At 40.3% G+C, this 60,948-nt stretch overlaps 7 protein-coding genes and 1 long non-coding RNA gene across 14 annotated transcripts in view; 7 read left to right on the plus strand and 1 right to left on the minus strand.

Annotated features, from left to right (window-relative positions):
• Nucleotides 1-152, plus strand: part of vps33a (VPS33A core subunit of CORVET and HOPS complexes) — a 13,710-nt gene extending 13,558 nt beyond the window's left edge. The window contains exon 13 of the mRNA XM_046842449.1: nucleotides 1-152. This exon is cut by the window's left edge and continues 404 nt beyond it. The gene's annotated coding sequence lies outside the window, so the exon portion shown is untranslated.
• Nucleotides 153-2,920: 2,768 nt separating this feature from the next.
• Nucleotides 2,921-6,051, plus strand: LOC124380363. Its single transcript, XR_006924668.1, has 2 exons — nucleotides 2,921-3,923; nucleotides 5,217-6,051. It is a non-coding gene; the product is annotated as an uncharacterized LOC124380363 (long non-coding RNA).
• A 7,179-nt stretch (nucleotides 6,052-13,230) lies between these two features.
• LOC124380545 (transmembrane emp24 domain-containing protein 2) lies at nucleotides 13,231-18,350 on the plus strand. Of its 2 annotated transcripts, XM_046841642.1 has the most exons (5): nucleotides 13,231-13,563; nucleotides 16,150-16,342; nucleotides 16,599-16,619; nucleotides 16,931-17,038; nucleotides 17,283-18,350. In XM_046841642.1, exons 1-5 carry the CDS (start codon nucleotides 13,384-13,386, stop codon nucleotides 17,405-17,407), a joined length of 627 nt encoding a protein of 208 aa, XP_046697598.1. In that variant the 5' UTR covers nucleotides 13,231-13,383; the 3' UTR covers nucleotides 17,408-18,350. The 2 variants fall into 2 exon arrangements, with proteins under 2 accessions (XP_046697598.1, XP_046697599.1); XM_046841643.1 differs by lacking the exon at nucleotides 16,599-16,619.
• Nucleotides 18,351-18,785: 435 nt separating this feature from the next.
• eif2b1 (eukaryotic translation initiation factor 2B, subunit 1 alpha) lies at nucleotides 18,786-24,219 on the minus strand. Its single transcript, XM_046841641.1, has 9 exons — nucleotides 23,957-24,219; nucleotides 23,665-23,766; nucleotides 22,505-22,641; nucleotides 21,798-21,914; nucleotides 21,559-21,671; nucleotides 20,663-20,731; nucleotides 20,455-20,530; nucleotides 19,898-20,023; nucleotides 18,786-19,116 (listed from the first exon to the last, which is right to left on the minus strand). Exons 1-9 carry the CDS (start codon nucleotides 23,967-23,969, stop codon nucleotides 18,961-18,963), a joined length of 909 nt encoding a protein of 302 aa, XP_046697597.1. The 5' UTR covers nucleotides 23,970-24,219; the 3' UTR covers nucleotides 18,786-18,960.
• A 137-nt stretch (nucleotides 24,220-24,356) lies between these two features.
• Nucleotides 24,357-31,008, plus strand: gtf2h3 (general transcription factor IIH, polypeptide 3). The gene is made up of 13 exons (XM_046841640.1): nucleotides 24,357-24,456; nucleotides 24,604-24,683; nucleotides 26,022-26,128; nucleotides 26,212-26,360; nucleotides 26,449-26,511; nucleotides 26,602-26,631; nucleotides 28,110-28,138; nucleotides 28,246-28,320; nucleotides 28,424-28,477; nucleotides 29,052-29,120; nucleotides 29,215-29,350; nucleotides 30,599-30,635; nucleotides 30,741-31,008. Exons 1-13 carry the CDS (start codon nucleotides 24,447-24,449, stop codon nucleotides 30,808-30,810), a joined length of 909 nt encoding a protein of 302 aa, XP_046697596.1. The 5' UTR covers nucleotides 24,357-24,446; the 3' UTR covers nucleotides 30,811-31,008.
• Nucleotides 31,009-31,534: 526 nt separating this feature from the next.
• LOC124380870 (rab5 GDP/GTP exchange factor-like) lies at nucleotides 31,535-39,159 on the plus strand. 4 transcript variants are annotated; one of them, XR_006924744.1, is made up of 10 exons: nucleotides 31,535-31,687; nucleotides 32,984-33,164; nucleotides 33,974-34,098; nucleotides 34,953-35,104; nucleotides 35,215-35,284; nucleotides 35,403-35,538; nucleotides 36,115-36,206; nucleotides 36,776-37,032; nucleotides 37,737-38,110; nucleotides 38,893-39,159. XR_006924744.1 is itself a non-coding variant. In XM_046842156.1 (10 exons), exons 2-10 carry the CDS (start codon nucleotides 33,007-33,009, stop codon nucleotides 38,944-38,946), a joined length of 1,269 nt encoding a protein of 422 aa, XP_046698112.1. In that variant the 5' UTR covers nucleotides 31,535-31,687; nucleotides 32,984-33,006; the 3' UTR covers nucleotides 38,947-39,159. The 4 variants fall into 4 exon arrangements, 3 of the variants coding, with proteins under 3 accessions (XP_046698112.1, XP_046698111.1, XP_046698113.1); XM_046842156.1 differs by having other exon boundaries at nucleotides 37,737-37,961; XM_046842155.1 differs by having other exon boundaries at nucleotides 37,737-39,159.
• Nucleotides 39,160-40,575: 1,416 nt separating this feature from the next.
• Nucleotides 40,576-44,669, plus strand: psmd9 (proteasome 26S subunit, non-ATPase 9). Its single transcript, XM_046842184.1, has 6 exons — nucleotides 40,576-40,742; nucleotides 41,376-41,478; nucleotides 41,888-42,081; nucleotides 43,359-43,460; nucleotides 44,070-44,158; nucleotides 44,344-44,669. The coding sequence occupies exons 1-6, from the start codon at nucleotides 40,581-40,583 to the stop codon at nucleotides 44,369-44,371; spliced, it is 678 nt and encodes a 225-aa protein (XP_046698140.1). The 5' UTR covers nucleotides 40,576-40,580; the 3' UTR covers nucleotides 44,372-44,669.
• A 1,068-nt stretch (nucleotides 44,670-45,737) lies between these two features.
• cfap251 (cilia and flagella associated protein 251) lies at nucleotides 45,738-60,103 on the plus strand. 3 transcript variants are annotated; one of them, XM_046842182.1, is made up of 21 exons: nucleotides 45,738-45,823; nucleotides 45,907-46,139; nucleotides 46,245-46,385; nucleotides 47,482-47,591; nucleotides 47,679-47,787; nucleotides 48,549-48,629; nucleotides 48,712-48,789; nucleotides 48,886-48,927; nucleotides 49,084-49,283; nucleotides 49,496-49,684; nucleotides 50,674-50,924; nucleotides 51,358-51,509; nucleotides 51,592-51,765; nucleotides 52,476-52,660; nucleotides 52,805-52,919; nucleotides 53,019-53,182; nucleotides 53,331-53,421; nucleotides 53,529-53,672; nucleotides 55,179-55,407; nucleotides 59,012-59,113; nucleotides 59,502-60,103. In XM_046842182.1, the coding sequence occupies exons 2-21, from the start codon at nucleotides 45,921-45,923 to the stop codon at nucleotides 59,657-59,659; spliced, it is 2,934 nt and encodes a 977-aa protein (XP_046698138.1). In that variant the 5' UTR covers nucleotides 45,738-45,823; nucleotides 45,907-45,920; the 3' UTR covers nucleotides 59,660-60,103. The 3 variants fall into 3 exon arrangements, 2 of the variants coding, with proteins under 2 accessions (XP_046698138.1, XP_046698137.1); XM_046842181.1 differs by having other exon boundaries at nucleotides 45,809-45,823; nucleotides 45,916-46,139; XR_006924747.1 differs by lacking the exon at nucleotides 55,179-55,407 and having other exon boundaries at nucleotides 45,798-45,823; nucleotides 45,916-46,139; nucleotides 59,502-59,643.
• The last annotated feature ends 845 nt before the right edge of the window (nucleotides 60,104-60,948 follow it).

The following is a 60,948-nucleotide window of genomic DNA, read 5'->3' on the forward strand; positions in this document are numbered from 1 at the left end:
GAAGAAAAGGAAGTGCACAGTTACATAAAATAGAACAAAGCTGTGAGAAGTTTCCAGTTCAGTTCTGATCTCAGAAGTTTGTTCATGTGGAAAACATTCCTGTAGGTGGATCCTGCGATCTGATCCGGAATAAAAGGAATTTTTGTTGAGAATATATGGATGCAGGCTGATAACTGATACAAAAAAAAAAATATATATATATATATATATATATATATATATATATATATATATATATATATATATATATATATATATATGCACTATATTGCCCAAAGTAGTGGGTCACCTGACCTTTCCTGCTATATGTGGTTCTTCTTTAAATAAAATTCACTTGAACTTCGAAACCGAAACCTGTTCCAGCATGGCAATGCGCCTGTGAACAAAGCGAGCTCCATGAAGATATGCTTTACATGGTTTGGAGAGAAGATCTTCTATGTTGTGCTTTAGAGCCCTGATTTCATCCCTACTGAACACCTTTGGGATGAATTGGAACAATGACTGCACCCCAGACTGTACCCAACTGCCCTTATGGCTGATGAACCTCCAACACTCCAAAATTTAGTGTAAAGTCTTCACAGAAGAGTGGAGGGAATAATAAGAGCAAATTGGTACTAAATGTGAAATGCGATGCTCAAAAAACACACCATACTTATGATCGGGTGTCCACAAACTTTTGGCAATATAGTGTGTGTGTGTGTGTGTGTGTGTGTGTGTGTGTGTGTGTGTGTGTGTGTGTGTGTGGAACCCGGTTATGTCGATGTCCTAGGGGGTCGCCAAAAAGCATCGAGGTAACCGATGATTGAGATAAACGAAAATCAATATGGCGGCAATATATTGACGTGCTTGAAATTTCTTTATGTACATGATGTGCGTTAATAAATGAGAATGTGCATGCACGTGTTTTTGAACGGTTTTTTTACACAACAGCGTTGCCGCGATTTGTTTGATGAAGGCATGCTATAAAAATACATACAGTACATGTTTATCTGTCAGAATCCACCTGCCACGCCCCTTCGCCCCTTCGCGTGGCAGGTGCTTTCTTGGTCGCTTTCTCTGAAGCTCCCGGCTTCAATCGCGCAAATATGGTGCTCGTTTATCATCATCACCAGCTCCTATTTAAACTTCCAAACTCTCACTGTCCGTTATTGTTGGTATATGTTGGTTCACGGCGGTCGTTGTTATCGCGCATGCGTATTCCGCACGTGCCTTCCCACCGCACTCTCTCAACGGCTGCTCTTTTCTTCCCAAAACGCATCGCGGATTCCCCCCGATCCTGCCGGTGTTCATTCTATGATTTTGGATGGTCATCACACGTTCCGCACCGCCAAGCGCAGCTTTCGCCTCCCGTTCATCGCATAACATTTAACAACAAAAGGCATATGTGCACTAACTAACAGCAGAGATTCACCAGTATACAATACAACACCTGTAGCAGCTGTAAGCCTTGATTTTTCCGCCACTTCCGCGAGTTCTTCTGCGGCTGCACCGAGATAACTGACGTTAAATGGCAAATTTTTCCCCCCTTGTGCTTGAGATATCAGGGTTCGGCGACATAAAAAAAGTCGACATAACCGATAAAAAATGTATAGAAAAAGCGAGAATTTGGCGGTTCCACTTCAAAAACGTCGACTTAATAGGGTTGTCGAGATAACCGAGGGCGAGATAACCGGGTTCCACTGTATATATATATATATGTATATATATGTGTGTATATATATATATATATATATATATATATATATATATATATATATATATATGTATATATGTATATATATATATGATGGCGTATTAGTGGCACGTAAAAAAAATGTAACAAATCTAAGGTTATGAGATGAAAGTCGTAGCAGTACAAGAACATAATCGAAATATTTTAAGAATAAAGTCGTAGCAATACGAAAATAATGCGCACCGGTGCCCAACAACTTCATGGTCATTCAGGTTTCTTTGATCGTCCTCATTAGTCTCTTGAGAAACAACAACTTCTCTTCGAATAGCACGAAGATCATCGACATCCTTCAGACTGCGGAAAAATAACAATTTCCTCAATGTCTGTCAGATTTAGACAGAAATGAAGTTTCCTACAGAACCGCTTCTAAACTATAACTTGTAGAATTCTAAACCTAAAGTAAGATTCAACCAAATCCTTCACATCCCTTATTTTATGCAAAACAGCAAAACGTTTCTTGCTATTCTTTGGTTATTATTATTTTTATTTATTTTTTTTTTCTTTCTCAAAATACAGTAACATTTTAAACTCGTATTGCTACGACTTTATTCTCAAAATTTTGACTTTTGTCATAAAATACTTTATGACAAAAAACATTTTACTTTATTCTAAAAACATTTTTTTCTTTATTCTGAAAATGTTTTGAATTGTTTTTACTTTACTTTAAATTAAAAGAAAAGTCAAAATGTTTTGACAGAGTTTTTCTGAAAACTTTAATACTTCTATGTGTGTGTATATGTATAATATGTGTGTATGTACAGTACAGACCAAAAGTTTATATATATTATATATACAGTACAGACCAAAAGTTTGGACACACCTTCTCATTCAAAGAGTTTTCTTTATTTTCATGACTATGAAAATTGTAGAGTCACACTGAAGGCATCAAAACTATGAATTAACACGTGGAATTATATACATAACAAAAAAGTGTGAAACAACTAAAAATATGTCATATTGTAGGTTCTTCAAAGTAGCCACCTTTTGCTTAGATTACTGCTTTGCACACTCTTGGCATTCTCTTAATGCCTACTTTGAAGAACCTACAATGTGACATATTATCGGTTCACTTTTTTGTTATGTAAATAATTCCACATGTGTTCATTCATAGTTTTGATGCCTTCAGTGTGAATCTACAATTTTCATAGTCATGAAAATAAAGAAAACTCTTTGAATGAGAAGGTGTGTCCAAACTTTTGGTCTGTACTGTATATATAATATATATAAACTTTTGGTCTGTACTGTATGTGTGTGTGTGTGCTTCAAGATCTCGTTGTTGTACAGCATGTATGCGCTTATGATTTGTTTGCTGACCAAATAAACGAGTTGTGACAGTAATGTACTCGGACAGTGAGTCCAGTTAAACGCAGTGGATTATAAAAGCCTTTAGTTCGATTATAAGAACAAGCGCTCGTTCGCTGTCCGAAAATATAATCCCGCAGTAAGTCAGCAGGCCTTGAAACGTAGCTGGAGAGCGCAAAGGAGCGGCAATTAGCGGCGATAATGGGCCTGTGTCTGGAGACGAGGCCCCGGAATGGAGCATGACTTCACCGTGGAGGAAGCTGATTCAATTAAGGGGCCATTTGTTCTCTGTCTTTCCGGATAAAACCCTTTACAGCTCACGAGCTGAGATACACTGATCAATGGTTGGACCGCGTTGCTCTCGAGCGTGCTGGCATAAAGCACGGGAGTTCGTATTTCCATTATCTGTGCACTACGCTAAAAGAACGTGGACACTATAATTAATGTTCAAGGCGTTCAATAGGGATTTGTGCGATTGAAATAATAATGAATTTCCTAAATTTTTTCCATTAAAACCGCTGAAATTGAGTTTGAGGTCATGTTAGGACAAGATAATTGAGGTAATTAACACCAGATGAAAATAGCCTTGTTGTATTGACTGTGTTGTGGTGGTGTGGTGTAGAGAGAGAGAAAAAGACAGAAAGAGAGAGGGGCGGGCCGGAACTCGCCCGTGGAGCAGGTGCTGAATGCTCCTCGAACTCCCCTAAGCACGGACCCAAGGGTTTCCTGCCTCTCGTAATCAATTTGATTGCCTCCTTCTCGGCCACTCCTGTGGCATGAGGAGGAGCGGCAGCTTTCCAGCAGAACAAATAAAAGCCAGAGGACTCGCAGCAACCACCACTTTCCTCTGCCCCGATTCTCTGAGACGCAACAACCGGCCCCTTCCAAGGTAAGCAGGCGACTTTATAGTTAGAAGGAAACAAAAACGTCTGATTAATGAGGATTGATTAGGTATGTTTTTACAGGGTGTTTTTTTTTTTAAAGCAGAATATTGCGACATCATAAACAAAACGGTGTTTAAGTGTCTAACTAGCTTTTCTTGGTCTATCATTCTTCTCTTCCTTGAACCATAATCACATTTGAGAGGAAACTCTTTAGATGGACACTTTAAAGATTTAAACGTATGCTTGAGGAGTGCTAGAGATGACGTATAGTACAGTATATTCACTATATGGTGTATAGTAGTAGTGGAAAGGAATATGTGTATTTGAATACATTCTAATAAACAATACATTTTTTTTATTTCTATTTCTTATCCTTTTTCGAAGAAGGATTTCTTGATGTTTTCACGTATTCTGCTTAAACTGTACTGTTCCTTATCACTGGGTTCTATTAGCACAATTTGTACTCCTTTTTTTTTTTAACTACACAATGAAAAAAAGGTGCAGTATTAAGCCCATTTATATTCCAGGTTTGACAAAAGTGTCGCTCAAGTTAACACCATAAAATACAGTTTATGTTTATATGTTAATATGTTTAAAGTAGGTTGAATATAAGGGGGCATAACGGTACACAAAATTCAGTACGTATCTCAGTTTTTAAGTCACGCATCCCTTCAATGCAAAACACAAAATTGCTTGTTTTTTTATTAACGCGGTTTATGATTACCGTTTTCGAACAGCAACAGTTTCATGTTTTTTTTTAAAACAATTTCTAATAAACCAAAAATCATTTAAATCGAGTAATCTATTAAATTAAATTTCAGTTGAATTATTAAAAAAGGAATGTTGTTAATCGTTTACATTCTTTGGACCCCATTTGGGTAGTTCAGATGTGTGTATATGTGTGTGTTAACAATTAATATAAAAATTTTTTAAATTGTGTTCTACTTATTCTGCATATTTCTGCATACTTTAACCTTTCATCCTTCATTCATTCACTCCCTCGATATGCAAAATTGTCAGGATTTCCTCCTTTTAAGTAAAAGATGGACATAAAAACGAAGAATCCATATAGCAAGATTGTCGAAAAAACGTTTGACAGGAAGTGGAATGTGCAACACAAATCCATGCTGGTAAAAAAAAAAAACTTAGAACCGAACCGAATGTCCTGTACCGAAACGATTTGGTACGGATATGTGTACCGTTACACCCCTAGTAGCATATAATGTGATGTTCATTATTCTATTGAGATCAAACCATAAGTCCTGTTTAATGCCAAGAACAAATATTTATGCCAACAGGTCTCTGGACCTTGCCGTCCCTTCGAGCTGAAGATGGATCTTCACCTCGAGTCGGAACCTCTGACGCTCCGCTTTCTCCGGACTTTCCGAGACCTTCTGCGATTCGTTCTGTTCACTTACACAGTGCTATTTGGTGCCTTGATCCTCGCTGGATGGACCACCTACTTTATAGTTGCCAAATGAGGAACAATTTGTTCAATGCCATGTGATTTTGGCTTTTCCGGGTCTGTGTATACAACATAAAGGACGTGCAAATATCTCACAAATATTGACCTCTATGCGTGTTCTGTTGCTAGGCGGCGTTTAAATATCTATTTAAAACGGTGTATTTCATTTGCATTGATATGGTCTGCTGAAGAGTGCAATCTCATCATATGGAATAAATGAAATAAAAACCTAGAATAGTTCTGTGCCACTTTAAGGGGGGAAACATACTGTATACCGACATGTAAAGGATGAAATTGAGTGTAAAGACCCTTTTTTTTAAGAGCTATTAGAAATCTTCTTGATGTTTTGTGTATGTTTTGAGCAACTTAGATGAGTTTGTGGTCTCTAGTGACAGAATATATAAAGCAGATACTAATAGGCCAGATTCTAATCTAAAATCTTATTAGATACTGTTTTTGTTTTTTGTTTTTTTTCATGGCGATCATATGAAGGACTTCACTTCAAACACACGACCTTCAATGGGATTAAATACACTGCCTGCCTGGCCACACACTCCTAATAATTCACAAGAGCGCCTTTTGCTTGCATTGTATATTGCGTCATTTTGAAAAACTCAATGTCACCAAATTGGTTTGTCCAGAGTTTTATAAATTTTTTTCCCGCCAAATTCTTGTATTTATGATTGAAGACCGCTGTGTAAAGTTTACAACGCATCCCAAAGATTCTCAATGGGGTTGAGGTATGGACTCTGTGGTGGACAATCCATGTGTGAAAATGATGCCTCATGCTCCCTGAGCCACTTTCTCAATTTTAGCCCAGTGAATCCTGGTCGTTTGGTAGTCAGTTGACCTAAATTTTTGGGCACATGATGCGAAACTTAGACCTGACCAACTGAAACAACTTCAGATCATAACGCTGCCCCCACAGGCTCTTATAGTAGACACAGTGGGTGCTCTTGGGCAATGGGTCACACAAAGTAGACACAATGGGTGCTCTTAGGCAATGGGTCACTTAATCCGCCTTGCTTCTTACCCTGGGAAAATCTGGACTTATCAGACTTATGACCTTTTTCTGTTACTCCAGAGACTTTCTTTCTCAAATGTGATGGTTCACCACTATCCTTCCTGGTTATAATAATGCCCTGTACTTCCTAACACAATTTAATAGCATTTTCAAAACTCACCTAAGCTGTGTTTTCTGCTTGATGCAGTCCAATAATTTGACCCTTCTGAAACATTTTTTCCAGGATATTAATGTTTAAGAAAAACAGCTACTCACCTCATCAGTTATGGTTAAATAACCTGCAGCCCAAACCTACAGTATTAATCACAGCACTAAGAATATAATGAAAGCCTCTTATTTGGTTACTTAGATCCATGTGGTGACTCTTTTTTTTGCCAGGCAAATGTCAGAGCCATCTAACAATGGCCTGTACCACCTGGTCTGCTTTTGTGCATTTTGAACACACGTCACTTAATATTCATTTACAACTGGTACATGTGTTGTGTGGGAGAGACATCTTTTTTTCTCAATTGCATTGTAGATGCTGGCACGAGATCACACCCTGCGTATAACTGCATTTGTTCGAAATTGTGTGACGGATAACATCTTAATCTTAATCGCTAGGCTCCTTGGCACTTATGGATGCTGTTTTTTGGGTCGTCTACTGCCACCTTGCTCACTGTGTACTCTGCTCTCAGTGACTGCCAAAAAGCTTTGAGCTCTAAGGGGATAAACATCCATTAAGCAGATGTACTGGAAGATTACTTCTACTGATGAATGAGTCATAAATTCTATGTTAGTCCATGCAGAATGACTATAATAAAATTAGTTTAACTAAATCCAAAATCTAAACCTGTCTCCAGCTTCATCTATTTATCTAAATATTTTATGCTTGTGTTGCCAGATTCGGCAGTTTGATACCAAAAGAGGCGAGTTTTTTTGTGTGCAGATAATGATATTGAAAAGCTGACCATCCTGCCAAACCAACATGTTCTACATTTTGAATGGATCAATGAAATCTTGAAAGGTGTGGTATTGTACCTAAAACCAGAAAGGAATCTCCTTTTGAGGATGCTCAGAGTATTTTCAAGTTTGGGGCAATTCTTAATAAAGGGGTCTGCTGGGAATCCTTTACCCTTGTGTGGAATCTGGTGTAACACATTGACAAACCTGAACCAAGAACAGACAAACTACACATTGGAACATTGAATGCAGGAGTACATTATTCAGTCCCACAAGTGCTTCAGAAATTTCAGAAAATTGCTTGGTTCCTAGAGTGCTAACCTTTGCGCAGGGTCCTCAAAACTTCTATGGTCAGTGGCCGATGAAGTACACAAAGCATATACTTGAGTAAAAGTACAAAAGTATTTGCCCATAAGTATACTTAAGTATCCAATGTACTATGATTTATTTTGGATTGAAGGATCCTATTATTGTTTTTGTCCCAAAAACCTTCTTTTCAACTACTTGGAAAAAATTGCACAAATAAGGCGACGGGGCGCTGTTTCAAGTCCGAGTCAGGAGTTTCTTCCATCATTTATTCCTCTCAAAATGTTCGGCTTGCTGTTGAACTGATGCTGAACTGTTGGTGATAAGTGGATACCACTAAGCGCCAATCAAAACAAGTTCAAAACAGGACCCTGATTGGTTGGTGATTTATCCTCATAAATAAAAAGAAACTACTTATTTCACAAAATGGAATTGAGCAAAAATGAGATGAGATTTGACTTTGACATGTAGTGAAGTAAAAGTCTCCCCAAAAGGAAATTCTTTGGTAAAGTACAGATACATGAAAAGGCTACTTAAATACAGTAGCGAATTACATTTACCTCGTTACTCTTCACCACTGCAGTCTAGTTAACATGGGATTGCTGATGTATTGGGGAGCGAGACCAGAAAGCATCTTGGATGCATAAAGAAGGATTTTAAAATCAATCCTGAATTTCAGGATACTGAATTTATGCCATTTTAGAGACTTTAATACTGTGGTCATGTGATCCCTCGTTCTTGACCTTGTTAAATAATGGCTGCTTCATTTCGAAATCAACATTAAAATGGAGAGTCCCGTTTGATTCCCAGTCTAAAATAACTCAGACACCTCTCACGTGGTCTTCATTTTAGTTCACCTTCTGATTTGCTGTAATTGACTTTAGGGGTCTTACCACTGCCCAAAGGATTGCTTTGAGAACACCCCCAAGATGTGGAACTGCCTAATGGACGGATCGATTCCCATAAAAGTTTTTAGCTGCTTGAAAGCAGTGGGTTGTCAATTATTTAAGAGCGAACAAGATTTAAGGTCAATCATATCAACAGCACTTTAGCAGCTCTTGATGTTCTGTAAATGGCGCTCATTAGGAGCACATACCAATCTTGTGCTCAGGTGTCCACAAACTTTTGTAAATTTAGTCTATTTACAGGTTATAAAGAATCGATGTCATTAATAAAAAATAAAAATGATAAAATTTCCATTTTGTCAGATTGTCTTTTTAACCAAACATTATTTCTTTCATTTGACATTTAGTATTATGTTTATTATGTTAAACCACAAATTATTATGTATAATAAATTGTTATGAATATTTATATTAATTATTATACTACATACAGTGAGGAAAATAAGTATTTGAACACCCTGCTATTTTGTTCTAAGTTCTCCCACTTAGAAATCATGGAGGGGTCTGAAATTGTCATCGTAGGTGCATGTCCACTGTGAGAGACATAATCTAAAAAAAAAAAATCCAGAAATCACAATGTATGATTTTTTTACTATTTATTTGTATGATACAGCTGCAAAATAAGTATTTGCACACCTGACAAAGTCAATGTTAATATTTGGTACAGTAGCCTGTGTTTGCAATTACAGAGGTCAAATGTTTCCTGTAGTTTTTCACCAGGTTTGCACACACTGCAGGAGGGATTTTGGCCCACTCCTCCGCACAGATCTTCTCTAGATCAGTCAGGTTTCTGGCCTGTCGCTAAGAAACACGGAGTTTGAGCTCCCTCCAAAGATTCTCTATTGGGTTTAGGTATGGAGACTGGCTAGGCCACGCCAGAACCTTGATATGCTTCTTGCAGAGCCACTCCTTGGTTATCCTGGCTGTGTGCTTTGGGTCATTGTCATGTTGGAAGACCCAGCCTCGACCCATCTTCAATGCTCTAACTGAGGGAAGGAGGTTGTTCCCCAAAATCTCGCAATACATGGCCCCGGTCATCCTCTACTTAATACAGTGCAGTTGCCCTATCCCATGTGCAGAAAAACACCCCCAAAGCATGATGCTACCACCCCATGCTTCACAGTAGGGATGGTGTTCTTGGGATGGTACTCATCATTCTTCTTCCTCCAAACACGTTTAGTGGAATTATGACCCAAAAGTTTTATTTTGGTCTCATCTGACCACATGACTTTCTCCCATGACTTCTCTGGATCATCCAAATGGTCATTGGCAAACTTAAGACGTGCCTGGACATGTGCAGATTTAAGCAGGGGAACCTTCAATGCCATGCATGATTTCAAACCATGACGTCTTAGTGTATTACCAACAGTAACCTTGGAAACGGTGGTCCCAGCTCTTTTCAGGTCATTGACCAGCTCCTCCCGTGTAGTTCTGGGCTGATTTCTCACCATCCTTAGGATCATTGAGACCCCACGAGGTGAGATCTTGCATGGAGCCCCAGTCCGAGGGAGATTGACCGTCATGTTTAGCTTCTTCCATTTTCTAATGATTGCTCCAACAGTGGACCTTTTTTCACCAAGCTGCTTGGCAATTTCCCTGTAGCCCTTTCCAGCCTTGTGGAGGTGTACAATTTTGTCTTTGGTCTTGGCCGTGTTAGTAGTTGGATTCTTACTGATTGTAAGGGGTGGACAGGTGTCTTTATGCAGCTAACAACCTCAAACAGGTGCATCTAATTTAGGATAATAAATGTAGTGGAGGTGGACATTTTAAAGGCAGACTAACAGGTCTTTGAGGGTCAGAATTCTAGCTGATAGACAGGTGTTCAAATACTTATTTGCAGCTGTATCATACAAATAAATAGTTAAAAAATCATATATTGTGATTTTGGATTTTTAGATTATGTCTCTCACAGTGGACATGCACCTACGATGACAATTTCAGACCCCTCCATGATTTCTAAGTGGGAGAACTTGCAAAATAGCAGGGTGTTCAAATACTTATTTTCCTCACTGTATATATGCATCTCAACATTTTTTGAGTATAATTAAAAAAAAATTTTCTTTTAGTAATTCAAAGCAAAAAGTGAAACTCGTATATTATATAGATTCATCACACACAGACTGATATATTTCAAGTGTTTATTTCTTGTTATTTTGATGATTCTGTTAGGACCATCACAGAAAAGGAAGACCAAGAGCTACCTCTGCTGCAGAAGATATGTTTATTTGCCATGCATCCATTACAGCAGTGTAAAATTCAATCTACATATATCACTGCTTGGTCAGAGTGCAGGAACAGTCATGATATGGCGGCTCTGGATCAAAAAGGATTAAGGGCCTTGCTCAAGGGCCCAACAGTGGCACCCTGGCAGTGCTGGGGGTTGAACCCCTGACCTTCTGATAAGTAAGCCAGAGGCATTGAGCTCCCACATTCCTGTTTATTTCTTGTTATTTTGAATTAGCTCACCGCTAATGAAAACCCAAAATTCAGTATCTCAGAAAATTAGAATATTGTGAAAAGTTCAATATTGGAGACTGGTGGTGTCACACTGTAATCAGCTCATTAAATCCAAACACCTGCAAAGGTTTCCTGAGCCTTTAAATGTTCTCTCAGTCTCATTCAGGCTACACAATCATGAACTTTGCAACTTAGTTGAGGATTGCTTCCTTTTTGAGTCTGGTTTCTTCCATATACTATATCAGGGAATCTTTTCCTTGCCAATGTCACCACTGGCTCACTCATTAGGGATCAACTTTTAGGCACTAAAGACATGAATTCATATTGTATACTGTATTTCTGTCTATAAAGCTGCTTTGGGACATGGTTAGTAGTTAAAAGTGACATAGAAATACAATTGAATTGAATATTCTTTAACACTGCTGTTCAGTATTGATGTTTCCTGCCTTGCGTCATACTCGGGATAATCTCTGGGTCCAAAGTGACCCTTCCCAGAATAACGTGCTTAAGAACATAACCGAATTACCTGAAGATTTGTCTTTCCAAGTCAGACTGTGGAAATGCATAGGGTTTTTTTTAAAGGATTATTTCATTAGAAAAAAATCGAAGAATAATAAGTAGTGTTCCAGCACAAGGGTTACTGGTTCGATCCTAAACTCGTTTTTTATAGAAAAGAATGCAAATCAAAGTGTGTCTCTTAAACTCGTGTACACAATGAAGAAATAAATTCAGTGTTTAGAAAAAGAAAATTATACAATATTTTTATTAGGAGTGAAGACGATGGACAGGATTAGTAATGAGTTTTTTAGAGGGACCATGCTGGTGAGAGGTTTTGGAGACTGGAAATGACTGGAGACGGGGGAAGATAAAATACCTACTAAAATTACTTTAACCCTAAAGACATAAAGAAACTATTAAACTATAATGTTTCCTCTTAGAGCTTTTCATACGTAATACTGTGCTGGCCCCAGTAACATACTAGCAGGCTTTCTTTTTAGTGTAGCATGTTGTCTTTATGGTACAAATAAAATGCATGATGTGTGTATTGCATTTTTTAAATCAAAATTACAGCACAGCAGACCCCAACCAGAACCTTCTTCATCCAGTAATAGCAAACAGGAGTTTTCCTGAAAACAGGGATCAGAAACTGTTCTCATTCTACAACCCAGGAAAAAGAAACAGCGCATCCAGTCTCTGGATCAACAACATCTGCGTTTTCCATATACTCTGAGCTTTGATTTGACTCGGAGCTGAGGTAGGAGTATCAGGTCTCATCTCCAATCATTACTCCTTCTTCATCAATGGCTTTTCTTTATTTTACATTAATATTAAAGGCATCCAAACTATGAAAGAAGACTTATGGAATGATGTAATAAACAAAAACAAAAAAGGCTCACATGAGGACCATCACAGAAAAGGAAGACCAAGAGCTACCTCTGCTGCAGAAGATATGTTTATTTGCCATGCATCCATTACATCAGTGTGAAATTCTATCTTTATATATCATTGCTTGGTCAGAGTGCAGGGACAGTCATGATATGGCGGCTCTGGATCAAAAAGGATTAAGGGCCTTGCTCAAGGGCCCAACAGTGGCACCCTGGCAGTGATGGGGGTTGAACCCTTGACCTTCTGATATGTAAACCAGAGGCATTGAGCTCCCACATTCCTTAAGAGAACCTGGAGAGAGAAAGAGAGATTGTGTGTGAGAGAGAGAAAGAGAGAATGTGAGTGTGTGTGAGTGTCAAAAACGTGTGTGTGTGTGTGAGAGAGAGAGAGAGAGAGAGAGAGAGAGAGAGAACGAAAACAAATGTGTGTGTGAGAGTGTCAAAAGAACGTGTGTGAGAGAGCGAACGAGTGTGAGTGTGAGAGAGAGAGAGAGAGAGAGAGAGAGAGAGAGAGAGAACAAGTGTGTGTGTGTGTGTGAGTGAGACAGAGAGAGTGTGTGTCAAAAGAACGTGTGTGAGATAGCGAACGAGTGTGTGTGTATGAGAGAGTGAAAAACGTGTGTGTGTGTGTGTGTGTGTGAGTGAGTGAGAGAGAGAGAGAGAGAGAGAGAGAGAGAGAGAGAGAGAGAGAGAGAGAGTCAAAATTGCGTTGCTTTAATCGGCCACCATTTTGTCCCTGTGCGGCTTCCGTGGTGAAGCTTTACGTGGCATCACGGAAGCAGTTGTTTGTATCCACTCAGGAGCGCGCAGGGCAGCGCGGTGACTCGGTGACTCCTCCCCCGCATGTCCGCGGCTATCTGAGGGTTACATTCACTTCCCCGTGTGGAGTGAAGCCGGACTCTGTCTCCCTCATACATATTTTGTATTATAGTTTTAGATATATACATTTTCATGCGTGTATTTTGTTAAAGTATTTTGCACCATGTTGACCTTTTCGGAAGTCGCGGTCGTTCTGGCGGCTCTGTGCGCCACCGCGTCCGGTTACTTCGTCAGCGTTGACGCTCACGCCGAGGAGTGCTTTTACGAGCGAGTCAACTCGGGCACCAAGATGGGCCTCATGTTCGAGGTGGCTGAGGGCGGATTTCTGGATATCGACGTGGAGGTACACAGAAATATACATAAATATAAAACCCCTTTTAGATGACGAGGAGCAGCTGTGAACCGGGTTTGGTCCTGAAGGTTTAGTCATGTATTACTCACCCTCTTTAGGCGCCCTACCTGGTGTCCTGGAGTGCGGATTGGGATGCGGCCCACACCACCCCTATTATCTTACTTCTAAATAATCATCACATACAAATCATTCAGATGTTATAGAAATGATTCCAGCTTTGTTTGAAGTGACCAGCAAACTTCCATATATTTAAGTCCCTATTTTTACACACTAAATGTCAATAAATAACTCAAAACTGTCCTAGAATTATTGTTGTTTTTGTTATAAAAATGTGCTGTTTAGTTGTTATTATTATTATTATTATTATTGTTATTATTATTGTTATTATTATTATTATAGACAAGACAAAGGCATCAGATCCTGTCTATATGTCCAACAGCTGTTAGGATCCCAGTGTCCAAGCCACATCTGTTCCTCCAGCGCTAAAGAGAGGATCAAAAAAATAAATCATCCATCCATCTTTCCTCTTTCTGATGTTCTCCTGATGGGTTCTGGAGTCTCAGATAATTTTTCGGTTTGTGAGACGAAGGCAGAGACGCGTAGAAGTGGTTGTGTGTGGCGTACGATTTCACGTAAAACAGTTTCAGTGTGAACGGATTGGGTTTTTTTGGGGGGGGGGTTGAGCTGAGATGGATAAGAATTTGATGTTTTTTATTGTGTCTATGTTTACAGCATATCCAGAGCCGCTTACAATGATCTCAATTATACAACAGATCGATTGAGGGTTAAGGGCCTTGCTCGAGGGCCCAACATTGGCAGCCTGGTTTTAGCGGGATTCAATCTCATGACCTTTCGAGTAGATGTCCACAATTTTAAACTGAGCTACCAATTCCCAGGGTGATCTTATTTATGCACCTGAGCAGTTGATGGTTAAGGTCCTTGCTGAAGGGCCTGAAAGTGGCACCTTGTCAGTGATGGGATTTCAACTCATGATCAGGATCAGTGAACAGTTGATAACCTCAACAATGATGAAACTGTAATGAGTGGACATTCTGTGGAACCCAGATGACGATGGGTTTTTGAGTCTGGTTCCTCTTTTTTAATGCGTGAACCTTCACTGGTTCACTCACAAGAGATAAAGTAACAGGGAGGGTTTCATTTTTTTAAGCTGCTTTAGGACATTCGCACTACAAAACAATAGAAAATCAAATGGAGTTGAATTTGAAACTCAAAAGTTCCTCATCTGAGTGAAGAAATTAACAAAGTACCTCAGACACAAAACAAATTGTAATTTTTTTTATTTGTTTTCGGGTTCTTCTGATGACTCGTCCTGTGCTGGTTTTGCGTTCATCCAGTTAAATGTTCTCTTCTAGCAGCGTAAGCAGTAAACACATATTCGGCTCGAACAATTTGGAAAAACAGTCCCCAGTTCGACTGAGAATTCGACCAGAATCAGGGCTTCACCATCGCTTCTCCAAGAGTAAAGTAATCTCGTTTTTCTCTTCTCCACAGGATCTCAAGTTCTGGGATCTTGTTCACCTAAAAACAGTGAACATGGGAAGGCTATCGTTGGACGGGTTGCCAGATTGGGGGACAAAATGAATTCCACTCTGTTGTTTTCAATATCTAGCTAGTTCTGTTTAGCTCAGTGGTTACTAGGGGAACCGTAATATGAGCCAAACCGTGTGTTTATCTAGTGGTTCCGGTCCTGGACTTCTGAGCAGATTGTTATTAGTTCGAATAGCAAAATATCACTGCTGGGCCCTTGGGAAAGGCCCTTAGCCCTCAACTACTTCAGTATAAATGAGTTAACTGAGAGTTGCTCTGGATATGGGTGTCTACCAAACGCCGCAAATGTAAATGATTAAGCTACTGCCAATTTCTTTGGCCAGGGGTGAATCTCAAACACTTTTGTGGAAATCAGTCAAAAGCCTTTTCATGGGGATTTTAAGATTGTTAAGGAGCAGGAAATCCCCTCTCGTGAAAGAATCGACCCGACGCATGTCTGCAACTTATCGTACCTTTAAGCCGAACAAATCTTTTTTCCCGGGAAATCAAATCCACTTTGGAGAAAGGAAGATGTCTGGAAACAAAGGTCCGATCCTGCCATCAGAGAAATCGGCGAGAAACAGATCTCCACACGGGTCAGTAAACGCGGGGGCGTGGTCATGTGTATACAAGCAGAAACTGCGACGCCTCCACCGGATGCTTTCCAGCATGAGATTTTCATTCTAGGACGATTCGTAGTGACAAGAAGGCTTGTGAAAAAAAGTAATCGATGGAAAATTCATTTATTGTGTAGGAAGGTTCCTCGTTCGCTCGTTTATTTTGTGATTAATTGAGTCTCGGTCCATTCCCACTCCTAAGTCTGGGGTTTTATCGTAGAGCAGCTTCCTGCCCGGAGGCTGAAGCACCTCGACTTTGTTCGACTTTGTACTTTGTCCAAGCTTCTTCGATTGGCTTTCTGACAAGGAGAAGAACAGTACGTCATCACTTCCACCCAACGGACACGACCGATTTCACGCTCTTCACTTTTCATTCTCTGAATTTAAAACTTTTTTTTGCTTTGTTTGGTAGATCACAGGTCCTGACGGGAAGCAGATCTACAAAGGGGACCGTGAGTCCAGCGGGAAGTACTCCGTGGCTGCACACATGGACGGGACGTACAAGTTCTGCTTCAGCAACAAGATGTCCACCATGACACCCAAGATCGTCATGTTCACTATCGATATCGGCGAGGCGCCCAAAGGGGACGGCATGGAGACCGAGGGTGCGTCCACGATCCACCACTTTCGATATTCTATTAGGAATAATAACCATGAACGTATTAATCTTTAGAGATATTAATGGTTGTGTGCAGTTAAGTCTTTTTTTTAACTAGAAGTTTAGTCCCGCGCACGATTGCTACATGTAGCTACATTTCTCGTCATTTGAACCCCCCACACCCCACCCCTGATTTCATCCTGTACTCCTTTTTCATTTCGTCTTTCTTCCTCTTTTTCTTGCTTCCTCCTTCTCCTCCTCAGTCGGTGGCGGGACCTGGGATGGTAGGTTTCATAGTGGGCTGCATGGAAAGCTTTGTGCACGCCGCATCAGTCTTCCATTAACTTCCACCCGCTCACGTCTGTGCAGTGTGCCTTTGGGTTTAACGTGTCGCCTCACGCTGTCTTTAATCGGAAATTAGCGATACTTGTAGTACGCTTGGTCCATTTTTCGAGAACAAAACTGCGTATTTACGCTAAAGAATGATGTGCATACATTAAACCCCCCGCCCCCCCATTCATGCGAATGCGACCCCCTCCCCCGCTGCTTTCTGCTCACGTCGCGCACGTTCTCACTAGGCCCCGTTCCGTTACAGCGCACCAAAACAAGCTGGAGGAGATGATCAACGAGCTGGCTGTGGCCATGACGGCGGTCAAACACGAGCAGGAGTACATGGAGGTCCGCGAGAGGATACACCGAGCGAGTAAGACCCTACGAATCTCTCGTCTTGAGGAATTGAACAGTTTGTTTCTATAGCACTTTTCACCATGTAAGAACAATAGAACATTGAAATAAGTGAATTATGTGTGTTAACCCCCCTCTTTAGCCTGGGGGCACTAGTGGTAAGGAGCCAGACTCAAAGGGGAACCCGTCCGTTTGGATGGGTCCTCATTTTGTCCTTGCGTACGATCTAACATGTGTCCCTCTCCCCCTTTTTCCCCTTGCAGTCAACGACAACACGAACAGCCGCGTGGTGCTCTGGTCGTTCTTTGAGGCTCTGGTGCTGGTGGCCATGACGCTGGGACAGATTTACTACCTGAAGAGGTTTTTTGAAGTGCGGCGAGTCGTTTAATTCTCAAGTTGTACCCTTTTTTTTTTTTCTTTCCTCCCCCCCCCCTATTCCAAAGCGTCTCGCCGTACTTTGGACTTCTTTGGAGAATAAAAGACAAACTATTGAAAAAAGAATATATAAAAAGATGACCACGTCTAAACGGGTCGACCTGCGAAGGCCGCACTCGACTTCTGCTCCAATCACGGGCCCGTTCGGGAATTTTGTATTCGCGTAAAAGGTGCGGCGATTGAGAATTTGCGGGGAAAGAAATGTCACACTTTCACGTATGAGGGAGATGTGTGTGTGTGTGTATATGTGTGTGTTGGGGGGTGGGGAGGGGTGCACTTGTTATCTAATTGCAATACACACTGCAAAATACATACGGATGAAGCTTTTCATTTGACTCACCCTCATATTTGTGGGAAAGTCATTCACAGAAAAATAAATCAGTCCACCTTTTTATGTAAATTTTAAAGATATGGGACATGATGGTAAATTTGACCAGGATTTGATTTTTTGGGGTTTTTTTTATTTAGAAAATTATGTTGGGTTACAATGAGAGTTCCCTGATATTTTTGATTCTTACAGATGCTTCTTTTTGACCCATTTGCAAATTAGAGACAGCATTTTTTTTTAGGTGGTGGTGGTGGTGGTGGTGGTCAGGGTCGACCCCCCCCTTCAAAATCTTCTTAAACTGAGTACAAATCAGGAGTTTCTTATCCACCTCGAGGTCAACGGAGTTCACAACACTGGAGTTTTTTCTTTTTTGTACTTTTTTTCCGTGAAGGAGGTTTTGAAAACAAAAATTTAAATCATGTCAAGCCAGACGAAACTCCAGGTTTGTTTGTGTTTTGACTAAAGCTCATTTACAGACTGTTTTGTCTGTATTTTGAAATTAATCTCCACTCCTGTGTAAAAAAGCAAACAAACAATAAAATAAAGGCTGTTCATGGTTTGGATAAAACGGTTTGCTTTTGGTTGAAGGAAACTCTATCCGAGTTGGAATTCTCATCGTGAGGTCATCAGTACAAATCAAAGGTGCGTCGTCCGTTTTTCAGATCGCCATACACAATCCACTATATTGGCAAAAGTTTGTGGACCACCTGTTGCTGGGAAGATGTTATAGAGTGTGGTACAGGTGTCCCAATACTTTTGTCCATATACTGTATTTTCTAATGCGTTTTGTTTTTTCTAATACTTTTACATCACACCATAGTGAACCTCACTAAAGAGATGAATGATGGGTTTTTTAAACATGTGATTTCCTTTTGTTTCTGTGGACAGATTTGATGTAAAATGTAACAGGAAGGAATATTTTCCATCAAAAATATCGTTCACACGGAAAACAAACAGTGAAAGCTGCAGTCCAGGAAATTTGGCAGATTATTATACACAAGAAAAGGGTTTTATATATTTATTTGTTTATTCCCTAATGTAAATGGAGTATATGAACAGGAGATGGACCTGGATATATAAATTACCGATATTGTAATGGGCGTGTGGTTGGGAGTAAAACCGAGATGCATCATTGTCAGGATTGTGTGTCTCTGTAATGGCCCTTAAGGGCAGGATCGTTACAAGTAGAGCTTGATGAGCTCGTCGCTGACCGCCGAAGGAGTCAACACACCCAGGTCGGTGAAAAGCAGCGTGATGAGGGACGGAGGTGTGTAGTCGATTATCGGATGCTCCTGATTGAAATCCTCAGCCGTTTTCAGCGTATCTGCTTTGTACTGAGGAAAAAGAAATTTTGTTTACTTGCAAGATACATCGGTATCTACAAACATAGGCACTAAACATGAGCGAAGAAGCCTCACCCCGACTTCCTGTTTCACAGGAGCATAAACATGAGGCCACACACAGGCCATATTCCCTTAGCTGTTATTCATCATACAGAGTTTCTGCAGGTTTCACCAAGTCACCATTAAGAGTGAAATGTAAGACACGACATCTCAAAAACAAATACGGTCTTGAATCTTTTTTTTTTCCAAGCCAAGTATCGCTAAACCTGCACTTCCCCATAGCTGAGAAATAAAATCTGTTTTTACGTCTGTGGTACAATCCGTGAGAGATTCCCGCAAACAACAGAAAGCTGATTGGCTGTTGCCTGTTGGTCTCATTTGTATTTGAATTATATTTGGACCAGCGAAAAAAAGAAACTACAACCACCATGGAAACGAACACACAAACATTCTAAAGTGCTGCATCTGCATTTCAATGAACATTAGAAGCTACCTCTAATTGCCCCTAAGGTTATAGGGACATCAAAAATGAAGACATTAAGACCCTGAACAGCGGCGACCCCGGTGACGGATAACTCTTGACTGACAGCTGGACGATTTCACGCATTGTGCTGCATTGACTTCTAAATATACAGTCGAATGGGAAGAAGATGGTACGTAGGCGTTCCCTATATAAACTGGTCATCCAGAGAATATTTCCATCCCTTCGTAACTGATATGAAAGAAACGACTCGTGTATGGTGGAGATTTAATAAACAGCAGGAAGGCTCACCTTGAACCGATCGGGCACGTCTTGCTGGTTGAGCGGGTAAAGGCGCACAAACTTGAAACTTTCTGCCACCACGTAAAACGGCTTGTTGTGCGCTTTGGAGCAGACCGCCATCTGGTAGGTGCCAATCTATAGGAGTTAAACATCCGACACGTTATCGACAAACGGAGCGACAATGTTCACATGAGGTGGTATCAAAGTTTCGAGACCAATTTTGTAACACGCACAGTCACAGGGCGCGCCGACCTTTATAAGTCAGCGTGCCTGAAGGGATCAGGAGCGGTGCAACTCGTGCTGTTCTGACCATCAGAGTGTCTCTACGGAAACCCACCCTACCTGCCGGATTTGGCTCCTGCGGACTTCGCCCCTCTTCCAGATGCCATTTCGACACCGTCTGGGACATTTGGCGCAGGAATGTTGGGGGCGGCGTGTTGCTGTGCAAGGGGACTATTTTAAAGTTGACGGTGTGTAGATGAATAAACCTAGATGAATAAAGTACGAGCCTCGAAACTTTTTGACACCACCTCGTATGCACGAGCATCTAAACACACGAGACTGACCTTGTTTATAATGCCTCCACTTTCAACGACACCCTCAGCCCCGACGATGACCAGGTCCACCTTCTCCATGATGTATCTAATACCATTTACAGGAGTTAATGGATACTTTATATATTTAGTTTTTACATCACCAGGAAAAACGTGTTACGACACAAATCGTAAAGGTTGTATATGAAATGAAGGGGGAATTAAAAAAAAGGCAATTTACCCAACTGCAGCATCGAGCACTACTGTGACTGGGATATTGAGTCTTCGCAGCTGTTCGGCCATCTGACGACTAAAAACACACAATCCACAAATTATTGAACGTTGGCGATACGCGAGAAATAAAACAGGACATGGTGTTATAATGAGGTTATCACATGGACAGAAGTTTGTGTGCCACCTGACCAGAACGTTTTGAACAACATTCCATTCCATATATTAAGGACATACATTTATTACGTATCGGGACTTTTTCCAGCCACACGTGGTTCTTCACCAAACTGTTCCCACAAAGTTGGGATGAATTTTTCACGTTGACTGCACCCCAGGCCTCCTCACCTCACTTACATCGGTTTACTAGTCCATCACCTTTACTAACACCCCTGGTCTGAATCTCCACAAGCACACGCCATAATCTAGTGAAAAATCTTCCCAGAAGAGTGGAGGGAATTATAAGAGCAATGCGATGCTTGAAAACCCCATACGGCCACTCTTCTGGGAAGATGTTCCAATGGATTTTATCTAGATCTGTCTTTATTTAGCAGCTTTGTACAGTCAGTGTAAAAAATGTTTACCAAAGGTGTTCAATAGGGTTGGGTGGTCAGAGCTTTATAGCACAGTTAAGGGCCTTGATCAAGGGCCCCAAGCGAGGGAGCTTGGGAATACTGGGGCTTAAATCTCCGGCCTACTGGTCAGTAACCCCGAGCCTTAACCACTGTTCTACAACCTTCTCCCATCCAATGGCATCTTATACAATTGTGTGCCTCCACCTTGGCTGGTGTCCCAATACTTTTGCTCCCCAAAGTGTAATAACTACCTTATGGCTGTTTAAACGTTTACAAAGGAACTGAATGAAGCACAAACACGTCCTGGAATCCTGAGAGACGATAGAGGAATTACCCGGAAGAGTCGGGCTGGGATTCTGTGACGTATACGGTAAAGCGCTTCTTGTCAGCCGCTGCGTTTTCCAGAACTTTCAGCACAACCCTCGAGGAGGAGTGCGTCAGGATTTTCTGCAGGAAAATAAAAGCAGAAGGTCCTGGAACGTGAGACAGAAGTGAAATGGAAGCACGTGACGATGCTACAAAGGGTTTAATTTTGCATCCAGATGACGTAAACGGACGCTATGCGGCACCTACAGCCCCGTCTTTGATGAACGTGTGACAAAGTTTGGCCACTTTGCCTCGGGACAAAGAGATCTTCTTCAGAAAAAGTTCTCCTCGGTCCACCATCACATTCTTGCACTGTGAGAGATCCTGTGGGGGGAAAAAACAAAAAGAATGGGAATATATTTCTCCTTCACTTTTTTAATTTTTCCTTCACCTTCTCCTCCTCTACCTCCTCCTCCACTTTTTCCTCCTCTTCCTCCTTCTCCACCCTCTCCTTCACTTTTTCCTTTACCTTCTTCTCCTCCACCTTCTCCTTCAGCTTCTCCTCCTTCTCTAATTTTCCTTTACCTTCCACTCCTCTACCTTCTCCTTTACCTTCTCCTCCTCAAACTCCTCATTTACTTTTTTCTTTAGCTTCTTCTCATCCACATTTTCCTTCACTCTCGCTCCTTCACCTTTTCCATACATTTTTCCTTTACCTTTTCCTCCTCCACTGTTTTCTTTACCTTCTCCCCGTCACCTTCTCCTCCTCCACTCCTCCTTCACCTTCTCCTCTACTGTTTTCTTTACCTTCTTCTCCCACACTCCTCCTTCACCTTCTCCTCCACCTTTTCCTTCTCCTTTCCGATGACAGGAACTGTATCATTACGATTAATTCTCTGAAGACATTTACGTCTGCGAGAGAATCTTTAAACTTATTCGATGTGTTCAGATGTTTCTCCACACGTCTGACTCACCGGATGCTCCAGCGATGTGAGGCTGATGAAACGAAGGAAAAGTTCTCCTCCTGAGGACACGGCCACCGAGGAATCCGCCTCCTTCAGCCTGCCGATGGCTTTGGTCAGGTTCTCTCTTAGGCCCACGATGGTCTCACCTAACATCATTTGGAAGATAATGGAGATGAAGGCACACAGTTGTTCGATGCGGAAGCATAAAAAATTCCCTTCACTTAAACTATGAGACCCAAAACTGTTCCAGTCTCACAATAGCCCTGACACAAAACCAGCTCCATGAAGATCTGGTTTACAGGGGATGGGGTGGAAAACAGAAGAAAAGAAAGGAAGGGAGCGAATGAAAGGGTGTAGTTTCCCACCACATGCACATCTGCTGTTAAAGTCCGTTTTTTAATTGATGTAAATCCAATGTTCAATTCACAACAAATTCACATGCACTCAAGACCGAGAGCTTCAAGATCTAATGATCTTCAATTCCAATAGAGAAATGAGGTGAAAACTCAGTCCCAGGAACTGACTTACACTGGAGTTTCTCTCATCCACAGAGTGTGTGTGGATAAAGAAGAAGGAGAAGAAAAATGTGAAGGAGAATGAGAAGGGATAGGAAAAGGTGTAGGATAATGTGAAGGAGAGGGAAAACAAAAAGGTGAAAAAGAAGATGAATGAGAATGAAGGTGAAAGAGAGAGTGAATGAAAACTTGAAGATGAAGAAGAAAGTAAGGGAGAGAGTGAGGAAGAAGATTAAGGAGAACTTAAAGATAAAGGAGAAAGTGAAGATGATGATTAAGGAGAACTTGAAGATAAAGGAGAAAGTGAATGAGAAAGACAAGAAGAGGAGAACTTAAAGATGAAGGAAAAGGAGAATCAGAAGTTAAAGGAGAAGGTGAAAGAGAGAGATAAAAGAAATTGAAGGAGATGGTTATGGAGAAGATGAATGAAGATGAAGAAGATAAAAGTGAATTAGAACATGAAGAAGAAGGAGAATTTGATGGTTAAGGAGAAGGTGAAGCTGAAAGAGATGCAGGTGAAAGGAAAAGTTGAAGGTGGAAAAGGAAAAGTTGAAGGAGGAGAAGGTGACAGAGTAAAAAAAGAAGGTGGAGAAGAATGGAGAAGCTGAAAGAGGAGAAGATGAAGAAGAAGGAAGGCATGAACTGGGCTCTTACTCTGATCTCTCTTCAGGAACTCCAGGAGAGAGCGAATCGCCGCCACTGCAGACGCCACATCTGGATCTTGGCTCATCTGCTTCCTAAAGTACTCGACCAACTCTGCAGAGAAACAGAACAGCGGGATTGTTGGATAAAACACCACGTGGTCGGTGAGGAGGAATGACACGTTATACTTTTTGATGTTACGACGTGACCTTAAAGCATGAAAACAAGAGTTTGTTTGTGGAAGTCACGTGAATTTCATCAGGCTGAAGGTTCTGAGCAGTGCATCAAGTCAGCAGGATCATACCTCCTTCATCCATGTGTCTTCTGTCGAGTGTGTTTCCAAACCCGAGACGCAATAACACTGAATGAGCAGCTTTCTTGCTGCTGCAATCAATGAGTGGATCCGCCCTCGAAGAACCTCACACACGGTTCACCACGGTACAGTAGATCCACCACCGTGATCCTGAGTGAGATTTCTTAAAAACTCGATCCCACACCTACCAGTAATATCGTCCAGTCTTTAGAATACCCACCAGACGCCTTATTTCGCTTTGCAACCGTATTCCTACAAGCCCCACCCCTTTGCATTCTGATTGGTTCATTTTTACTCTCTGCGAGCAAAATAACGTATCCGTAAGCATGATGCAGCCAATAATATGCGCCGATTTCATAAAGTAAGCGGTGTTTGTCTGAATACGGGTAGACGTTAAGGGAAGGCCGTAGACGCATAGTGATGACGTCATTAGAAACGCCTAAGACCACAGTGGCTCAGTGCGGGACAGACGCGTGCGGTGATGGCGACAGGTAACTAATTATAGTCAACATAAACAGTAAACAAGTGTGTTTATCTGTTCACGTGCTTAAATGTGTTAAATCTGTCTGATTACACACACACACACACACACACACACACACACACACACACACACACACACTGTGTTTGATCTACAGAGGATGAAATTAGCCTCCTGGTCATTGTGGTGGACGTCAATCCGATTTGGTGGGGAGAGCAAGCTCAGAGACAACCTGAGGTACGTGTGTGTGTGTGTGTGTGTGTGTGTGTGTGTGTGTGTGTTTGTTTGTTTGTTTAAATGTTGTGTATGATTACCTGAATGCTATAATTGTGTGTGTGTGTGTGTGTGTGTGTGTGTGTGTGTGTTTAAATGTTATGTATGATTGCATGAATGCTATAATGTTGTGTGTGTGTGTGTGTGTGTGTGTGTGTGTGTGTGTGTGTGTGTGTGTTTAAATGTTATGTATGATTGCATGAATGCTATAATGGTGTGTGTGTGTGTGTGTGTGTGTGTGTGTGTGTGTGTGTGTGTGTGTGTGTTTAAATGATGTATAATTGCCTGAATGCTATAATGTCCTCTGTGTGTATGTGTGTTTAAATGTTGTGTATGATTGTCTGAATGCTTTAATGTTCTGTGTGTGTGTGTGTGTGTGTGTGTGTGTGTTTGTGTGTGTGTGTGTTTGTGTGTGTTTACATGTTATGTATTTACATGTTATGTATGATTGCCTGAATGCTATAATGGTGTGTGTGTGTGTGTGTGTGTGTGTGTGTGTGTGTATGTGTGTGTGTTTACATGTTATGTATGATTGTCTGAATGCTATAATGGTGTGTGTGTGTGTGTGTGTGTTTGTGTGTGTTTACATGTTATGTATTTACATGTTATGTATGATTGCCTGAATGCTATAATGGTGTGTGTGTGTGTGTGTGTGTGTGTGTATGTGTGTGTGTTTACATGTTATGTATGATTGTCTGAATGCTATAATGGTGTGTGTGTGTGTGTGTGTGTGTGTGTGTGTGTGTTTAAATGTTGTGTATGATTGTCTGAATGCTATAACGTTGTGTGTGTGTTTGTGTGTGTGTGTTTATAGCATTCAGACAATCATACACAACATTTAATGTCCTTGTGTGTGTGTGTTTATAGCATTCAGGCAGTCATACACAACATTTAATGTCCTTGTGTGTGTGTGTTTATAGCATTCAGGCAGTCATACACAACATTTAATGTCCTTGTGTGTGTGTGTGTGTGTGTTTACATGTTGTGTATGTTTGCTTGTATGCTATAATGTTCTCTGTGTGTGTGTGTGTGTGTGTGTGTGTGTGTGTGTGTGTGTGTGTGTGTGTGTGTGTGTGTTTAAAGGATTAATAATTTGAGTTCTCATCAGTCCGTATTAAAGATTAAACCACTTTCTCCTTGGACTCATTTATATTCATCTGCAGTAAATCTGATTGGTTGATCGTCTCCTTACAGCAGTTTTTTATTTATAAACAGTGTTTTTCCTTGAAGATGTGATCAATTCCCTCTAACAGCAACCCCCAAAGAAATGTTAATCCCTTCTTTATTTCCTCTTTTTCTCAGTTCACTCTGTCTAAATGTCTGGATGCGGTGATTGTGGTAGCGAATGCTCACCAGGTTATGACTCGCACCAACAAACTGGCCATCATCGCCAGCCACTGCCAGGAGAAGTGCGTCATCCCATCTCTTTAATATTTTATTTTCTGCCATCATTTCAACTCATCGTTTTTTTTTTTCTTTTTTCTTTTTGAAGTCATTTCCTGTTCCCGAGCAAGCGCTGGAAAGCATGGGACGCCCCCGGGGATCAGGCAACCGCCTCTGGGGGCGCCGACGGGAAATACGAGCTGCTGTCCGTCTCCGACGACATCATCGCAGCCGAGATCAGGAACCTCATGGCCAGAAGTGAGTTCCGTGTCCAAAGAGATGCGGTATTTAAATCCTGAAACTAACCGAAGCAGTAAAATAAGTGTCTCTTTCCCCCGTATTAAAGCGCAAGTGAGAGGTCATCAAACCGACACGCTATTGGCCGGATCCCTGGCCAAAGCTCTCTGCTGTATCCTTTAAACGCTCTATCAGCTCTTATGTCTTTTCATGCTTCCTCGTGTAGCAAATAAAACACATTTCTTTAATGGTTTCCTCTCAGATATTCACAGAGTCTCTAAGGAGCTGGAAGGTAAACCTGGTTTTCAGATCAAATGGAAACAGAGCATTAATTGAGCCTTTTTTTAGTTCAGGATGGTTTAGTTTTTTAGAAAAAAGCCAGCAGTAGATGATGAAAATCTTTTATATTTGACACAACGACCCAACAACAATCAGAATTCTTTTTTTTTTACCCATATTGGACCAGTGTATGAAAAGTGTTCAGGTTTTTTACCTCTAATGTTTAATTCAATTAGTTTTTAGTGCACTTTTAACAACACGCCTGGGAGGTGGCAGACTAAACTTTCGCCACTTTAGAAGGGGGTGGATTTTCATGCCCCTCCTGCGGTTGAATTCGGTGTACAAAGAACACAAAAAAGAAATTATAGAAATCCTGCTGTTCGTTGTGCTCCAACTGTCATGCCTTTTTTCCCCACTAGAGGAGCGTTCCACACACTTTGAGAACCACTGGTTTAAGGCATTGGATCTCAAGGTCATGAGTTCAAATCCCAGCCACACCACTCCTGGGCCCCTGAGCGATGCACTTAACCCCCATAGCTGCTCAGTTGTATGAATGAAAGAAGTCTGTATACACCATGAATGTAAAGGTCTCGAAGCAACTTTCGAGATAAAGCAGTTATAAAGTTGTATGAAAGAATGGTTTCCTTATAACTGTAAGTTGAGCCGTAATGAACGAGCCAGTGGTGACTGGGGCCATTCCTGAGATGTCCATGTTACAGCACCCCTGGATCATTGAGGGGTTAAGGGCCTCGCTCAAGGGCCCCAATAGCGGCAGCCTGGCGATACCGAGCACTCGATCCCCCGACCTTCCGATCAGAAAACCAGAGCCTTAACCGCTGAGCTACCACTTCCCCACTAGAAGTTTTAGGAGTCTCTTGTTTCCCATCCAGATCATTCCTTAGCTTTTTGCTCACAGGCCACAGCAATGGCAACTTGATACTGCTGAGATTGGATCTTTTACCCTTCCAATCAGAAGTCCAACATCTTAACCGCTGAGCTGCTAATTGTATTGACACATTTCCAATTTTCCCGACGTGGTCGGTGTGCGTAGTGCAGCAGGTGGAGGGATTCTGGATAACTGATATATTACTCTATCCACTATATGCACCAGAATTTCGGGACTTTTTTTTTGAACATCCCATTCCACATTTAGTCCCCATGTCCTCTTATAATCACTCCCACTCCTCAGGGAATGTGTTCCACTAGATTTTGTGGAGATTTTGTGCAGGTTGCAAGATACTGAGGTGAAGAGGTCTGGGGTGCAGTCAGCGTAAAATAAAAAAAATCATCCCTAAGCTGTTCAATAGGGTTTAAAGCTTTATAACGGGAGATCTTTGACTCCAACCCATGTGAAGCCTATCTTCATGGAGCTGGTTTTGTGAACAGGTGGAACAGGTTTGGGCCTCCTAGTTCAAGTGAAGAAGAAGAAAAAGATCTCGTATACAACTGTGTTCGTTCAACCAGTAAAAAAATAATTTCTTGTATTTGCAGCTGGCCAAGACATGAAATCAAGGATATTGGTAAGAACCCAATCTCATTTCAGCAGCTATACGACTATAACGAAAAAAATACGATCTAAACCTTCAAAGCAAGCTTGAGGAACTCAGGAGATCGGTCTCTTCTGCAGGTGATCAAAGCAGCCAAGGATTGCGCTCTGCAGTACATGAACTTCATGAACGTGATCTTCGCAGCACAGAAACAGGTCTTAGTGAGACTTTTTAACTCGAATGCTGATTATGTGGTATTGATTATTGAGGATTTTCTCAAAGGAAACTGCTCTTTGTCCACCATCTGTTTGTTACCAGAATGTCCTGATCGATGCCTGTGTGCTGGACTCTGATTCGGGCCTCTTGCAGCAGGTTTGTTTTCCGTAGATGCGACTTTAGTAATAAATGATTACGTCAGAGGTTGAATTCACGTTTCAATGTTTCGCCGTTTTTTTCGATCTTAAGATCACGATAGCGATACGCAACTAATTTCGGTGCATTCTAAACTAATCCGGATACATTCGAAAATGGCGTCTAAAAACACTCCACGTTCGCTTTCAAACGTTTCCCAAAACCAGAGATGTTTCCGCCTGACAATTATTTACCCCCCAAACCGCTGGTCTCTGAAACATATCCACTTTGAATAGCGTTTTTGAAAGCTACGTTTTCGTTGATTGGACATGGCCAAAATGACTCTATTTTGCTCAATTATGTACTGTAGCGTGTAAACTAATAACATATGACAGAATACTACTTCCTGAAGACTCCTTGGTAGGCCACATCTCGACTTTTGATATTTTCAAGTTACGATTTTGTGGTCGAAACACACACGTCTGTATGTTGGCAGTCGTACTATTGCTTGTATTAATCTGAAATCTTGTATGTGGTGATCTGAAGCAGAACAGCAGACGAGACACGTCTTTTGATCACAGTTTTTTTTTCATAGGCTTGTGATATAACTGGTGGTCTCTACCTGAAGATTCCACAGAAAACTGCTTTGGCCCAGTATTTGTTGGTGAGATACGGTCCACGTCGTTACAATACCTACTGTCGTTTTTAACGTGCGACTCATTGTGTTATTGACTCTAACGTGTGATTCATTGGCACAGTGGGTTTTCCTGCCAGATGCAGATCAGCGTTCGCAGCTGGTGCTTCCTCCGCCAGTGCACGTCGACTACCGAGCGGCCTGCTTCTGTCACCGGAACCTCATCGAGATCGGCTACGTCTGCTCGGTGTGCCTGTCAAGTACGTCTCACACTTGTCTTTTCACTCGAACGTTTCAGTGTAGGTCGGATTGCTAGCAAAAAAAGGGTCCCGAAAACAAGGAACAATATCGTTGTTAAATCTGGTAAATGATTGATGCTTTTCAGGCTGTTTTGTGGCTTGTGGTCGACTTAGTGAAGGTAGAATAGATCTTGAATACGGCCAAGCAGCAGGAGGGTTCGACCTCAAAACCTTTGCCTTTTCAACCAAGTTGGCTGTAGATGAAGCTTTTGGCAAAACTATGCGACTTCTAAATAATCTTAAGTCGTCGTAGAAACAAAAAATCTATCAGTTTATAGGCAGGTCCAAAGACCTCCAACCTGGTTAGACCAAAGGTCCTTAAACACCAGGTTACTACACAGTACCATGGACCATGAAACAGTTGCTACCAGGATGCAACAACGAATGCTATGGAGACACGATTTGACGATTTCATGTAAATAAAATCAAACGAATGTTCGTCCAAACTTCAGATTCACGAGGTAGACACAAATTTTCAGTTTGCAGGTGTGCATTGTCGAGTTCATTTGTGACATTTCTTACCTCCTTTATATCCTATAAACCATCAGTTGTATTGTGCAGAGGAAAGGGTGACGACAGAATCAATAGCTGTATTAGTGCTACTACTGTACTAATCCATATTATGGCGAGAAAAGACGGTTCATCTTGTCCAAAAGAATGAAGGTCAGTCCGAAAAAATCACAAGAACTTTCAATGTATACGGAGTCATTCGCTCTATTAGTGCTACTAGAATCACTGTACAAATCCATATTATCGCAAGAAACACTCAGTGAAGTAAAAAGGAAAGACTATTATTAAAAATAAAGGTCAATCTGAAAAAAATATTTCTCCAAATACAGTCTCCAAAACCATTAAACGCTATGATGAAACAGGCTCTTGTCCCAGGAAAGGGAGACAGAGCTACCTCTGCTGCAGAGGATACGTTTATAAGAATTACCAGCATCAGAAAACGACAGTCTCGAAGTGCAAGTGGCAGAACTACCTTAAAATCCACTGTTCAATCAGACTTTAATGGTGGAATTAAGGCAAAGAAACCATTACTTTGGAGGAACAGAAAGCAGAAGAGACTTGCTTGGGCCAGGAACCACAAGGAATTGACATTAGATGAGTGGAAAATTGTCCTTTGGTCCTTTTTTAGAGCGAAACTTGTCCATGCTGGATTCCATTTTGGATTCGTTTGCTTCTTTTTGTGTTCTTTTCATCCAACAGTATTCTGCAACTTCAGTCCGATCTGCACAACATGCGAGTGAGTACTAACACACTTCTCTGCTCATTTCAAACCCAATGCGCTTGTTGCATTTCCTCCCAACGTGCTCTGTGGTACATTTTCCCTCCGTTTTTCCGTTTCCAGGACGGCGTTTAAGATTCCTCTGCCCCAGATGATGAAACCGAAGAAAAAGAAGCTGAAAGCTGCAAACTGATCTCCTCCTCCTCCTCCTCCTCCGGGGACGTGACCCTTTAATCTTTGGATACGTTTTTTCTTTTTTACTCCAAACCATGAAAGCAGGCATTTGATTTTTATACTCAACCTGCATCAGGGGCAAGCGTTAAACATCTGGATGATCATTTCTGTTTGACACTTTTTTGTATTGTAAATAGAAAATAAATTTTTACTTCTACATTTTTTGTGTGTTTTTTTTAAGTCTCCAACCACTGGGTCACAACCTGGTATCCGGACATGGAATTATCCTCTTTTATTGGATAATAAAAATTTGAGATGTTAGATTAGATATTAGATTGGATGTAACATTGGATAATAAAAATGAGATGTTAGATTGGAATGTTATATTAGATGTTAGATTGGAATGTATCATTAAATGTTTTAATTAAACGTTCTAACATTGGAATCTGACATTCTATATAATATCAAGTCTAACATTTCAATCTAAGATTGGATGTAACATTGGATGATAGACTGAAATATGATATGTTATATTAGATGTTAGATGGAATGTAACATTTGACGGTGGATAGAGATGTTAGATTAGATGTTCAATTAGACGTTAGATTGAAATGTTACACTCTGTTGTGGTGATTAGTTTCCTGTTACAGCTCGCCTTCTCCTGGTCAGTAGGGGGCGTTGACGGACGCTGTTACGCTGATAGAACCTAAAATAATGAAAGAAACGGGCCACGTCTCAAATAACAACCGACTTTCCTTTTCAGCTTGCTAAAGTATTTACTAATTAGTTAGAGGCCCCTAAGCGCTGTTATAGCAACCGACAGAGTGCGCTAGTGCGCGAATTGGGACACGTCCTTCGCGTTGGCGAGTTTGACGCTTCTGCTCCTGGAAGTTGAGGTGAGTAGATTTCTTTAAAGTCTTTGGGAGAAAAAAAATATTATTGTATGAAAAAAAGAACATAAGGCTTTAATGAGGTCAGTATGTAAAAAGTTTAAAGTGTATAAATATAATAAGATAATTCGTCTGTCACAACATGGCGTTTCACCTGATTAATTAGCATAACAACAGAAACTAGCCAGGTTTACTAAACTCGAGCTCGGATATTTATTAAAGTAAGATAATAAAATAAATACATAGAAATAGACTCGGCATAAAGTTTCTACATGTTATAAAAACAAAGACAAAACATTTCAGAAGTGTGTGTGCTCTTTAGATTTTTATTTTTATTAACTTACTTTAGAAAACGTTAAGCTCGTAAAATTTATTTATATTTTTATTTATTTATTAATTCATTTATTTATATTTATACATGTTACTATCATATATTTTATAAGTTAAAACTGAAACCAGATTAAAAAGGAATCAACAGGTCACGAGTTTGTCCAGTGATCCGATTTGCAAAAGAATCGGTTCTTTTAAGACGTAATCGACTCGCAACTAGAGCGAGTTAAATTTTTTTTCTCTTTCATACTTTTCACGCAGAAGACTTGTGTTTCGAAAAGACACGTGTAGAGTGTGTTTGAGACGTGTTCAGATCGTAAGCCGAACAGTGTATGACATCCTGGTTTTGTTGAGTAAACGAATCAAGACATGTGGCTCGAAGAATCGAGTCAACGAGTCACTTCAAGATGAAGTATTTTCCATAGGGCTTAAATAGTACAAAACACTTTTACATGCTCAGGATCGATTTTCAGTGTTTTTTCACATCTAGGCCTTTACTGTTGTCCCACCAAAACCAATCCACCTCTTCCTACCATCATTATGACAATATAAACCATCATTATTCAACCATCATAATCAAAGGGCGAGAAAATGCAGACGTGATTGGACGCCTGCTAGAGGGTCTCGAAGTGTCCAAATTGCAGTCTGATCGCTTAAAGCAACATGGATTTAAATGTACCAAGAGCCTGCGCTGTTAATTTCTGAAGGACATCTGGCAATACGTGATGTTACGGCTGTAATCTGCCTGCGCTGCATCTTGGGGCACTCAAAAAAACCATTCAAATGTAAGCGGGGGATTCTGATAGGCCGGCAGGGAAGACCTTCGATTTCACAATTTATTTTCTCAAATAATGAGAATTTCCGCTTTTCTTGGAGGGACGAGGTAGATGCTGTTACATCGCGTTCATCATGTTTAGTCTCCCCATCAACGTTCCTCCACATGTTGTACAGTGTTTCTCCTTCCTTTATCAGGTGAAGGAGTGGCTGTGAGGAGGATGTGGACCGGGCAGAAGCGAGGGATCCACGTCACCCAGGCCGAACTGCTCTGCAAAGACGGCTGTGGGTTCTACGGCAACCCGGCCTGGCAGGGCTTCTGCTCGAAATGCTGGAGAAAGAGGACGCGCATAAGTGACACCAGCAAAGAAGATCCTGGGTATGAGTTCTGAACGTATCGTCTCCTTGTAACGTGTATACACACACAGTATATTGCCAAAAGTATTGGGTCATGAGTGCGGTATGTGAATTTCGAGCATCGAATTCCACATTTAGTCCCAATTTTCTCTTATAATTCCCTCCACTCTTCTGGGAAGATGTTCCACTCTTCCATTTTGGTGTGTGTTTATGGATATTTGTATATGAGCAACGAGGGTATTAGGAAAGGCAGGTACTGATAGAGGTGAGGAGGCCTGGTGTGCAGTCAGCGTTCACATTCATCCCAAAGGCGTTCATTAGGGATGAGATCAGAGCTCTATAGCAGCAAGATCTTTCTCTCCAAAGCATGTAAACCAGATCTTCAAGGAGCTCACTTTGTGCACCGGGGAACCACCATGCTGGAACAGGTGAATGCAAAATTTTATTAGAGCGCCATCTAAAGACAATTGATTGCCTCCAGTTTTGTGGTAACAGTTTGGAAAAGATCCACATATAGCAGGGAAGATCGGGTGTCCCAATACTTTGGGAAATTGTGTGTGTGTGTATATTTTCCAGAACCTGGTTATTATCCAGCACAATTTGTGATTCAGCTTGAATTGTACACAGACTTTATAAGAAAGGTTTAATCGAGCGTGGTGAAGGGTGGGATGAGGTCAAGCGGGGTGGGGTGAGGTCAAGCGGGGTGGGGTGAGACGCGGTCTCTGCAGTCTACAGTGTAGTACGTGGGGTTGAATTTGCTGTGTATCTGATAAAGGTGAGGAAGGCAGAGATCGAAACAGTCCTGAAAGCCCAGGATTCTTTTGTTTTCAGCCTCCAAGATGACGCCGGTTCCGAGCTTCACTCATCCAAACCCGAAGAGAAGAAAATCGCAGAGAAAAGCAGACGTTCCAGCATCAAGCGACTTTTCTGGGGAAGTTCTTCACCACCGAGGCAAGGTATTCAAACGTGCAGAATCCCGTAATCTCTCGTTTTTTGCGAAATTCCATTTCTGCCGGTCTTTTTATTGGAGGACTAAATGTAATACAGATTTTCCCAACCTGTCCAAATCACACACACGTACCTCATGGAACGATTTTCTTCACCCTCGCAGGCGTGTTTATTAAATCACAGCACGGATGATTTTGACATTTTCGGTTAAAAAAAAAAAAAAAAAGTGGCAGAATGGGTTTAAAAAAATGGGTTTAATAATAATTTTTAATCTTGCAGTAGATTCTGCCTGATAAATCAGACTGTTTGCAGTGTAGCAGAATAAGTCTGAGTTTTAAACACGAATGAAAGATTGGATTCGTTATTGGAGGATTCGAGGTGAAATAAAGAACCCGATCAGCATAACGTGAGAAGACGTTTTTTTGTTGTTGTTTGTTTTCCGTTGAAGTCAGAATGTTGAATGATGCCACTGATGATTTATGAGCTGATTTGTTCCACAAACAGAAAATAAATCGAAGTCAAAAGTTAAAATGACAAGAAATTGATTGAAATATTTTACATTTTGAGCCCAAAAACAAACTATTTAGATATTATTTAAATAAAACTAATTAAATATTTAAAAAATATTTTTATTATTAAAAAATAATTATTTAGATATTAAAATAAATTAAATATTTAATAAAATAAAAATATAAAATCATTTTTATATTTGTATTATTAAAAATATATATTTAAATATTATTAAAATAAAAAAATATAAAAAAATATTTTTATTATTATTAAAAAAAAAAAAAACTCACCATAGAGGCAGATTGACTATTTGTGTTTTTTTAAGTACATTTTTTTATTTTTATTTCTGCAGATTCACCTGAAGCCCAGGAAGCATCCCTGAAGGCCTTTCAGAGCCTGGAGCCTGGTAATTTCACAGGCTTTCTGAAACTCCTGCATAAGCCAAACTCCCAGCGTCTGCATTCCGGCTGCATGTCCTTCCTCAACACCATCGAGGCGTACCATGTAAATCTCTCTCCAAGCCTCCCGTTTCCTACTCGCGCACTCCAACATCAGCGCAGGGTCTTCCAGGAAATATAGTTCCTCCTCATACAAGCTCCTGTCTTTTCTTTCAGAACCTCGCTGTACAGAAGCAGTCTGACCTGGTGCAGGATTTTTACCAGAACATCGCTGGTCACTTCAGCGGTGAGTTTTTTTAAGTTTGATCCCATTTATGTTACGTCTCCAGAGCAGGATTACTGTGTGTTCACATGCCCTAGATGAAGATGTGGAAGCAACGCTCTAATTGTCCCCGTACTTTCAGGTCTCCCTGAGTTTCAGGTTTCTCAGATGATGGAACACGTCGAGAAGTTGATCATGACCCGTCTTCACAAGTGGGTCTTCTGCCATGACAGCTGTGATGACGAACAGAAGGACCTAACGCTCCAGAGAAGGATCAAGTAAGTGCCGATGCCCGGAAGATGCTAAAAATCCCACGATCGTGTTTTCTTTATGCGAAGTCATTAGCGTCTTTATTTTCCCTTAAGATTTACATGACTGCTTTTATTCAGCACCATGTATTTCCTCACATGTGCGTCTATGCCCAATTATCCACGAAAGCGCACCTTATATGGTCATAAGTATCTGGACACCTGCCATGTGTGGTTTTATACCAAACCGTCAACCTGAAGCTGAAGCTAAAGCTGAAGGTTGTGTCGGACACCTTTGGATGAAATTTTCCCTTCATATGAAAAGACGAGTTCCAGCATGACCGTGCCCCCGTGCACAAAGCCGACTCCCAGACCTCCTCGTCTTCACCTACAGCAGTACCTGACTTGAACACCCTTGTGGCTGAACAGATCTTCACAAATCTTCATAAAATCTAGTGAAACATCTTCCCTGAAGTTAATAAGTGGAGCTTAATGTAACAGGAAATAGGGACTAAATGTGGAATGGGATGTTCATGAAGGATCTTATGCTCAGGTGTTCATAGTGTTTCATTAATTAACATTTCTTTTCATGCTTTAATGTGCCAGGTCGTTGAACTGGGTCACTCCTGAGATGCTGCGTGTGCCTTTTCCACAAGGTGGCGTGGACACCACTGACCCGTATCTTCCTGCAATCACAGGTTATATATATTTTGCCTTTATTTCACACGTATTCATTCATTCAGCCATTCAGAGGTGGACTTGAAGGTGTGTGTTAAATCTTTGTCCTTCTGTATGACTTCACTTCACTCGAGCAGTCCACAAAATATTTACCCAAAAAATTGAGGATGATCATAATGTTTTTTGTTCAAACGAAAGAGACAACCCTTCGTGTTCTATACGTCAGCAACAGCTTTATTTCTTATTGTTAAATCTATAATTCATTTTTCACATAGGGCCAGGCACATTTGGACAGTCTTCATTTTTGTTTATTTTTTTTTTTTTTCTTTGGGGATTTATGAAATCCTCATTTAAACACTGGATTTTGTATTTTTTTTATCTTTGTGTAATATCTAAATTTGCTTGATTTGAAGAATTTAACAAATATGCAAAAAGAAAAAAAGAAATATAACAAATACTTTTACACAGCACCGTAAATGTCACAAAGCCTATTTTAAAACGCCGAATTTGCATGAACCGTTACTCTCGCCATTCAGAGCAGGTTAAATATAGCGGTTAAATCTGATCAGAAAACTTTCCCAACCCACAGCCATCATCGAGATGGACGCCAAGCGCGCGCCCCAGGATAAACTGGCCTGTCTGTCTAAGTGCAGTCAGCGCATCTTTCAGGCGCTCGCGTCGGAGAACAAGCAGCCGGCGAACGCCGACGACTTCCTGTCCGCTCTGATTTACGTCGTACTGAGGGGCAACCCGCCGCGTTTGCACTCCAACATCAACTACATCGTCCGCTTTGGCCTGCCGCACAGCCTGATGGCGGGGGAGAGCGGCTACTACTTTACTAACCTGGTATGTCAAATTATTACAGTAATGTACATGTATATACTGTCCACTTTATCAGGAACACCTGGGTACCTCCACTGTCGTGCTGTAATACAGTTGAGGGGCGTTCTCATTTACATATTCATGCATATTCATAAACGCCCTGCACTATGATTGGTGCTGATTAATGCTCCAGAACAGCAGCTCTGACTGTAGTGCACTCGTTTCCGTGGCAACAGGAACCTTCATTCACAGGAAGCCGGTCCCCTGTGAGATGTAATCGGCCAATCGGCGCAGTGCGTAATTACACAGACACGGGTCCAAAATCTAGTGCGTCCGAACGCAAAACAAATCAGAAAACAGAACGACGATTCTGGAAAAGGTATCATTTGCGAACGAAACACTTGCTGCTCATTGGCCGAGACGCCTGTCATACAGGAAGTAACTGGGCCATGGCTGGAGACAGTGTGTGTAAATGTAAAATTTGAGATTTGTTAGGTTTTTTTTAGGTTTGTTAATTACATTTTTATTATTATTATTATTATTATTATTATATTATTGTATTGTATTTGTTTTCGGATTTTTGTTCACTCTGTAAAAACTACGGATGAAGATATCAATAGCGTTCCATCCAAAACTGCCGATTGAATCGCTGCAGGCATTTGTGTTCAAATGGAGTGTATCCGTGTGTGCGTTCATCAGCTGTGATCCATCTTTGGTTCTGTTCTCAGTCGTGCACCGTGGCCTTCATTGAGAAGCTAGACGGCCCGGCCCTTAACCTCACCCCGGACGAGTTTAACAGTTACATGCAGGGTCGGAGAGCACCTTCCGAGCCGACGGAGCACGCCGGGAAGAGAAGAGCTCAGGAGAACCGGGAGCAGCTGGAAAAACTCCAGACGCGCCAGGAAAAGGTTGAGCAAGGCGTACGCGCTCTTCAGGAACAGCTGAATCTGTGGGTACGTTCCGTGCAGGAGCAGATAGACAAGGTCATGTCCGAGTCAGTGCTGGTGCTGAAGGACGACGCCGAAGCTCAGCCTGGAGAGACCGTCTGCTGAGTGTCGGTGTGCTGAATCTCAATATGAAGAATTTACGCGCCAAATAAATGGTACAGTCGTTTTTTTTTTTTTTTTTGCCGTTAGATATAAAATATTCAACGAAGGAAACATTCCGTTTCGACACAGATAATCAAGTGCCTCGATTTGGATCTTTTTTTCTTCAGTACAGTACACACTCAATATTATCGTATGTTTTAGGGTTTTCATTAGAACCTTTTGTAGGATCTCAGGGGGTTTCATTTATGGTTCATTTGTGGTGCGTTTGACCTCCAGTGACTTGCAGGTTACAGTTAAAAGCTGCTCTTCAAACTTTAGGCTGCAGTAAATCAGCACAGTACAATAAATACGTTTTAGAAGAATCTCAGCCACTCGACACTAAGGCTGGACGCTGGACGCTGTTGCCCGGATTCACTGTGGAAAACTATGCAGGTCGGCATTTAAAACATTTCCACATTATGATCCGGGTGTAAGTGCAGCCTGGGTTTGGTGGAAATTGTATTATGGAGGATTTAAAGCGGTTTTGAAGATCAGCACCACTACAGAATTTTCTTCCGCCAGACAAACGTGTGTTTAAGTAGCTACACGTCATGGAGGGGAAACAAATAAACGTTTTCTGATTTGGTAAATTTTCTGTTCGGTACAAAAAAACAAAAAAAAAAAAGCATGTGCTAGCTGGAGATGCCCAAAAGTTTGTGGACACCTGACCATAAGTTTCATAATGTGAATTTGCCACGTTTCCACATTCAGATCCATGTTCGTGGGAACAGTTTGAAGAACCACCTACGGGTGGAAACATCAGGTGTCCCAATACTTTTGTTTCTTTTGTGTACAGATGCAGTATGTGTCAGTGATGTTCAACGCCGTCTCTCACTGGAAGCAGTGGTGACATTGTTCTAAATGGTCAGTAGATGCATTCCAGTGTCTCAGGAGTGTGTGTCCACTCTGTTCCTGCATTGAATTATGATGTGGTTATAAATGAAGAACTGTGAACTCGATTTGTATCAGTTCCATCGTTTCTCTGGTTATGAAATGGATTAAAATGAAGAAAATGAGAATAAAGGAATGTAAAAATGAACATTTAAATAAAAATAATTTTGCAGATTCTTGTCATGTGTCAAAGTTGATGCTGAAGATGTTTTCTTACGCTGTTGTTAGAGGGTGTGTGTGTGTGTGTGTGTGTGTGTGTGTGTGTGTGTAATAGAAATCGTCACCTTGACTTATTGGCATAAAAACGGCTTCATTAAATATGTCATCTAAAATTTGCCCAATATTTCATTACCTGCCTTTCTGGATGTTATGCAGTCGAGGGGCAGCATGATCATTGCCCCACTTGGTATTGCATCACTTATTCAAAAATAAAACTGCAGCAAGAGATAATCGGGGGTCCACTGGTGCAGGGATCATGTTGCTCAGGTCCATCTGCAGAAGAACAACAGGACGACTACTGATAAGGTTGCCAGATTGGGTTTGTTTTTAATAATTTAGTCAAAAAATATTGAAGGTATTCTACAGATAAAGACAAGCTGCATGAGTAAAGAGTATCTCTGATGTACAGAACCATTTTTCTCGTAATGTGCCTGGATTCTGAACCAGGATGGACCTTGTTTTCCAGGTGAAGACGTGATTTATTTATTTTTTTTGGTTCTTTCTCCAAAGCCAAGGTTGTTGGCTAGCTCTTTTAAAGTTGTGCAGGAAATTCTGCTGAATGCTGGCAACCCTAAGATGATAGTCATCCAGTGCAGAAAAGATACTGTGTGGTGAGTCTGAAACACCTTGTATGAGGTTACTCTAAAAATTCGTGTCATTGTGCCCCACCAAAACCTATGGTTTTTAAAGTTCTGGAAATGTACAATCGCTTTTATCTACCACACTCTAGATATTGACCCAGTTCTCCAGTGAGTTGGTTGATTGAGCTACATGGCGCTCAAAATTTTACAATCAGTTGTTTGTCTTTAGTGCTTAAGTTTCTCTGTTTTCAGGAGCCCCCATGGCTGTTCCAGAAACCAGTGGTGGGCTGTGTATCACACCTAGGCTTTCATCGGGGTCCTGCCAGAATAAATCCTATTAAGACCATCATTATGAAGCCACGACTATAGAAACCATCAATATGATAAACTCAGTAGAACAGAGCGCTGCATCACAGACCTGAATCCCATACAGCGAGACTGAATGCCATAAAGTAAGAAGCCCAATAAACACAATTCAACAAGTCTCCTTTCACTGCAGCCACAACTGCACCACCCACATACATCATCTCTAACAGAAGCATCGATATTATTCATAATAGTCGATTATTAATTTTTAATAAATATATATTTTAATCTAAATAAATGTAGTACAAGGGAAATCCATTCCAGTGTATTTAATGTTAGGACGGCTTAAAAAAAAAAAAAAGATCGCTATCCGTATCGATATCGACGATACCGGTCCTGGTATCGCGGAAGTCTCTCGTGTATCCTGTTTATGCTGTAGTCTAATAGTGCAACGCGTTTCCTACAGGCCCTGGTTGTTTTGGCCCCTATGGCACGCCGTACGAAGTTCGGTCAGACAGCAGCCATGAAGATGATGGAGGAAAGCAGTGCGGAGGAAGCCGTGGTAACTATGGAGGACGTCCAGCGTCTGGTCAAAAAGAAAGATGAGATCGAGGAGCAGATTAAAGCATATTACGAAGTGCTAGAAGATGTAAGTGTTCAGTCAAGGAGCCATTTAGGACCTACAGGAAACCTGTGGAGATGCGTAACAAGTAGCGTGTGGTCGTGTGATGATCACAGTTGTTTTGTTTGTAAATAGCAACGTGCTATGGTTTTGTTAGCTCCTAAACTTAGTCCAATGCTGGTCCAAACACACACACACACACACACACACACACACAGGCTGTCAAAAGTCTAAAAACATCTGGATTTTTATTGTTTTTGAGACACGGACATGTTCCTTTTTTAAGTCAAAGGCAAAAAAAACCCCACCAAAAATAATTTCACAAACAGCGACACAAACATTAGTTTGGTGTGATGACTCGAGCGTCCACTGATATAACCAAATTATCTCGTTCTCGTGCAATACCAGTGCTCGTGACGTCATTATCTCGTTTTTTCAACCGAATTATTCTGTCCCCCTGTCTTTCATCTTCAAATGAAGACCTCGTTTTTCACGCCCGAATGCTCTTATTCCCATGTATTATAAGATCTCATTTAGTTATCTAGGTTATCTAATTCTGATGACTTTGGTTACATTGTTTCTACATTGTAATCATTACACGATGTCACAAACCTGTACAGGAGAATTAACTATATGTCCACATTTGTTGTCTCGTTGCAGCAGGGTGATGTGGGCATGCATGCGCCTCTGGTGGACGCGGAAGGCTACCCTCGCGCCGACGTGGATTTGATCCAGATCCGTGCAGCGAGGCACAGCATCTCATGTAGGTGCACTTTAGATGACCGCCATGTCGGTGTGAACATTTATTCATCATTTGTTTCGGTCAGTGTCTCACTGGAGACGGAGATTGTCCCCGGAACGCTGGACGTAGGGTAGGAATACAGCCTGGACACACACATGAACATTTAATTAGCTAACTCGCCTAGAGGTTGGAGGAAACTGGAGAACCCCTGATTAAATACTTAGGGTTGCAAAGAAACCATATGCAACTCCATACACTTGGAATGGATGTGTGAATGTGTCCAGGACTGGTTGTGCTCCTGTCTCTTGTCCAGTCTTCCCAGGGTAGGTTTCGGCTCTACCAGGATTCTGAGAATCGCTGAGATCTTTCGCTCTTGGCATTGGACAATGGTTTAAAAGTATTATTTTTTTCTGTATTGTGTTCATCCTAGGTTTGCAGAACGATCACAAAGCGATCATGGTGGAGATCGAAGAGGCCCTTCATAAGCTGCATGCCCGGGAAAGAGCCAAGCGTGAGGAGGACCAGAGCGCCGCACGGATGGAGAGGATGGAGCAGGACGTGCCGTTGCCTCCTCCTTTCGCTCGAGTAGACGCTGTGACTCGGGGATCCCCTGCTTATCAGGCGGTGAGGTCTAACCCCCCTTCTGTTCAAACTGTTTAGGCCAAGGTGTAATGTTAACCAGCTCTTATATGTCATTTTTATTCGATATGGGGTCTAGTGGTTAGGATGCGGCGCTCTCACCGCTGCGGCCCGGGTTTGATCTCCGGTCAGGGAACCGACCCAGCCATTAGGGTTGCACAAGCCTTAGTGCCGGTCCCAAGCCCGGATAAATGGGGAGGGTTGCGTTAGGGGCAATCAGCGTAAAAAGATGTGCCAAATCAAACATGCAGATGGTCCGCTGTGGCGACCCCTAATGGGAGAAGCTGAAAGAAAGTTATGTAATTCGAATCAGAACCAGGTTTATTGGCCAAGTGTGTTCACACACAAGAAATTCGGTTCCAGCTGTTGGTGACTCTCAGAAGTACAAACATAAATAACAATCTGTAATCCCATATGTAATTCACATTTTTTTCTGTAATCCATTTTTTTTTACTTTGAAATCTCACATTTATTCCAAATGTTAATCTGGAATCCAATTTTTTTTTTTTTTATCTATACCCATTGTAATCCAAATTTTATTTAATTTCTACTCAAATATGTTAATCTGAAATCCCATGTGTAATCCAAATGCTTTATCTGTAATCCCACATGTAACACATTAATCTGTAATCCAAATTTCTATCTGTAATCCAAATATTAATCTGTAATCCAAATATTAATCTGTAATCCAAATTTCTATCTGTAATCCAAATATTAATCTGTAATCCAAATATTAATCTGTAATCCAAATTTCTATTTGTAATCCAAATATTAATCTGTAATCCAAATTTCTATCTGTAATCCAAATATTAATCTGTAATCCAAATTTCTATCTGTAATCCCATATGTAATAAATTTTTTTCTTTTGAATTCCATGTGTTCTCCAACTTTGTTTTAAATATGCAATAACTTTTTTTTTTATCTGTAATTCCATGTATAATTAAAATCTTTATCTTTAATCCCATATGAATTATGTAATGAACTCCCTGTGGTCCTGCTTAAAGCCTGTAGCACCACTGACAGGTCCGCGTTGAACGAATGATGAAGTCGGCGAACCGCCTGTATTTCAACAACCCTTTATTTCTTGACTTTAAACTTAATTAAACCAATGTCCTTGTTTCATTCTGAAATCAGATGGAAAGAACTCACTGATTATTGCAGAGCGCTTGGACTCCTAAAGCGCAGCTAGTCAAAGTTCTTCATTCTGATTGGTTAGAGGTTTATTTTTATTTTTTTTACATTTTACCGCTCCTGTTTTTCAGGGTCTGTGTGTTGGCGATGAGATCATTGAGTTCGGCTCTGTGAACCCGAGCAACTTCCATAACCTGCAAAACATCGCTTCTGTGGTGCAGCACAGTGAGGGGGTACGTGATGGGATTTCTATATACGGTTATATGTATTTATTAGTGGTGTAACGGTACATACAATTCACTGTTCGGTACCTCGGTTTTTAAAGTCACAGTTTGGTTCAATTTGGGTACAATGGGAAAGAAATGCGAACCAAAATTGCTGGTTTTTTATTATTATTATTATTATTAACATTTGAACATCGAATATTTTCTACTTAACTGTTCTACTTCATTCAACATATTTGAACTAATTTTTCATTCCTTCCATCCTTCATTTAAAAATGCAGAAGTTTCGGGATTTCCTTCTTTTAAGGGAAATTCTTGGAGCTGGACATAAAACTTCAAAGAAAAATGCAAATGAGTAGCGACAGTGACACTGTGCTAACTTGTCTTTTTTTTTTTTTTTTTTTAAACCCCTGGCATTGTAGTGTATATAGTGTCAAGTTTAATAATAATCTACTAAACAAACTCGCAGTCCGCCACCAAATACATTCCTGAGGGAACTCGGATTGTAACTATGTTCCACACGTAAGAAGGATTGGATTCGCTATGAACACGTGTACCGTTACACCCCTAATATTTAAATATTATAATTATATAATAGTCCATTTTTATGACCTGCAGAAATCGGTGAGTGTTGCAGTGATTCGGAACGAACAAAAAGTTCGTCTCAGTTTAACTCCACAACGCTGGTCTGGAAAAGGCCTTCTGGGGTAATGGCTTTTATTTTAATACATCATCTCTTCTACATCATTTTCTCAATTTCATGGATGCACAAGAGATACAGTCGATATGTAGAAACCATAATTTATGAGACAGATTGATGATTTTGGACACTAGAGGATGACATTGTCTTCATTTTCCTATATCATTATTATTATTTTTTTTCTCTCAACAGGTGCAACATAATCCCTCTTCACAGATGACTGGGATTTACAAAGATCTCGACGTGTCTTTAATCCAACTTAAGCACTTTTTTTTTTTCTCTTTATTACTGAATAATCAAACCAATTCCAAATTTTCCAATAGACTGTGTTTGGGTTGATTTTGAAATTCCGAAAGCATCGGGTTACACGTGGAAACTGGTTCCGCACAACCGCACTTGGGGGGAAAAAAATATTTGTGTTATTTTATTATAGTGTAAAGGAAAAATTCAAATTGCGAACATGGAATAAAATTGGTTATTTTTTCTCTTGCAAATAAATAAATAAACACACGTGTGCACGTCTTGTTTTGTACTTATTTATAGTCTATAAAAATACCACATGAGCCACGATCAGGGTTTCAGCATCCAGGAATCTGTTACACGTCTTCATTTCTGGTTGGAGAGCACAAGTGATTAGTGAGATGATCTTATTTGAGTTATTCAAGCTCGAACTTTTCAACTTGCCTTAAGTTGCATTCATTCCAATTTTCTTCTCGGTTTAGTTTCCAGGATTTTAGCGTTCTTATAATAAAACAATGTTTATGTGGATGATCTATTAACATTCTAATCTGAATTTAAGCACGAATTGTAAATATCCCTTAATATTTCTAGTCTATGCTTGTCTTTATCTCTAATGTCTCTCATGAACAATATCTGAAGCTTCATGATATGTATGACATTTTCAGCTCCTCTGTTGGCTCTGTTTAGATCATTTTCATTAATTTCATATACAATACATGTAGATCACTTATGAGGACATTTGGAAGGTCTTCAGAAACCGGAACAATAGAACACCGAGCTCCTGGTACTGATCCAGGATTAGACACCGGTTAGTTTATACACACTTTCAAACATCGTCAAAATAACAAGTTGCATGTTTTTGGGTAAGTGAAGGAAACTTGTGTGGAAAAACATGCAACATTTACCTGAGTTACCTGAGATACCTTCTGGGATCCAATCCAGAAACTCAGATCTGTGAGGCGTCAATTCTGCCCATTAAACCGCCACATATCCTCTATTTAGAATTATATAGTACAATATATATAATATTATGTTAATATAATATAACAACATAGAATATAATCGATATAAATTTTAGATTAGCATAAGGGGCGTGGCCTGAGAAAAAGGCATATTTGCATAACTGTTAATGACGTAAAAACTATTTACGATATGCAGCTACTCAAAATCGTTTTCAGCAAATTCTTTTTTTTTAGCACTTTTTTGTTATTGAAATAAAAACCTTATTTTAAAAATCGCATTAAAACATAAATAATTTTTTTTTTTATCGGGTCCATGACGTAAGCGTCATGCTGGCCAATCGTAGCGTTTGCGATTCCGAAGGCAGAACGCGTATCTTAGCAACCGCGTATCTTAGCAACGGAACGCTTCTGTTAGCAGAGTGTCGCTGTTACCGGAAGACATTTTTTATTGGTTGATATCGATATAAAAGGTGTGTAGATGTTTTCGTTGTTTCAATTTTATAGCATTAGGATTCAAATAAACTATTAAACACTCTTTTGTGTATAATATAAGTAATTCCAGGAGACATGGCAGAAGCGAATGGAGCAGAAAGTGAAACTGAGTGTGGAACACATGTTGGAGAGGAGACATCTGTGGATGATCAGGTGGAAAAAGAAAAAGAGCTCCACACAGAAAATAAGAATGATAGAGAGATGGAAGGAGATAACCCATCCAGCCACGTGTACACAGCTACCACAGTGTCCCTCAAAGCTGAAACAGAGAAGCGCCTTCTAACTCACCCACTGGTAATCATCTGATCTTCTGACCCATAAGGTCATTTACTGAGACGTTTACATCTACAATCTCCTCTGATACTCTCCAGATGATATGATCATACTGTGTGTTTTTAGACTCTGAACTGGGCGTTTGGGATCAACAGGTCCCTCCCTGTCTTTAGCCTCTTGGATGAAGACCGTCTTGTCATCCTGTACGCTTGTTCTAACGTAGCTGTCATACATGACCACACGTCTAATTCGCAACATCTGCTGCAGGTAATCTTTAAAACTAACCCTACATGGAGAAAGGTTCACTTCTGTTTCCACATTTATTCCCCATTTGCTATTATATAAAACCTCCACTTTTCTGGGGAGATGTTCCACTAGATTTTGTGGAGATTTGTGTGGAAATTCGTTCAGCTAGAAGGGTGTTAGTAAAGTTCAGGTAGTGATGTAGGTGAGGTGAGGAGGTCTGGGGTGCAGTCAGTATGAAAAATTCATCCAAAAGGTGTGAGGGTTGAGGAGAGCTCTATAGAAGGAGATCTTCCAGTCCAACCCAAAGAGATTTCTTCATAGAAATCCATGAATTTCTTCATAGAAACGGGGACATTTGTTCATAAATCTGTGTACTTTGGGTCATTCCGGAACAGGTTTGGGTCTGAAAATTTCAAGTCAGGGGTCCCCATACTTTTGTACAGTGTCCAAAGTTCATTTCACATGCAGTGTTATAGAACATAGTGGATCTACAACCTCCAGAGGAATCTAGCAAAATTACACCTCAACATTCTTCTTAACAAATTCTCTCTCACTCCTTAACATTTCTAGTGTGAAATAGTTTTTATATCTAGAAATCAAATGTTTAGAATCAGAAATAAAAAGAAAAGCTATCAGGATGGATGAATGGATGAAGTGATGGATTGACTGATTTCATACTTTCATTTAGTAACTGAGATAACTGTTACTGGAATAAGGCTCTGGATAAGGGCGTCTGCCAAATGTATGAAAATCTAGTTGTGTACAATTTCCTGCTCACAAAAGTTCCAGATTAGCACCTAAAATTACCAAATGAACTTCATGGCCCTTTATCCTGGTCAGGGTTGGAGTATATCACTGGTAACCCTGGTCAGGAACACTAAGTTTTTTAGAAAGTGGGAAATAAACCCAAGAGAACCTGGAAAGAAAAAATGTATAGCCATGCTGTCTCTTTACTCAATCGGGTAATGAAAAAAGGGAGATGAAGGCAATAACCCATTTCTTTCTTTCTATTTTTTACCTGATTGTTTTAAACGTTGAATGACACCAGTATTAATCGTTGTAATTTGCGATTTCTCTGCTTGACGCCGTTGCTCTTAAACCCGACGTTTGTCCTCAGGGTCACCGCAACCCCATTTCCTGCCTGTGTGTCAGTGAGGACAGACGCTGGATTGTGAGCGCTGACCAGGGTCCCGACAGCCTTGTGATCATATGGGACTCGTATACAGGGTATAACACTTAGCAATTCGTCCTAACATATGCACTATATGTATTGAATTCCTGAAGCAGGCTGTGAATGTACTGTATGTGTTGTAGGATCCCTGTTCACACCATGTTCGACTGTCATCCTGAGGGTGGTGTTCATGCTGTGGCGTTGTCCAAGGATTCGAAATATCTGGCGACCGTTGGAGCCGGAACAGTTCAGGTTGGAGGAAGGCTGTAGAGTGTGGAGTGTGGAGTGTTTTTATGTTTTTTTAGAGACTCATGCATGTTTACTTTTTGTTTATATGCAACAAACTAGATATGAAGCTTGACTTTGATCAAACAAATCTATAAATGTGCACATGTTCCACTTGATTTTTTATTGAAAAACCCTTCTTTAGCACGAAGAACAGTTTTACACACTCTCGGCATCCGGACAGTTTGTTTCTCCAAACATTCATCTGAGACATTTAAGCCGTTCTTCATTAGTTCGAATTCTTTCTGTCTTTACGATCAGTTTAATCAGTCCAAGAGCAGTTCAACAGGATTTAGGTGTGGTGACTGGGCAGGTCGTTTCATGATAGATATCACTTCGGCTCATCGTCTTATTGTGCGGTGATGTCTGTCCTAAATAGCTGCAATTCAGACGGAATTACATGGTGATGAAGTATGGAATGGTAGCCATGTTTGTTCTGGATTCCTTCCACTTTCCAGAATGTCTCCAACCTTCCCTGCTCTAGAACAACCCCAAACCATTAAGCTTCCACCTCCATGTTTGGCTACGAACAAATATCAAAATTGAACTTATCTCTCCACAGAACTTTCTTCCAGTCATTCCCTGTCCAATTCTTCTGTGTTTTTATTTTTGTTGCATATAAAATCAAAAGGAACATAAGACTCTGTATTTCCACACCATACCCTGTACATTCATTCGATTTGATTTCACGTTTGCATTTAATTATTGCATTTTACTGCCGATCACAGAAAGTCTGCATCTGGGATTGGACTAATGAGACTGAAGGTCCGGAATGCCAGGTAGACATCAACTCAAAGCTTGGTTGCCAGGTATGTAACACTTTTTTTTATACCCAGCACATAATCATTGGTAAGAATTGGGGAACTTACCTCATATTTTTTTCCTTTCTAGAAACACATCGTTTTCAACCCTACTGACAGCACAAGGCTTCTCAGTAACAGTGCAAATCATGTCGTCTTTTACACCTGGGTGAGCACTGGTTATATCCGTCTATTAGCTCAATAGATGTGTATATTGTGTATGAAATGACATTATTTTCTGTTAAATTGCCAAATCTGGCTCAAGGAGAAAGAATCCATGCGATATGAAGCTCCTGAAATTTCCAAGGTAAGGTTTTTACTTTTTCTGTTCCTTTATGACATATTACAGGACAAATGAAGTCATTTCTAGCTTCCACATATTAATATCCCTATTGATATAAGACCATTTATTATAAATACAGAAAAAAACTTTTTTTTTTTCTGCTTTTTTGCAACATTTTAGACATTCAAAACAGCAGTGGGTTGCATAAGTCAGACCGTTTTCCACGTTGGAGGCATGCAGGCGTTCTCATGTACGCTGGCAGGGAACATGGTGGTGTTCGATATGCTGAGGTCGAGCCCAGGGCAAGGGCATACTATGCGAGCCACTAAATTAGTCCCACTACAGAAGGATGGGATTACTGTGATGACATGGTGTGACAGGTACGCACATAAAAATGTACAGTTTTGAATCAATGTGTTGCTGTGTTGCTCCAATCTTAAAATCTTCGAACTAAAAGTGCCACATAATGATGTCTAATAAACAATACAAAATGAATTTGGAGCTAGACATTCAGATATATTGCAATATTTAACTAAGCAATACATTCACTTAATAAATTCCTCTGTGACCTTCTGTGTATATTTCCCTGCAGCTTTCTTGTGACAGGAGATGTTAAAGGCCATATCCGATTCTATGATGAAAACCTCAAGAGTGTTACCTGCTTAATCGACTTCGATTTAGACCCCATCACATCCATTTCCCTGTCCAAGGAAGTTCCAGACGTTAGTGGTGGCGCATTTACAGAAGATTGCATCCTGAACGCAGCACCGTTTGTCAGTAGGTAAGTCGGCAATTGGATTCGTGCCTTTCGCTTGACGTGACAGCAAGGGTAGGTGTAGCTTAGTAGATAAGATGTTAGACTCCAAATCCCAGCATTACCAAGCTGTCACTGCAGGGCCCTTGAGCAAGGCCCTTATTCCCCCTTAACTGCTCAATTGTATGAATGAAATAATTATAAGTCGCTCTGGATAATGGCATCTGCCAAATGCTGTAAAACTGTGAGGAAGGTTTATATAGGAAATGATTCCCAATGATGCCACTGTTATTTGCGGCCTCAAGTCCATGAGGCACAATATGGATATGAGGAATGGCGTGCTCACAAATAATTCATCATGGGTGAGCTTGTGTGTGAAGAAGACTCCAGAAATTTTGCATATGTTCCATTGCCATCTGATGCAGCATGAGCAACAATTGGTTGGCTATTCAAAACTACAACTTGAATTCATGTGCCCTTACAGTGCTCAAATTTAGGCAGGCCAGGGGAATTCGGGAACCCCAATAAAGCATTAGCAACCCCCCATGACAAGTAAAAAATAGACTTCCCAAATAGGGTCCCCAAGATTATTTTAGTAAAAAATATATGAATTACACAACAACTGGGGACCCCCATACGACTTGATTAAATTTGAGCACTGCCTCACACTATGGTGTATAGGGGAGTGGTAGCTCAGTGGTTAAGGTGCTGGGTTACTGATCGAAAGGTCTGAGGTTCAAGCCTCGGTATCGCCAAGCTGCCACTCTTGGGCTCTTGAGCAAAGCCCTTAACCCTCTGTGCTCCAGGGGTGTGCTGTATCGTGTTTGACCCTGTGCTCTGACCCCAGGGTCTAAGCAAGCTGGGATATGCAAAGGACAAATTTCACTGTGCTATAATGTATATGTGACAAATAAAGGCTATTCTATTCTATAAAAGTTCCATATATCAGTCCATGAATTGCTCTCAGTGGATTCATATTTCCTTATTATACCCCAATGTGTGTCTTCCTTTCATAGAAATCTTGTCCTGTCGACCGCGAGGGCCTCTGTAGTGCACGTTAAAGTACAAAGCAGGACCGCTCAGACTTTAATGCGAGAACATGCAGAGCCACTGAACGCAGTAGCCTGTCACCCTAAACATGCTCTCGTAGCTATGGGCAGCCACAGCGGCATCCTGAAGGTTTGGGACTACGAGCGCAAAGTGACTGTTTGCAGCAAAATGTTTCACACAGAAGAGCAGATCCATTGCATCGCCTATGATCCTCAAGGTAAATGTGTGTGTCTGTGCGAGTGTGTTATATAATGAATCGGTAAGACGAACAACCCGAATTAATCTGGGTGATTTTTCCCCCCTATACCTAACAATTTTATATCTTCAAGTGTACATAAATAGCCAGAAACTGAAAATATATTTTTAGTTTTTTTTATAAAAACACATAACAAATGATTCAGTTAAGTGAAGAAGTTCCTGAAGTACGATCTTTACTTTTCCCTCTGGCGTTTTCAACCTCGAAAAAGTTAATTTCTGTCCAAGTCTTCATCATGAAATAATAGCCTTTTTATAGGCCGCAAACCCTCTTTCTGAAAAGTGAACCCGAGTACCCAAGAAACCAGATCAACTCCGTTCAATCCCACTGTACACCTCTTAACCCCCCATCTACAACCTAGTTAATCCCAATGATGTTATTTTGTGTGTGTCAGGCTTTTACCTGGCTGTCGGCTTTGTCAGCGGGCTTGTGAAGATTCTGGATCCGTGTACTTTAGAAGAAGAAGGAGAAGGGAGCTTTAAATACAGCCAAGACTGCATTACCCATCTCACGTTCTCTCACGACTCCTCTTACCTGGCCGCTGCGGTTAGTGCACACGCCACTAAAGTTCTTCATTGATAAAACTTTGGATCTAAAGAGAAATAAATCAATTTTTTTTCTGTTCCAGGACACAGGGAAAGCTGTGATGGTGTTTCATCTATATAAGGAAAGATCTCAGTGTGTGTGGCAGTACCTCGGGAGGCATCGTTCACACTACAAGCCTATTCAGGACCTGTTGTTCGGGGTGTACCTGGACAGCACCAAGCCACGCCTGCTCTCGCTGGGAATGGATCGTAGACTAGTCAGTATCTTTGGTGTATTTGGTGTATAATATAGAGATACAGTAAACTTTCTTTCGGCTTCTCCCATTAGGGGTCGCCACAGCGGATCATCCGTATTCATGATCCGCATATTTGATTTGGCACGTTTTTACGCTGGATGCCCTTCCTAACACAACCCTCCCCATTTATCCGGGCTTGGGACCGGCATTAAAGTGTGCTGGCTTGTGCAACCCATCTGGCTTGAGAGCGCCGCATCCTAACCACTAGACTGCAAAAGTATCGGGGCACCAAATTCTTCAACTGTTTGTGGTTCTTTACCAAACTGTTACCACAAAGAAGGAGGCACACATTTGTGTAGGACATATTTGAATGCAGTAGCATGAAATTTTCCCTAGCATGAACACGCCCCTATTCACAACGCCAGTTCTATGAAGATATGCTTTACATGGGTCGGAGTGAAAGATCTCCTGATATAGAGCTTTGAACTCAACCCGATTGAACACCTTTAAAATGAATTTTTCAATCAAACCCCACGGCCTCCTCACCTCACCCACATCAGTATCAGACCTTAATACCACCCTTATTATAATATTAAATAGGTACTAAATGTGGAATGGTATATTCAAAACAAAGCAAATAGCAATTTATGGTCCCACAAGCTTTTGTTCATATATAAGTCACTGTGTGTTCACTGCTGTGATCGGAAGGTTGTTCTCTTTTCCATCTGTAGGTCGAGTACGACCTGGCGAACAGCACAAAGGACGATTTGTTGATCCTCAGCTCAGAACGCGTCGAGCAAAGTGCCGTCCCTACGTGCATGGCCTGGTATCCACCTTTAACCACGGAGCACTTCTTACTGTTCGCATCTGACCAGTACAAACTGAAACTACTCAATGGCACCACAAAGATGTGCAGGTCTCTGTTCTTTCTTCAGCCCACTGAATATTGTTGAACATGATGATGTTTATTACTGTTTAATATGATATAAAAATTATACAATATATAATATAAGGCCAATGAATTAATGATTCTTAAATTTAAATGATTTTTTTCAAATAGAAAAACAGTTCTTGGACCCACATATGGTTCTCCAGTAAAAAAGATACTGATCCTGCCACCCTCTAACGACGGAGATCCGAATTCCCGTTACATGGCTTATATAACGCAAAACATGGTATGTAGAAAAACGATCGCTGACCCATTCTGTTATAGTAATATTATCTCTTTGTAGTCCATCTTTAATATTCAATATTTAATATTCATCTTGACCTAGGTTGGGCTCCAGATCCTGCCTGTCGACGGGAACCCACACAAGTCCTCAGCCCTGATATGTCACTCTTCAGGTGTCTCGCATCTGGCTTGCTCGCACGACGGCAGATACGTTTTCACCGCCGGCGGCGAGGACACCGCTGTCTTCTTGTGGGAGATCAGCCGACCGTAAGTGCAATTGAGTGTAGATCTTACATTGATGAAATGTTCATCATCACAGCACAAGGACACATTTTTTGTGTAACGCTTAAGCGTGACGTTCAGCACCTGTACAGTGCGTTGTTCTTGTTGTAATTAAAAATAACTGTCTGTGCAGTGCTTTGGAGGCAGCCGCTGCTTTGGGAGGAAAAGACCTGCTTCCTTTTTATACTCTTTTAGAAGGAGGGCAAGATGGAGAGCTTTTTGAGGTAAGAGGGGGAAAAATAGTATCCGGTAAATAAAAATTAGCAGGAGGGTGAAGGAGGATACAAATGTACTGTAAAACATGACTAAATGCTTGTGCTTTTTCCATTAGGCCATAAAGGATTTGTTTTATTACTGTCAGTTGCGCAGTCAGGGCATCGACTCGAGGGAAACTAAAAAAGTGTCTACTCGTATCCCTCTTTCCGAAGTTCCCTTTCTCACCAGAGCACTTGGATTTTACCCAACAGAGCAAGAGGTACTTGTTTTTTTTTTTTTTTGTACAACGACTATTTGCTAAAAATTAGACTGTGTATAACGACATTTGTTTCATTAACCCATTATACACAGTGTCTCCTTTAGTTTGCTGTGCACCAGTACAAGTCAGTAGCCAAAGCTAATCATGCTAATGATCATTTCAGCATGCTTTAGCATCAGGGCGAGGTTACAGTAATGCCCCTTTTACACTGTATGTATCTAGCCACATTATAGAGGACTACTATTTTTTTCGATTTTATTGCTAGCAACTTACACTGTGTTCCAAAAATATATTACAGTAATGATTAAACAACATCCTTACTTTTTCTGATGTTTTTAAAATGAAAAAGAAACAGAATTGCCTTCGGGCTTTTGTATGACAGAGCATTTGCAGGTTTTAAAAAAAGAAGCTACATGTAATCTTATGTGCACTTATAAATTACACTATATGGAGAAAAGAAACAACACTTTTCCAGCCATATGTAGTTCTTCCACCATGACAAAGTTGGAGGCACATGAGTGTATCGGATGCCTTTAGATGTGGTAGAACTGAATTTTCCCTTCACTTGAACTCGGAGAACCAAACCTGTTCCTGCATAACAATGCTCCTGGGCACAAAGCTAATTTCCATGAACATATGGTTTAAACCCTTTTAAACACTTTTAAGAATGAATTGGAACCGCAGTACCTGACTTATGGCTGAATAAGTACAAATCTCCACAAACACACTCCAATATTTAGTGGAATATCTTCCCAGGGGAGTGAAGTTTATTCTAACAGCAAATAAAGATTAAATGTGGAATGGGATGTACAAAATCTTATGGTCAGATGTTCACAATCTTTTGCCCATATAGTGTATGAGCGTCCATTACTTTAGTAGACCACAAAATGAATTGATATTGGACTTATTATAGATTAGTATAAAAAACACTTCAAATAATTTAAATTCAATGTTGATTCAGATGGTAATAGTGTAAATAAGACTAGACATAAGATAAGCGTGTTTGTTATTTTTATTCAGTGCATGTCGAGGTCGATCGATTTATCAGTTTTGCTGGAATTATCTCCAAAAATCTGTACCGATAGTTTTTCCGGGTTGCGTTATACAGTATGAAAGCGGCCTCCTTTTTTGTTCATTTTGGATGTTTTATATATATATATATTTTTTTATTTTTTTTATTTTTTATTTTTTTGGAGTCTTACTTTTGTCTCAGTTTGAATGCATGTATTTTACTTTCCTTAATATTTATTACTATAATTCTTATATTTATATTTATTTCATTCAGCACATTTTCATGATTCAGAACTGTTTTTTTGTAATAAAGTTATTATTATATTATATAGCTATTATATTTATTTATATTTTTTTATCCATTCTAAAAATCTATTGGTTGATTAATTGGATATCAACAGTTACAATCCAACTTAGCTATCGGTATCTGTAAAATCCACTATCGGTCGATGTATATACATACAGTTTTTTTTTTTTATCTTTGAACTGTCGTAGTTGGAAGGTATGCAGAACGAGGTCAAATTCAGTCGTTATGCTGAGACAGAAAAGTATGTATCTGGCCTTGACCTGGAGGAGTTTATTAAGTTGTATATCAACCATCGGCCGGCCTTTGAAATCTCCAAGAAAGACCTCCACAAGGCTTTTCAGGTGCTGGGTGTGACACAGGAAAACAGCAAACCGGTTATCACCCGAGAAGTGCTCCTGGAGTTACTCCAGACTAGAGGTAGGTTTTAGATATATATAACGACATGTTCAGTCTAGTATAGAGATTATTATGCAATTCTTAATAGTTTACCGAAGTAATATTTCTGGTGTTACTTAACTGTGTGATTCTAAAGTAGAATTGGTGCCAGTGGTGTTGACAGGGATACCATAGCTGTCTACAGCTGTCCTGAAAATCTTGTCAAAATAGCAAAATATGTAAAGTGAGGCAGTGCAAATGATAATATTTAAATCATAATGATAATATAAGGTGGAGGGTTGCAGTATAGTGGTCCTTGTTGATTGTGTTAATGTAACAGATATGCTATGAACAGTGTGGGGTTTACATGACCGTAATGTTAGTGTTAACTGGAACAGTTCAGAGATGATGGTGGGTCCTTGGTATTATTGAAGATTTCTTTTGCGGATGGGAAAATGAGGTTGATTACTGACAATAAATGAATGAAGGAATGATTGTTGCATGCCATTGTTTGCAAAGCCACTGTCAGTAATAGAGAATGTCATGACATGACATTGCTCAGTTTGTCACTCTGAGTTACAGTCACATCTGCCTCTGTGTGATGACGGATGGACTGAAAGATTAATTTAACCTCACACCAGTTTGCATGAAGGTTGTGTTTCATGTAAGAATTACTACAAGATTTTGCATACAAGTATAGTTGTTCAGTTATGTTTTTGCAATCACTTTCTTTCAACCTCCCTCAACACACAGCATGCTTTCACTTGCAAATGGCGAGTAAGTCATCTACTAGCTGGTGGTCACTTCCACGTAACACTTTGAGGGTCTTCACTGAGCATGTTTCATTTTTCATGTTTGATTACGTTGTGGGACCAAGACCTTTCCAAAAAAAAATAAAAAATGTCTTATAGGTTCCTATCGCAGACAGTAGGAATCTTGCCTAGGGTGCCAAAAAGGCTAGAAACAACCCTGGGTTCAAATCACAGCTTGTATAAATGGCTGGTCCCATCGTGAGCCATTTTGACTGGAGGCCAGAGACTTGTTTGATTAGTCTGCTTAGACTTGATTCAATTTATGGGCTCCCAGTGGCAAATCATTCACCCAAAGTGCAGACGTTAGTGTGTTTAAAGTGTACAAAGAAATAGAGCCTTTCAGTGTTTCAGCATAGTAGAAAAATGTTGTACTTGTTTGCAAAAAAAAGGGGGGCATTAATGGAGAATGCAAAATCACTACTAGGCCCAGACTCATAATGTCAAAGTGTGACCAAAGAAATTGGAACAGCAGGTCCGTTTTTGCAAGTAATGGCAAAGGCTAATCAACCACAAAAGCATAGTCTGTTCTGGCATCCCTGGTTGCTCAAGTCTGCCAATTGTTCTGCACTGTCATCCACAGAAGCTGCGGAGGTGGAATACATACCAGTAAAGTTTTGATGCCCAAAGGGATCAAACAATGGCCATTGATTTGTTCATAAAACAACTCTGAATGGTGAAATTTGAATGTGATCAAGTGATTCAAGAGAATAGTGAGATGTTTTTCCGGGTGCAAACAGATTGCTTTTAAATGTGTATTCCAAAATTAGTCAATACACAACTTTGTGAGTTGCCAAGACAGAATACCCCAGGAAATGATAGAAGGACTATAATAGTGTTAGGTGCAGCATTCGCAGTTTTTAACCACTGGGGTTGCCAGTACCAGCATTTAATCCAGACTTAAAACTTTGGAAATGGTGACCACTTGCTCTTTTTTGGCTGCTTCCATGTTGTGCAAGTATAGCTCCTGGTCCTGAACTGAATATTCTGTGAAGCAGTGGCAGAGACAGGGATTTTTCATTGCGGTGGCCAGGCAGGGGCCAGCAGTTTCTGTGGGGTGGCACAGAAAACATCATTATGCAAACAAACATGGCAGGATCAGTGATCACTGAAGTTAAAGGTTCTCCTAGATACGTTTTTCAAAAATGCTATTAGCTATTATGTTTTTTCTAATATGGTGTTTGCACAATCCACTTGGGCTTTTTTCATAATACACCTGGTGATTCCTGGTGTACCAACCAAAAGTTCATTTAAGATGGCTTCTTATTAGATTGTCTGTAATAGATTGTTTGGTGTTACGAATGCAGTTTTGTAAGTAGTGGTCGACAAGATTTTTTAACTTGTGTACACTTCAAACAAAACATTTGGAGCTCCTGGTTTGCATGGCTTCCTCAACATATCTTGAGTATTTTGCATAATTCTGCTCTGCTGTGTGGTTTTGGGAATCCATCTTCGGATGACACAAAATTATTTTTATTACAAGGAAGTGGTAGCTCAGTGTTATCAGAAGGTTGGGGGGCCCCCGGTATCGCCAAGCTGCCACTCTTGGTGCTCTTAAACAAGTGGCTCAACCATCTTTCCTCCAGGGGGCGCTGTATCATGGCTGATCCTGTGCTCTGACCCCAGCTTCCTAACATCACTGGGATATGCCAAGAAGGAATTTCACTGTGCTGTAAAGTACATGTAACAAGTATAATACACCTTTAAATGCCAGGAATATCTGTACCTTGTGTTAGAGGTACCAATTACATTTGCTATAGTGTTATAGTTCTTTTTTCTTTTTAAAGCAGCACGTCTCTATTATACTGCATCTGTAAAATTCAGGCTGCATGCTGAGCTGATTTATGAGCCGAGCTTCATCAGCCCGCTCCACTATTCAAGCCACCTGTGTTTCTCTCAGAGGCATCAATTTTCTACCTCCTCTGAGCTCAGCAGCCGCGTCTCCTGATCGCATCACTCGGTTTTAGAGGAATAGTTATGATTTGTCAGCAGTATTCACGTAGGTTGCAGGTAGCTCCAGGCTTGTTGAAGATGCTGAAGTACCAAACAGCTTCAGCACTGATTAAGTTCATCATCCAACTCCATCAGGGTGATAACAAATAGCTGTCCATCCTTCCTCAGTTGCTTGGCAAAGACGAGAACCGAAAGATAACTTTTTATAGACTACACTTTTTTGCTCTTTGTACTAAGCAATGATTTCAAATAAATGAGGGTATGGGTTGATATGTACTGGGGTGAGAGTAATTAATGTCCAATGTCCACGATTCTACTTAGTATAAGGTGGGATAAGATACACATCCAGTACATACAGTATGATTCATAACAATCTTACGGTCAAGTGTCCACTAACTTATTGTCCAAAGGTTTAGTCCTTGACTTACAATGGAGATGTGTTTTGATAACTTATTGAAGTTGAAAATATTATAATTCGAGACGTGTCTACCCTGGAGTCTTAAAGAATAGTGATCAGTATGTTGGAATATACTGTAATTTGCTAATAATTTAACAAATAACAGTAGATTAGCAAAACAGAGCAATTTACAGTACAGTACTGTATAAACTTTACATTTATGTAGCAGAGTGGCACGTTGCCTGCTACGTTTGCCTGCCGCAACGCCAAATGTTTTTTTTTGTCGTATCGTAATCAACGTCACAAGATCGAAAAAACGTATTTGGTCTTTTGTTGACTTATACACAGATCATACATTTTATTGGTATTCGTCTGCTTGTCTTTATGTTTGTCTCCTTCGGTGACTCGCTGTGAGTTTACTGCAGAGGAATAATCTGAAAAGGAACGCGAAAAAACATAAATATTTATTTATATGTGACTTCTGTAGGTGAACACATGACTGAGGAGGAACTGGCAGAATGCTTTGTGACCTTGTTGGGCTTCAGTGTGGAAGAAGGACAGTCTGAAACGCAGATGTTTGAGTCTAAAGGTGGGTATTAGGGAGTGATAATAATAATAATAATAATAATAATAATATAATAATAATAATAATAATGATGATGATAATAATGATAATAATAATAATGATAATACTACTACTAATAAAAATAATTATTATTTTTTACTTTGTAGTTCCACATTCTTTTAGAAACAGAAGTAACCCTAAAATTTTTTTTTTTTATGACAATATCTTCCTGGAGATGTATTTTTTTCTTAATATTCCCATATTGTAAAATGTAATCTAATTCACTTTCTTTCTTTCTTTCTTTCTTTCTTTCTTTCTTTCTTTCTTTCTTTCTTTCTTTCTTTCTTTCTTTCTTTCTTTCTTTCTGTCTGTCTGTCTGTCTGTCTGTCTGTCTGCCTTTGTTTTGAGACAGTCTCAGAGTTACTGTTGGAAAGCGAGCTCCCCCCATACATCACCATGGACACGTTTGCTGCAGACATCCTGGGATTTCCCATGAGTACTCAGGAGCTCCCTGCACAACAGCAGCCCCTCTCCTCGGGGGCTTCTGAAGTCTCTTTTGAGACGGTGTGAGCGCTTTCGGTTCAGGGGATACGACATGGAACACTGTAGCAGTTCGTGAATCAAACCCACCAAAAATCTCATTTTTTGAGATATTAGAAGGAGTGTAATAAATTCAGGTTAATGTGTAATAAAGGATAAAATACAACAGGGCATGAGAGTATATTGTTCATTTTGTGGCTTTATTTTTATTATAGCACTGTATTTAATCCAATTTTATTACACCATGAACAACAGGACAACAAATCTTTCTTTTTATACTGTAGTTACATTGAATGCATGGAACATAGACATTTCTTCAGAATAGCATCTATAATGCTGTTACTTCATAGTGCATGTGCACTGGTGTGGTGTTGGGAAAGACGTTGACGATTGCAGGTGGGCAGCCATGTGTTCATCACTTCCTGTTATCACTCACGTTGTAGCAACAATAAAGTTGTTTGCTTAAAAAAAAAAAAAAAAGCTTGTATATTGTCAAACTGTTCTGAAGATTTGTGAGCTCAAATTCCAGCACCACTAAGCTTTCATTTCCGGGCCCTTTTGCAAGGCCCTTAACCCTCAACTGGTCAAATGACATCATTGTTTGTCACTGTGATGATCTTACAACCAGTAAAAATGTAAGACGAAGCGGTAACTTAAATGTTGTGAGTTCAAAGCAGTATCAAGCTGCCACTACTGGGCCCCTGAGCAAGGCCCCTAACTTCTAAGTAGTATAAAACTAGATTACCGACGCAAATCACCTGTGATACGAGTGCTGCCAAACATATTATCGATATTTGTTTTCTCTGCATGCATTTGTAATCATTTGGTCATTTCAGTTAGTATTTTATGTATTATGATGATTATTATTATTGTTATTATAATTAATATTTTTTGCATAAACCTGTTGTTTATTTAATTATACATTATTGATATTCTCTACTATTTAGTCCTTTTGGTTAGTAGTGTTTGTAAAGACATGCATTATTACTTAAAAAAAAAAAAAACAACCATGTTTTTTCTAAATGTGATTTTTTGTCTTTGCTGCTTTTAATCCAATTTATTTGTTTAGTAATCAACAATAATATCACAATAAACTTTGAGTGAATTTAATATTGTGAGCCGGTGTTATTAAATTGTTATTTAATTATATATGTATAATTACATAATTATTAGAATATTTATATATAATATATATAAAATATTCTCTACATGCATTGATGATCATTTGGGCTTTTTAGATAGCATTTTTGCATAATTCCTTTTATTGTCTGAATTGTGGCTTTATTGACGGTAATCCAACTCATTTGATCAGTTTTATA

This window comes from Silurus meridionalis, chromosome 27, assembly GCF_014805685.1.
Source record: "Silurus meridionalis isolate SWU-2019-XX chromosome 27, ASM1480568v1, whole genome shotgun sequence".
NCBI lineage: Eukaryota > Metazoa > Chordata > Actinopteri > Siluriformes > Siluridae > Silurus > Silurus meridionalis.

Coding starts and splice junctions, on each gene's coding strand:
- gtf2h3 (XM_046841640.1), top strand. Junction 24,684..26,021: donor AAGCTCAGAGACAACCTGAG/GTACGTGTGTGT, acceptor TCTTTTTCTCAG/TTCACTCTGTCTAAATGTCT. Junction 28,478..29,051: donor ATTCGGGCCTCTTGCAGCAG/GTTTGTTTTCCG, acceptor TTTTTTTCATAG/GCTTGTGATATAACTGGTGG.
- psmd9 (XM_046842184.1), top strand. CDS start 40,581: ATGGCACGCCGTACGAAGTTCGGTCAGACAGCAGCCATGAAGATGATG. Junction 40,743..41,375: donor ATTACGAAGTGCTAGAAGAT/GTAAGTGTTCAG, acceptor GTCTCGTTGCAG/CAGGGTGATGTGGGCATGCA. Junction 41,479..41,887: donor AGCGAGGCACAGCATCTCAT/GTAGGTGCACTT, acceptor TGTTCATCCTAG/GTTTGCAGAACGATCACAAA.
- cfap251 (XM_046842182.1), top strand. CDS start 45,921: ATGGCAGAAGCGAATGGAGCAGAAAGTGAAACTGAGTGTGGAACACAT. Junction 51,510..51,591: donor CCTCTTACCTGGCCGCTGCG/GTTAGTGCACAC, acceptor TTTCTGTTCCAG/GACACAGGGAAAGCTGTGAT. Junction 51,766..52,475: donor TGGGAATGGATCGTAGACTA/GTCAGTATCTTT, acceptor TTCCATCTGTAG/GTCGAGTACGACCTGGCGAA.
- LOC124380545 (XM_046841642.1), top strand. CDS start 13,384: ATGTTGACCTTTTCGGAAGTCGCGGTCGTTCTGGCGGCTCTGTGCGCC. Junction 13,564..16,149: donor TTCTGGATATCGACGTGGAG/GTACACAGAAAT, acceptor TTTGTTTGGTAG/ATCACAGGTCCTGACGGGAA. Junction 16,343..16,598: donor GGACGGCATGGAGACCGAGG/GTGCGTCCACGA, acceptor TCTCCTCCTCAG/TCGGTGGCGGGACCTGGGAT.
- eif2b1 (XM_046841641.1), bottom strand. Junction 20,732..21,558: donor TCCCAGCCCGACTCTTCCGG/GTAATTCCTCTA, acceptor GTGTGTTTTTAG/TCGTCAGATGGCCGAACAGC. Junction 19,117..19,897: donor ACGTGCCCGATCGGTTCAAG/GTGAGCCTTCCT, acceptor CTTTTTCCTCAG/TACAAAGCAGATACGCTGAA.
- LOC124380870 (XM_046842155.1), top strand. CDS start 33,007: ATGTGGACCGGGCAGAAGCGAGGGATCCACGTCACCCAGGCCGAACTG. Junction 35,285..35,402: donor CATCGCTGGTCACTTCAGCG/GTGAGTTTTTTT, acceptor CCGTACTTTCAG/GTCTCCCTGAGTTTCAGGTT. Junction 35,539..36,114: donor ACGCTCCAGAGAAGGATCAA/GTAAGTGCCGAT, acceptor TTAATGTGCCAG/GTCGTTGAACTGGGTCACTC.